Genomic DNA, 72089 nt, shown 5'->3' with positions numbered 1-72089 from the left:
TCTTGAGACATACTTAGTCTCATGAGTTCTGCGAATTGCTCTGCAGACAGGATTACGGGTTGGTTTGTGATTGAGAGGGTTTTGGGTTCGGATTCTGACATCCTACTTGTTGGTTTCTTTTGCAGGTTCTAAAGGTCGGGAAAGTTATACGAGACTATGATGATATTTTTCTGAGTCTCTCTTCCAAATCGACCTGCTCTGATACCATCTTAACGATGGTAATCGAGAGAGGCGATGGTCATGGTAGGCGAAAGAGAGGTAGCAGACGTTTTAGGGAGTAGAAGATTAGTGTATTTCTTGATGATTGAATGTATTACAGCCCCTTTCAATATATAGGGTAGAGTCATCCCTATCTATATAAATGCTATTAATGTAATTGATCTATTCTAGGACTTTATACAATTGTATCAATCTAGCCAATCAATTAATTATTCTTCAATCACCTAATTATTCTCCATAATCTTCTCTCTTGGTGGGAATATCCTCTTTGATATGTTTTGACAGGAAGCAGCTGCTTTTGCAGCGATGAAGATTGCTTGATCTTGATTGTAATTAGAAAACCACAAATTGAGGTTTTTGTATGGCTAATTGCTGCAGTTGGAGCTGGAGCTGGAGCTGCTGATGCTTCCCCGCCGCTGAAGAATTGAATGCGTTGAGGACGGGGAGCATTAAATCGGCACACACAAATGAGAAAATTACCTGACACAGAAGAAGTGAAAATCACGAGAAGGGGATCAGGGAATGTATTGAGGGATTGGAAAAGGGCGAAATTCTCAAACTTTAAGCTGAAGAAATGTGGAATGAATATCGAAGAGGCAATTAATTGAATTGGACAAACGTAGATCAAACTATAGCAAGCGGGGAAATACTGGGTCAATATGAAATCATCAAATACACCCTAGAGATTTCAGATGGGTAGTGAACATTTAATTGAACTCAAAGAATATGAATTTTTCAGTTGAGAGTCTATGGAACAAGAGAAATATAGAGTACTCGTTTCATTTTGAAAGATGCACTGTCATATATAATAATTAGTTATAACTATCTCTTCTATTTAAAATAATGAAGAAATTTAATTCTAAATAGATAATTACGGAGTATATAATAATTGATCCATTCAAATTAAAATAATCACATAACTCATATCTAGATTGATAAACATATGATAATAGTCATGACAACCGAACGGTATCTTAGGTCCTTTCGATTTGAAATATTATATATCACGATTGAATATATATTACTATTATGTTTGGTTCATTATGTTTGATCTCTAAGATTGAATCTCAGAACTTAATTTAGATAGATAATTATATAATAATGAGTTATAGTTACTTGCTTCCAACAAACAGATATATGATAATGTGTCATAGCAACCGAACGATACCTTTAACTATTGTTATATACTCTATTTTACATATAAGATACAACTGACTTTTGGATTTTTATCGAGAATCATTTAAGTGGAGGAGTATTATTGGACACAAAATTTTATTTTTTCTCCAAAATACTCGTAAAATCAGCATGTGAACACATTATCAATATCATACATATATGGGTTGATCGATTTGCAACATTATCTCATAGGGATGAATTAGTCATAGGGATCGAACAAAACTATATTAGTCAAGTCTAACGTGTCTAAATAATTTCAATAATACATAGTAGTAGATTAATACAAACTTTTCCGTTCGATTAATTAGTGTGTTGCTAGTCTAAATCTATGGTATTACACTTTACGAAAGTTTGAATTTGTATTGATTTAGGTTCGTTCTTTAGCACATAAACTGAACAAAAGTAGTGTATAAATATGAGTACTGAACTAAAAAATGGTTTCAATTGATTGTTGGCCAAAAAAAAATAAATTCTAATGTACTGTACTACTTATATATGTATAATAATATTGATTTTACTTAAATAAAATTAATGAGTACTATAGTATATTATATCTGGTGGAAAATTAGGCTATTGAGAATGGCACAGTAACTAAAAACCATGTACTATTCAACTAAAGAATCTCTTTTTGTAAAAGGGACATGCAAGGATCGCGACCAAAAAAAAAACAAGAATATTCGGTATACTTTTCGAAGGTATTCTCATATTGCACAATAAGCCATATTTACACAATTTTTTCGAATCCATTAGTCACAATTGTCCGTTCGGTATATGGATAATTATAATTTAATTTTTAAATTTTTTGTTTGATAAAATCATATACCCCCTCCCTCCATTTCATGTTAATAGGATCATATCTTTTCAGTACGAAGATTAAGAAATAGATACTTGATCTGTCCAACAAGAATATGTACTATTTCTTTTTTAGTCTGTTCCACAAGAATATGCATTTTTTAAATTTAGAAATTCTTTTCTCTGTAATGAGGTGGGACCCATTTTCCACGAACATTACTCTGATTACTTTTCTTTCTACTTCTATCTTACTTTACCAATTGTGCATTAAAACACATGTCCAACCAAAAGTGCATATTCTTGTGGGACGGCTGGAGTATTTAATATATGAAGTTGGGTGAATAAAGTACGAGAGATGAAAAGAGAATAAAGTAAGAAAGATGAAAAAGTATGAAAGAGAGTGTGTATTAGAAATGACTCTAATATGTCGGAATATCCAAAAAAATGAATACAACTCTATTAGCATGGAGCGGAGGGAGATATGGAGTTGAATTTGTGTGTGTGTGCGCGCAGTGTAAGTGTATGTGTGTTTGTGTAAAGGTACCCTAAGTAACTACTATTTGGAATTCAATTATCTACCTTTAATATGAAATTCAAACTATGGAATTAAAACGAATTGAAATTGTAATACAATTTCAAATCCAAATATTTTGCGCTATCAAATATTAGATTCAAAATTGAAGGCTTCAATTCTATATGCTCAATTATTTGATACCGAACAGAGCCTCATAATCCATATACAAATTAATTTTAATCCGTTCGGTAAATATTAGTGAAATACATTTACATCAAACTACTCCATTTAACGGGTCAATATTCAATATTAGTCGATATTTGTATATGATCCTAAAAGTCCGTCCGATTCAAAAAATATATAACAGTGAAATATTGCATCAAGATATTTTTAATAGATATTTGGGTGATAAAGATTAATTATTAAACTGATGGCTTTGTATCTCGTCAAAAAAAAAATTGATGGATTTATACAAGAAGTTTTTAAATACTCCCTTCGTCCTCTAATATGTCTCACTTTGATCCAATATGAGTTTTAAGAAATATAAAGGAAAGTGAGTTGAAAAAGTTAATGGTGTGTGAATCCTACTTTATATACGGAGTATTAGATTTATAATATAATGTGAGTGAAAATTAGTTAGTGGAATATGAGATACGTTACGAAAATAATAAGTGAAGAGGGATAATTAACAATTAACAATGGATAGACCAAAATGAAATCTGGGACACAGTGGGGACGGAGGCAGTACCTTATTGCTTTAATTATTTTTGAATTAAATAGTCTTAGGAATCTCGCTCACTAGAGTTGGTGTTCAAATGCAAGAGTATTATGTGAGATAGTTATAGGTAGGAATTGTGATATTATATGCATATCAAAATACCTAATTTGAAATTGACTCTACACACTATATAAAAACTTTATCAAAAATTCTACCATATAAATAATGAAACATTATACATATACCCTACAAGTCATGAAAGCATTCAAGAACATGGCTTATATATACACTACCAAAAAAAAACGCTTGATTGCAAGCACAAAATATCAAGCACATGTTGCGCTTGCAAAATCTGGAAGAATTGCGAGCACAAATGCAAGCAAAATGCAAATTAGGTGGTTGAAAATAATTTTGTGAGAACTACTCGAGCAAGTTAATTATGCTTGCTAATTTGCGAGCACGCGGTGCTAACAAAAGTATGTTTGGTCGCAATCAGCGACATGTTGCGAGTAAACTAATTGTGCTTGCTTATTTAGTCGATTTTTTGCTAGCAACAATAAAGTGTGCTCTTAAATTTGCTAGCACAATTTATGATGCTCGCAAATATTAGATCTAATCCAAATCGTACCTGCTGCATCTCTCATTCTTTCCCATCCTCATTTCTTCTTTCTTCTCTTTTCTTCCTTCTTACTAGCAATTTTTTCGATTTGAACGTGTTTCTTTTGCTCGTGGTTGGGTAAGCTTGCCATTTTCCTATTATTACAAGGTACAATTTTTATTTTTTATTTGCTCTTCTAATTTTATGGTTTAAATAATTTATTATTTTTGTTCATGGTGAGAAATGCTAAAAATTTAAAAAAAATATTGGAATAATTGAATTAATACTCCATCATTAGCTATTGTAGAAGTTGGAATTTTGAAGTAGAACAATTAACAGAAATTAGGCCCATATGGTGATAACCTAATATCGGGCTCAACATTTAGTGCTAACATTTTATAATAGTAACTAGCAAGCTTCATCTACTTAGCCATTTTCTTCCAAATAAAAATATTGCTTCCAAATAAAAATGCTGATAAAATGTGTAATTAATTACTTGCAAAAGTCTTGAACTCTCTGTATTATATATTTATACAGATAAATGAGATTAAATAATTTGTGAGTTAAATAATTTGAAATGTTATTTGATTTGATTTATTTTATTTTTGTAGGGTAGGATAGTAAAAATGAATATTATTTCGGGAAGAGAGTGGATGTCTAAGAGAAAATTTCCCACTAGAGAATTCAATAAGGATTTTATTGATGGATTAGACGAGTCTATAAATTTTGCTATTCAATACCCTTCTAGAATGGATGGTTCGAAAATTAGATGTCCATGTACACGTTGTGATAATATCGAATATCTTCATACGGACACGGTGAAGGAGCATCTTGTGAAGAAGGGTTTACTCGGAATTATTATGGTTGGAGATTTCATTACGAAGTCGGAGCATCATCCAACTCAAGATAGACATAATCCATGGATTTTGATCCATACCAGCGTATGGTGCACAATGCGTGGGGACAATCAAGTGCTCACGAGCCTTGGCAATATGTTCTGCCTACGTACATGTCAAAGCCCCCCATTAATGAGTCGCAACAATTCTATAATATGTTAGAAGCGTCTAAGTCTGATTTGTGGGCGGGGTGTGAATATTCTAAGTTGTCAACAAATGCTCGACTAATGACTATGAAGTCTGAACATCGATTGTCTCAGCGAGCTGTTGACGAGTTGTGTCAGTTTATGGAAGAGCATTTGTCGAAACCAAATCGTATGCCTAACGGTTTTTATAAGTGCAAGAAACAAATGCAGGCTTTAGATATGTCTGTTCTCAAGATACATTGTTGCACGAAAGGGTGCATGATCTATTGGAAAGAAGACGAAAATAGGACCGAATGCAAAGTTTGTGGTCATGCTAGATTTAAGGGTAATGGCAGTAGTCCATTCAAGAAGATGTACTATTTTCCTCTGGGCCCAAGATTAAGACGTTTGTATGCATCTGAAGTTATAGCTCAATCAATGCGATGGCACGCAGAGCACGCCCAGACTTCAGGGGAGATGCGTCATCCGGCGGATTCTGCAACCTGGAAAACATTCGATAAGACACATCCCCTATTTGCTTCTGAATCAAGAAATGTTAGGTTGGCACTTAGCACAGATGGATTTCAGCCATTTGGTCAATCTGGTTCACAGTACTCAGTATGGCAGTGATTTTAACTCCATACAATTTGCCTCCGTGGATGTGCATGAAAAATCCATACATGTTTGTCACCGTGATTGTGCCTGGTCTGAAGAATCCAAAACAGAAAATTGATGTATTTCTACAACCCTTGATTGCATAGCTCAAAGATTTATGGACTGAAGGAATTCCAACATATGATATATCAAGAAAACAGAACTTTCAATTGCACGCAACATTGATGTGGACTATAAGTGACTTCCCTGCATATTCAATGTTATCCGGATGGAGCACATCTGGGCACCGTGCATGTCTATATTGTATGGAGGACTCACAAGTTTTCTCCCTGAAGCATGGATGAAAAACCACTTGGTTTGATTGTCATAGGAGGTTTCTCAATAGAAATCACCGATTCCGCAGAGACAAAAAGAACTTTATGAATATCAGAATTGAACATTCTGGCCCTCCTCCGTTCTTAAAAGGAGAAGAGATACTTGATAACTTGGAACAATTTGAATTCCATAGAGTGTTTGATGAAGGTGCAGAAACAACAAACTCCGAGTTGAGTAAGATTTTTGGATGGAATAAACGAAGCATATTTTGGGATCTTCCGTATTGGAAGACTAATGCGATTCGTCACAACCTAGATGTCATGCACATAGAGAAAAATATTTTCGACAATATCTTCAATACCATCATGAATGTAGAAGGCAAGACGAAGGACAATGCTAATGCAAGAAGAGATTTGTAAGAGCTTGGTATACGACCTGAACTTTGGCCTTATGGCGGGAAATATCATAAGGCTAAATTCACTCTTGACAAAGAAAGTATGAATTTATTGCTCAAGTGGCTCAAAATTTTGAAATTTTCGGATGGTTATGTTTCTAACTTATCAAGATGAATTGATATGAAGAAACAAAAGTTATATGGTATGAAAGCCACGACTATCACGTGTTTATGCAACGATTGCTACCGATTGGACTTTGTGAGTTACTCCTACACACCATATGGGAACCTTTGACAGAGTTGAGCAATTTCTTCAAAGATACGAGAGGTTGATATGACAAAATACAGTAAGTCGATTGTAGTTACCTTGTGCAAGCTTGAGATGATATTCCCCCGTCTTTCTTTGACTCAATGGAGCATCTTTCAGTCTACTTAGCATATGAGGCATTGATCGCTGGACCAGTGCATTTTCGATGGATGTAAAGTTAAATGTAAAGAACAAGGCTGCTGTAGAAGCATCAATATGTAATGCATATTCGACCGAGGAAGCATCTCATTTTTGCACACATTACTTCGAGTCACATGTTCGTTGCCGAGGTAGAGATGTCCCTCGTAATGACGATGGGGGAGGATCTACTCACCCCAAAGATATGCTTCAGATTTTCAATATGATACGAGATGTGTTGGGAAGGGACGGACACGATTCTTGTTAGAAGTAGAGTACAAAGCGGTGCATACTTACATATTGCTTAATACTCAAGAAGCGAAGGAATTTGAGCAGTAAGTTTGATTTCATTGATAATCGATTATTGAACTAAATATATGTTACTTAGTTATTGATTTTTTTAATAATGCAGTATGTTCATCGAGCAATTGCGCGAGCTGTATCCGGGAATAACTTTGCCGCAGATAGAGCAAGAATTAGAAAATCACTATGCTTATGGTTCAATGAATATGTAAGTTTTCTATAATATTTTGTTTTGTATGTTTTTAATTGTAAAAAAATGTACTTTATTCACCATGTTTGGTATACAGGGCCAAAACAACTTGCCTCGCGATAGTCATTTGTACTATCCGTCACAAGGACCGTTGACCGAGGTCACAAGTTATAATGTTTGTATTGTCAATGGATATAAATTCCACATAGACTCTTATGGGAAGAGTAAATCCACCGTCAATAGTGGGGTATGCATCAAAGGGTCGAATTACAATTATGACGAGGATGATTTCTTTGGAAATTTGAAAGAAGTTGTGGAGGTGGAATATAACGCAAGACCGATAAAAGAAAGTTGTTTTGTTCAACTGTATTTGGTTTGATCCGACTCAGCATCCATGCGGTGGTACAATTGTTCATCCGAAGTACAAAATTGTAGAAGTGAATATACTGAAGGAGTACCCGAAATATGATCCATTTGTCTTAGCCCAACAAGCATCTCAAGTTTGCTTTGTACCTTTTCCGAGCAAGGAAAAAGATAAGGCAATTGGCGAGCAGTGTTCAAAGTTCGAGCAAAGAAATTTGATTCCAGTTACACCACTATGAAAGAAGCAGAAGAAGATATAGTTTTCCAAGAAGATGAAGTGGAAGTTCATGAAATTTCTGATGATGTGCGATTCATAGACCCTCCACGTTGTGATTCTGGTGCCACAATGATTCCAATTTTAAGAGTAGAAGAAGAAGAAGAAGAAGAAGAAGAAGAAGAAGAAGAAGAAGAAGAAGAAGAAGAAGAAGAAGAAGAAGAAGAAGAAGAAGAAGAAGAAGAAAGACGACGACGACGGTGATGAATAAAATTTTCCATCCAGGTTGGCCTCATTTTAGTCATTTTCTTTATTAATTTCATTGACTTTAATAATATTAATTGACACAAAATAATTCCGTTGAAAGCATCAGTTACAGTTAAGAGTTGATTTTGGGAGTACTACTTTTATACATATTCTTGTTTACAATTTATTTATGTGGTAGACGATGAGATTGAAAATAGAACTTTTGAACTATTGATTTGGTGATGGAGTAGATTAGTAATAAAACATCAATAAAATAATAATTCACACTAATTAATTTGAAACACAACAAAATACTAATAATTAATACTCCTAATTAGAAACCCAACAAAATACCACCAAAACTCGTCCAAAGTCTTACAAATTAAATAGAAGTCTTACAAATTAACTAGATTAGTCATAATCCATAAACAAATTCGAAATCCTAAGCTGTTATTTGAGCTGAAGATGTGATCAGATCATGAGCTGGAAAAAGAGTTTTGAAGAGAAGAGGCTGAATATCTCATTCATCACTAATAGTGTACAACAGCCGTTAGATCTCATTTAATATTGAGATTGAGTCTTAGCCGTAGGATTTACGGATGTTGACTAAGATAGGCTATTTTGTTTGATTTTAGTTAGCTGGGATATTTTCATCTCCCTCACTTGTATATTTCCTTCCAAGAAGATTCATTCACTTCCCACAATATTCTCTCTCAATTCTCACACACGGATCACACACTGCCATTAACAATTGGCGCCGTCTGTGGGAAGTCACCGACGAAAAGTTAATCGAGTTCGAATTGCGCAATCGGATCCACGATTAAAGATGGCTTCTCGTTTCGAAGCTGAGAAATTCACGGGCAAGAACGACTTTGGCCTTTGGAGGATGAAGATGCAGGCTATGTTGATTCAACAAGGGCTTTCATCAGCGTTGGCATCCGAGAGCGATGAAGCGAAGGAGAAGGAGGTTCTTGACGAGAAAAGTCGACAAAAGAAGGATGAAATTGAGGCAAAAGCTCACAGTGTTGTGGTGCTGTGCCTAGGAGATAAAGTGCTGAGAGAAGTGTCGAAAGAAAAAAGTGCGGCTAGCATCTTGAAGAAATTGGAGGAGCTATATATGACGAAATCGCTTGCAAATCAGTTGTTCATGAAGCAGTACCTATATTCCTACAAATTCTCGGAGGAGAAAGGGATATTGGAGCAGATGGAGGATTTCAACAAGGCGATCGATGACCTTGAAAACATCGACGTCTCGTTGGAAGATGAGGACAAGGCGATTCTTCTGTTGAATGCGCTCCCAAAGTCTTATGATCAGATGTGTGATGCGATTCTATATGGTCGTGACAAATCGATCACTCTTCTTGAAGTTCAGTCAGCTATGAGGGCCAAGGAATTGCAGAAAGAAGGGATGAATGCGAGGGATTCCATGGATGAGAGCTTGAGTGTAAAGAAGTTCAAGAAGAAATTTGGGAAGAAGGATCAGGAGAATTTCACGGCTCAGCAAGTGACAAGAAAGAAACACGGTTGTGTCACTGGTGCAAGAAGCCGGGGCACTTGAAGAAAGATTGCTTTGCGTGGAAACGAAAGCAAGCTAGTGAAGGAGGTAAGACTGTTAATTCGGTTGAATGCATAGAGGATAATGAAATCCCTGAGGCCTTGAATGTATTGAAATAAGATGACGTTGGTGTGGTATAGCACTGAATGGATCTAACAGCAAGACGAGTCTTTATGCAATCTACTGAAAGACGAGGTCTTGAAAATTAATTTCTTAATCAATGTACGTTAGCATTGAGCATACGATATTGAGGATCCACTACTTTGACTTACCAAAGGTGTGGGTTTTTCGTAACCCAACGATCCAGGTATATTGGGTAGTGGTGATCATTATCTAGAGGTGCTAGGATTGCTATTATGTTGAAACGTGCGCGAGAAGAGTCTCGTTTCATAACATCCACAAGAGGAGCTCGAAACGAGGTTTTATTATTCGGAACCTAGCTAGTTGGAGTTTGATTACTCTATGAATAATAAATAAGAGTTTCTTGTTAAGTCCACTCTTGGAATTCGAAATATGTTAATTAATTAAGTCTATAGCAGACATTAATTGATTAATGGATTTTTTCATCTTAAGCGCGGGAAATGAATCAAATGCAATTAAAGGAAACCCGGAATACTTGTAATTTCGGATTTGGAAGGCAGTGCAATATTACTTCTGTAGTGGCTGCTCGTAATATTCCAATATAAGCTTATATTAAATTGTGGTTTCAATTTAATTAGTAAAAAGCTAATTGGGTGAGGCCTGTTTCAAATTCTTCCTTAGATCCCTGACTGGGCACAATATGTGACTTATATAAATAGGAGAATAAAGGAGACAGAAAACAAAACAATTTATTATCAAAATTTTCGTCCCCCTCTAAAGAGAGAGCTCGAAATTTGTGCCTCCACCGTGAGCTGAGTTCTGTCTTCCATTATTCGAGTCCTAGTACGTTGGTGAGATTTGCCCACACAAATATCAGCGTATAGTCCGAGACACCAGTCAGAAGATCCGAGGTCCTGTATTGAAGATCTTCACGTGGAGACGGAGCAAGCCATCATCGATTCTTGATTGAATCAACAAGGTAAATTGGCTAATTCCGTAGTAAGCATGTTTTAGGGATTTTATGTGCTAAAGCATGTTTTAATTCAAGTTATGAGCATGCTACATGTGATAATTACGCGAATAGATTTTGTCTAAATAATCTGCTAAATAGATCAAATTCATGTGATCCGTTTTGAACGCACGCTTCCGCTGCCAGCCCCTTCAGTTGGTATCAGAGCCAGGCTTTGGCTCTGATTATTTGGATTTAAATTTCGCGAAATTCATGTATGCATGTGTTATTTGATTGTGAAGCATGTTCTTGGTGTTTTTGTTTAATTTTATGCATGATGAACTCAAGAACTATCGAATCAAAGAACTTGAATTGCTCGAACGCACTACGTGCGATCGAGGTAGGGATGTCGAGACAATGGGAGCCGGGAGCCGTGATCACGGGGCGACGCGCAGACGAGTAGGGCTCGTGCGCGCCGCCGGCCGTGACCACACGCACCAGACGGAACCCGGGTCGAGGTCGACGCGGCTGATGGAGTGGCACGACAGTTCAACCGAGAACGTGCCGAGGTGCAGAGACGCCAGGCAGAACCCTAGGCGGAAGGTTGGAGCTGGCCGAGAGCGGGCGCGCCACCGTGCGAGCCGCTGGCCGAGAGCTCGCGCCACCCGACGGCTCGGATGTCCGAGACGGGCGCCGAGACGCTGGCCGAGAGGCGCACGCCGCCGTGTGCGCGCCTGGCCGAGAAGCGTCGGCACCCGACGAGCCGAGACGCCGTGACGGGTGCTCGCCGCTGGCCGAGAGGAGCCGCGCCTCCGCGCACGCTCCTGGCCGAGACACTGGCGACACCCGACGAACAGCTGGCCGAGACGCTGGCGCGCCATCTGCTCGCTGGTGGTCGAGACGCTTCGTGCGTCGTGGTCCGACGAAGAACTCGTCGGATTTTCGTCGTTCATCGTTCGTGCGAACCTTGTACGATGAGATAACGATGAAAGATTATTTTAATGATTATTTAATTATTTTATTAAAAGATATCATTAAAATATTATTATTTAATGGAAATAAAATCTTTTTGGAAGATTTACCTAGATTTTAGGAGTATTTTTATTATTATCTATATCTATGGAAATAAATAATATTATTTTATTCCTAGATGATATAGATGAGAATAATTTAATAGTTTCCTAATATTTATCTAGATTTAAGGAATATTTTTATTATTTTCTATATCTATGGAAATAAATAATAATATTTTGATTCCTAGATGATATGGATAAGAATAATGTAATAGTTTCCTAATATTTATATATCTAAGATCCTAAAAAGGATAGATATGTATGAATACATTAAATAATGAAATATCTCTTCCTAATCTTGAACATGGAATTAATTTGAATTTAATTTTTCATGTCTTATTAAGAATTAAATAATTCATTTATTTTAGTCAAATCTTATAGTAGACATGAATAAGAATTATATTCTAGAATAATTATTCCCTAAAGGAAGATACCAATTAATAAAAGATTTAATTATCCAGTAGATCAAATACCAACAGAATTTAAACAAGTCTTTCTCTGCCCTCAGACTAAGGATAATTAAAGAAAAACCATAACCGAAATATCTAAGCTATAATTACGAACTCAACGTTTGTATATGGTCTCCATCAATTGGTCTGCAATTTATGAAGCCTTTTTTCTAATTTATGAAGCCTTTTTCTAATATTATCGCCTCTGTGAGCTGAGTTCTGTCTTCCATTATTCGAGTCCTAGTACGTTGGTGAGATTTGCCCACACAAATATCAGCGTATAGTCCGGGACACCAGTCAGAAGATCCGAGGTCTTGTATTGAAGATCTTCACGTGGAGACGGAGCAAGCCATCATCGATTCTTGATTGAATCAACAAGGTAAATTGGCTAATTCCGTAGTAAGAATGTTTTAGGGATTTTATGTGCTAAAGCATGTTTTAATTCAAGTTATGAGCATGATACATGTGATAATTACACGAATAGATTTTGTCTAAATAATCTGCTAAATAGATCAAATTCATGTGATCCGTTTTGAACGCAAGCTTCCGCTGCCAGCCCCTTCAGATGATTTCTCTAGGAAAATTTGGTTATACATTTTGAAAGATAAATTACAGGCCTTCAGTAAATTCAAGGAGTGGTGTTCTGAGGTTGAAATGGAAAATGGGTGTGTGCTTGGGTGTTTAAGGACTGATAATGGACTTGAGTTCCTGTCCAAAGAGTTTGATGAGTTTTGCAAATCTAAAGAGATTAAAAGGCATCGAACTGTCCCATTGAATCCTCACAAAATGGGGGTGGCTGAAAGGGCCAATAGGATCATCATGGAGAGAGTGAGGTGTATGCTCTTGGCTTCTGGAATGGAGAAAAGGTTTTGGGCAGAGGCAGCAGCTACTGCAGCAAGGCTAATAAATAAGTGTCCATCTTCCAGTGTTGATGGAAATACACCAGATTTCTTGTGGTATGGGAATCATGTTGATTATTCCAGATTGAGAACTTTTGGTTGCAAGACCTTTGCACATGTCAAACAGGGAAAATTGGAGGCCAGGGCTTTGAGGTGTGTGATGTTGGGCTATCAATCTGGTGTCAAGAGGTATAGTTTATGGTGCATTGAACCTGGAAATGAGAAGGTGTTGATAAACAGAGATGTGATTTTCTGGGAGAAAGATCTGCCTTTTAAGTCAACAAATAATGTTCCTACCAGAGAGAGCAATGCCTCTGAAATTGAGGCGGAGGTTCAAGAATCTGAAAAGGAGCATCGGGATACAGTAGTTGATAAACCAAGTAGCTCACCTAGCCATCAACCTGATGTATCAGAGGATCTCAGTGATTACATGTTGGCCAGAGATAGAGTCAGAAGAGTCTCCAAACCACCAGCTAAGTTTTCAGATTGTGAGATGCTCTATTTTGCTCTATTTGTGGCTGAAGAAGTGAATTTTGCAGAGCCCTCATCATACAAAGAGGTTATGCTATCTAAAGAGAAAGACAAATGGATGAAGGCTATGATAGAGGAAATAGAATCCCTGCTAAAAAATGGTACTTGGGTTCTAGTTGAAAGAGCACCAGGCAGAAGGGTAGTGAGTTGTAAATGGATATTCAAAAAGAAAATAGAAGGCCAGAATGCTGAGAATGTCAGATTTAAGGCAAGGCTTGTTGCCCGAGGCTTCACTCAGGAGCAAGGTGTGGATTTTAATGAGGTCTTTTCACCGTTGTAAAGCATTCGTCAATCAGAATCTTGCTAGCAATTGTCGCCAACAGAGATTGGGAATTAGAGCAGTTAGATGTTAAAACTGCATTTTTGCATGGTGACCTAGAGGAGACCATCTATATGGCTCAGCCTGAGGGCATGAAAATAAAGTATGCTTATTGAAAAGAAGCATATGTGGGCTCAAGCAGGCAAGTAGGCAGTGGCATAGAAAGTTTAATATGCACATGATTGATAGTGGTTTTTTCAGATCAAAATTTGATGAGTGTGTGTATGTTAAAAAGGAAGGTGGAGCTGTTGTGGCATACCTTTTGCTTTATGTAGACGATATGTTGGTGGCTGGGGTATCAAAGGGGGCAGTACAGAAAGTAAAAGATGATCCGAGTGCAGCTTTTGATATGAAAGACCTTGGGCCAGCAAGGAGAATTCTGGGGATGACAATAATCAGAGACAGAGAAAGGGGAGATATATGGCTTACTCAATCTGATTATGTGTCTAGAATACTCTCAAAGTTCAAAATGAGTGACATAAAGGAAGTTGGAATGCCTATGGGGCAGCATTACAAATTGTCAGTTGAACAATGCCCAAAGAATGCAGCTGAGGAACAGGAGATGCAGATAATTCCTTATGCAAATATTATTGGCAGTGTGATGTATGCTATGATGAGCACACAGCCAGATATTGCTCAAGCAGTGTCAGTGACTAGCAGATTTATGTCAAACTATGGAAGGGAGCATTGGTCTGCCTTGAAGTGGTTGTTGAGATACCTAAAAGGAGCTGCAGATGTTGGGATTGTGTTTAAGGGTAAGCAAGAATATGAAGGTGATGCATTGAGAGGTTTTTCTGGCTCAGATTTTGCTAGTAACATAGATAACCGCAGATCTCAGTCAGGATATGTGTTCACTCTTTATGGATCAGTCATTAGTTGGAAGTCAAGTCTTCAGAGTGTGGTTGCATTGTCCACGACTGAGGCTGAGTTTATGTCTCTCACAACAGCAGTGAAAGAAAGTGCTTGGTTGAAGGGCATTTTGAATGATTTTGGTGTGCAGCAGGAGGCCATAGCTATTGGGTGTGACAACAACAACGCTATATGTTTGGCTAAACACCAGGTTTATCACGAGAGGAGTAAGCACATTGATGTGCGGATGCATTTTATCAGGTTGAAGATAGAAGAAGGGGAGGTTAAAGTGTTCAAGGTCCACACCTCAGAAAATCCGGCATATATGCTAACTAAGCCGATGCAAAAGGGAAAGCTTGAAACTTGCATGAAATTGATTAACTTTTGCAAGCTGGATTCTGACAGCAAATGATCGATCAAGGTGGAGAATTGTTATTTGAGCTGAAGATGTGATCAGATCATGAGCTGGAAAAAGAGTTTTGAAGAGAAGAGGCTGAATATCTCATTCATCTTTAATAGTGTACAACAGCCGTTAGATCTCATTTAATATTGAGATTGAGTCTTAGCAGTAGGATTTACGGATGTTGACTAAGATAGACTGTTCTGTTTGATTTTAGTTACCTGGGATATTTTCATCTCCCTCACTTGTATATTTCCTTCCAAGAAGATTGAATAAGACGATTCATTCACTTCCCACAATACTCTCTCTCAATTCTCACACACAAATCACACACTGCCATTAACATAAACATACCCAAAATACACAGAAGAATGCCTACATCATGTCAGAAGAGGGGACCAGCGTGAGCGGCTTCATCCGCGGAGTCAGAGGGACCGGAGCACCTACACCATTTCATCTCTGGTAGGGGGATCGGCTCCGGCAACAGAGTGAGTGGAGGAACTGGCTTCATCGGAATCGGACAGACTTGATGGCTAGGTGAGCTACTTGGTTTATCAACTACTGTATCCCGATGCTCCTTTTCAGATTCTTGAACCTCCGCCTCAATTTCAGAGGCATTGCTCTCTCTGGTAGGAACATTATTTGTTGACTTAAAAGGCAGATCTTTCTCCCAGAAAATCACATCTCTGTTTATCAACACCTTCTCATTTCCAGGTTCAATGCACCATAAACTATACCCCTTGACACCAGATTGATAGCCCAACATCACACACCTCAAAGCCCTGGCCTCCAATTTTCCCTGTTTGACATGTGCAAAGGCCTTGCAACCAAAAGTTCTCAATCTGGAATAATCAACATGATTCCCATACCATAAGAAATCTGGTGTATTTCCATCAACACTGGAAGATAGACACTTATTTATTAGCCTTGCTGCAGTAGCTGCTGCCTCTGCCCAAAACCTTTTCTCCATTCCAGAAGCCAAGAGCATACACCTCACTCTCTCCATGATGATCCTATTGGCCCTTTCAGCCACCCCCATTTTGTGGGGATTCAATGGGACAGTTCGATGCCCAAAATACACAGAAGAATGCCTACATCATGTCAGAAGAGGGGACCAGCGTGAGCGGCTTTAGCCGCGGAGTCGGAGGGACCGGAGCACCTACACCATTTCATCTCTGGTAGGGGGATCGGCTCCGGCAACAGAGTGAGTGGAGGAACTGGCTTCATCGGAATCGGACATACTTGATAGCTAGGTGAGCTACTTGGTTTATCAACTACTGTATCCCGATGCTCCTTTTCAGATTCTTGAACCTCCGCCTCAATTTCAGAGGCATTGCTCTCTCTGGTAGGAACATTATTTGTTGACTTAAAAGGCAGATCTTTCTCCCAGAAAATCACATCTCTGTTTATCAACACCTTCTCATTTCCAGGTTCAATGCACCATAAACTATACCCCTTGACACCAGATTGATAGCCCAACATCACACACCTCAAAGCCCTGACCTCCAATTTTCCCTGTTTGACATGTGCAAAGGCCTTGCAACCAAAAGTTCTCAATCTGGAATAATCAACATGATTCCCATATCTGGTGTATTTCCATCAACACTGGAAGATGGACACTTATTTATTAGCCTTGCTGCAGTAGCTGCTGCCTCTGCCCAAAACCTTTTCTCCATTCCAGAAGCCAAGAGCATACACCTCACTCTCTCCATGATGATCCTATTGGCCCTTTCAGCCACCCCCATTTTGTGGGGATTCAATGGGACAGTTCGATGCCTTTTAATCCCTTTAGATTTGCAAAACTCATCAAACTCTTTGGACAGGAACTCAAGTCCATTATCAGTCCTTAAACACCCAAGCACACACCCCTTTTCCCTTTCAACCTCAGAACACCACTCCTTGAATTTACTGAAGGCCTGTGATTTATCTTTCAAAATGTATAACCAAATTTTCCTAGAGAAATCATCAATAACAGTCATGTAGTATCTTTCTCCCCCTACTGATTTCTCTTGAGCCGGCCCCCATAAATCACTATGTGCATAATCTAGAGGTTTTGTATATGTGTGTTTACCTGTTGGGTAGTGCAATTTCTTGGATTTTCCCAAGACATATTCTTCACAAGGAGGCTGATCTTTAGTCTCAACTTCCTTGATCACTCACATTTTCTCCAGTTCCTTGATGTTGCCAGCAGCTGGGTGACCAAGTCTTGTGTGCCATAATCTGAAATCATCCTCAGTCATCGAATGTAGTTCATTTTGGCCCTTTACAACAGAAGCCTTCATGTAAAAGAGACTGCCCTTTCTTTCTACCTGCAGTAGTGTTTTCCCTCCTCTGCTAACAACCATTTTGCCCTCAACAGTGACAATCATGCACCCTTTCTTCTCAAGCACACCCAATGAAATCAGATTTCTTTTAACATCTGGGATATACCTTCATTTAGTAATTTTACACTTTCATATTCCAACTTCATCCTCACGGTGCCTACCCCTTTCACACAGCAAACTTGGTTGTTACCTAGGATCACAGAACCAACAGACTCATAGATCTCCTCAAACCAGCCCAATGTCGAAGTCATGTGAAAACTAGCTCCTGAATCCATGATCCAGTGACCCCGATCACCACTTCCATTACATTCAAGGCCTCAAGGATTTCATTATCCTCTATGCATACAACCGAATTAAGAGTCTTACCTCCTTCACTAGCTTGCTTTCGTTTCCACGCAAAGCAATCTTTCTTCAAGTGCCCCGGCTTCTTGCACCAGTGACACAACCGTGTTTCTTTCTTGTCACTTGCTGAGCCGTGAAATTCTCCTAATCCTTCTTCCCAAATTTCTTCTTGAACTTCTTTACACTCAAGCTCTCATCCATGGAATCCCTCGCATTCATCCCTTCTTTCTGCAATTCCTTGGCCCTCATAGCTGACTGAACTTCAAGAAGAGTGATCGATTTGTCACGACCATATAGAATCGCATCACACATCTGATCATAAGACTTTGGGAGCGCATTCAACAGAAGAATCGCCTTGTCCTCATCTTCCAACGAGACGTTGATGTTTTCAAGGTCATCGATCGCCTTGTTGAAATCCTCCATCTGCTCCAATATCCCTTTCTCCTCCGAGAATTTGTAGGAATATAGGTACTGCTTCATGAACAACTGATTTGCAAGCGATTTCGTCATATATAGCTCCTCCAATTTCTTCAAGATGCTAGCCGCACTTTTTTCTTTCGACACTTCTCTCAGCACTTTATCTCCTAGGCACAGCACCACAACACTGTGAGCTTTTGCCTCAATTTCATCCTTCTTTTGTCGACTTTTCTCGTCAAGAACCTCCTTCTCCTTCGCTTCATCGCTCTCGGATGCCAACGCTGATGAAAGCCCTTGTTGAATCAACATAGCCTGCATCTTCATCCTCCAAAGGCCAAAGTCGTTCTTGCCCGTGAATTTCTCAGCTTCGAAACGAGAAGCCATCTTTAATCGTGGATCCGATTGCGCAATTCGAACTCGATTAACTTTTCGTCGGTGACTTCCCACAGACGGCGCCAATTGTTAATGGCAGTGTGTGATCCGTGTGTGAGAATTGAGAGAGAATATTGTGGGAAGTGAATGAATCTTCTTGGAAGGAAATATACAAGTGAGGGAGATGAAAATATCCCAGCTAACTAAAATCAAACAAAATAGCCTATCTTAGTCAACATCCGTAAATCCTACAGCTAAGACTCAATCTCAATATTAAATGAGATCTAACGGCTGTTGTACACTATTAGTGATGAATGAGATATTCAGCCTCTTCTCTTCAAAACTCTTTTTCCAGCTCATGATCTGATCACATCTTCAGCTCAAATAACAGCTTAGGATTTCGAATTTGTTTATGGATTATGACTAATCTAGTTAATTTGTAAGACTTCTATTTAATTTGTAAGACTTTGGACGAGTTTTGGTGGTATTTTGTTGGGTTTCTAATTAGGAGTATTAATTATTAGTATTTTGTTGTGTTTCAAATTAATTAGTGTTAATTATTATTTTATTGATGTTTTATTACTAATCTACTCCATCACCAAATCAATAGTTCAAAAGTTCTATTTTCAATCTCATCGTCTACCACATAAATAAATTGTAAACAAGAATATGTATAAAAGTAGTCCTCCCAAAATCAACTCTTAACTGTAACTGATGCTTTCAACGGAATTATTTTGTGTCAATTAATATTATTAAAGTCAATGAAATTAATAAAGAAAATGACTAAAATGAGGCCAACCTGGATGGAAAATTTTATTCATCACCGTCGTCGTCGTCTTTCTTCTTCTTCTTCTTCTACTCTTAAAATTGGAATCATTGTGGCACTAGAATCACAACGTGGAGGGTCTATGAATCGCACATCATCAGAAATTTCATGAACTTCCACTTCATCTTCTTGGAAAACTATATCTTCTTCTGCTTCTTTCATAGTGGTGTAACTGGAATCAAATTTCTTTGCTCGAACTTTGAACACTGCTCGTCAATTGCCTTATCTTTTTTCTTGCTCGGAAAAGGTACAAAGCAAACTTGAGATGCTTGTTGGGCTAAGACAAATGGATCATATTTCGGGTACTCCTTCAGTATATTCACTTCTACAATTTTGTACTTCGGATGAACAATTGTACCACCGCATGTAGGGCTGGGAATTCGGTCATCGGTTAGTCGGTTAACTGATAACCGAACCGAAAATATCGGTTCTCGGTTAACCGATAACCGAAAAAATCGGTTATTGGTTCGGTGTCGGTTCCCGTGTGAAAGTCACGATCGGTTCTCGGTTATAACCGAGAACCGATCGGTTATAACCGTAAAGAACCGATTGGGCTTAGCTGATTTAATTTAATTATTTAAAAATGGCCCAAAGACTCATTTTAATTTTGAGCCCAAGTTACATGAGCCCAAACTTGATAAAACAAATACAAACCCTTTCTCCCACTCCCAGCGTCTGAACCACAGTCACACGACTCACTCCGCCCCTCCCAAATTTTGAGATGCTTGTTGGGCTAAGACAAATGGATCATATTTCGGGTACTCCTTCAGTATATTCACTTCTACAATTTTGTACTTCGGATGAACAATTGTACCACCGCATGTAGGGCTGGGAATTCGGTCATCGGTTAGTCGGTTAACTGATAACCGAACCGAAAATATCGGTTCTCGGTTAACCGATAACCGAAAAAATCGGTTATTGGTTCGGTGTCGGTTCCCGTGTGAAGGTCACGATCGGTTCTCGGTTATAACCGAGAACCGATCGGTTATAACCGTAAAGAACCGATTGGGCTTAGCTGATTTAATTTAATTATTTAAAAATGGCCCAAAGACTCATTTTAATTTTGAGCCCAAGTTACATGAGCCCAAACTTGATAAAACAAATACAAACCCTTTCTCCCACTCCCAGCGTCTGAACCACAGTCACACGACTCACTCCGCCCCTCCCAAATTTTGAGATGCTTGTTGGGCTAAGACAAATGGATCATATTTCGGGTACTCCTTCAGTATATTCACTTCTACAATTTTGTATTTCGGATGAACAATTGTACCACCGCATGGATGCTGAGTCGGATCAAACCAAACACAGTTGAACAAAACAACTTTCTTTATCGGTCTTGCGTTATATTCCACCTCCACAACTTCTTTCAAATTTCCAAAGAAATCATCCTCGTCATAATTGTAATTCGACCCTTTGATGCATACCCCACTATTGACGGTGGATTTACTCTTCCCATAAGAGTCTGTGTGGAATTTATATCCATTGACAATACAAACATTATAACTTGTGACCTCGGTCAACGGTCCTTGTGACGGATAGTACAAATGACTATCGCTAGGCAAGTTGTTTTGGCCCTGTATACCAAACATGGTGAATAAAGTACATTTTTTTACAATTAAAAACATACAAAACAAAATATTATAGAAAACTTACATATTCATTGAACCATAAGCATAGTGATTTTCTAATTCTTGCTCTATCTGCGGCAAAGTTATTCCCGGATACAGCTCGCGCAATTGCTCGATGAACATATTGCATTATTAAAAAAATCAATAACTAAGTAACATATATTTAGTTCAATAATCGATTATCAATGAAATCAAACTTACTGCTCAAATTCCTTCGCTTCTTGAGTATTAAGCAATATGCAAGTATGCACCGCTTTGTACTCAGCTTCTAACAAGAATCGTGTCCGTCCCTTCCCAACACATCTCGTATCATATTGAAAATCTGAAGCATATCTTTGGGGTGAGTAGATCCTCCCCCATCGTCATTACGAGGGACATCTCTACCTCGGCAACGAACATGTGACTCGAAGTAATGTGTGCAAAAATGAGATGCTTCCTCAGTCAAAAATGCATTAATTGAGGTGTAACTTCAGATGCATACAAACGTAATAATCTTGGGCTCAGAGGAAAATAGTACATCTTCTTGAATGGACGACTCCCATTACCAAATCTAGCATGACCACAAACTTTGCATTCGGTCCTATTTTCATCTTTTTTCCAATAGATCATGCACCCTGTATCTTGAGAACAGACATATCTAAAGCGGAGTAACTAATGTGGCTGCACAAAGCTTCTGCTCCAGGCATCCGTTTGTAACTCCAGTCAGTTTCCTTTCCCCTATCTCTCTCTCAGTTTTGAGTTTTAATTTGTTTTTGATCGATGAATTTAGGGCTCTATTTGATATTCTACCGATTTTAATTGATGTTTATGTGTCTCGCATTCAGTTGAGTCTCCATTTGAAGCTGATTGTTGAATTTTTCATGTTGAAAGGTTTAATTCTGGTGAAAAATATGTGCGACTTTTTATAGGGTGAACTGTAGTTTCCATCGTTTTATGGTTAAACCTAAACGTAACTGATCTTTGTAGAGCATTGTGTTTTTAAGTCAGCTTAATTGAACTCACTTTGATGCTATGGCCATAACTATCTGGCAATATAGAGTGGTTGCAAAATCCAGATCTGCAGTTTTCATCTTCTTTCCCTTGAAATCGGCTTTTGCAGCTTTCTTTCAGCAGTTTGGTGCGGTTAAGAGACTTCGGATTGCTAGGAATAGAAAGGTTAGTTTCTTGTGCTATGTAAGTAACATGTTCGTGCAACCGTCTTGGCTCTCTATTTTGGAAGTTTGTGTGCTTTGCTTACCATTGGTGGTGTAAATTACACATGCCTTATTTTCTCTGTATTGTCGTTTTAATAATTAACTGTAGTAACAAGTGAAGAATAATAGGGTTATTGTTGAGGTAAACTAAGAGGTTATGAGTTCTGATACATTTACTGCCTCCATAATTTAGGGCTTTATACACAATGAAGCACTTTATTTCTCAACTTTGGTTACTCCTGCTTGCTTTAAGTAGATGTGGGTGTAGACAGTCTACTGATTTTGCTGCATTGTTGCTTTAGGCAATTGTAGGTTGAGTATTATGGCTGCAAATCCAGTTGTTTATCTTAGTAACATGTAGCACGTTAGACCAGTGATCAACTTCTTTTAACAATTTAACCACCCATGTCTTGACACTTTTAACAATTTAACAATTTTTATCAATATATATATATATATATATATTTTTTTTTTTTCATTTTCCTCATTTTACTTACAAAAATGGAAGGTGTATGAAATAACTGGAAGTGATTTCTAAATCAAACCTATTATACAAGAACTACAGTTGGTTTCTGAGGACAAAGTTTCTGAAGCCTTTGTCTGTGCTTCTCATGTCTTCTGTTCAAAACATGGAAATTTATGGTTAATTTCAGAACACAGATTAAAGCATAGTTGTAAGCTTGCTACATTTGCTATACACCAATCAGTAATATTCTTTTAGTTGGAAAATATTACTGCCAGTTAATATCTATCAAGTCATGTAATTAAGAACTCCTGGATACTTGTAGGTTTCCTTGAAAAGTTCCAGATTGTGTGATTTATGCTTCGCAACTGACTTGCTATGTGTACCCACAAACTTGATCCACTGTGGCTGAGAAGTTGGTTTTTTTGTTGATATCATGTGGCATGTGCACTTCTGCAATCTGCACGATTATCGATCAGTAACCTCTGCACTTCACTATAGGCTATAGCTGCACTTTTATCATTTTTGGGAGGATAGAGCACTGTTTGATGCAAATTGCAATGGCGATGAAAATTTTGATTCAAGGAATTTAGGTTTTTAAAAAAGGGGAACATTGCAGGTACTTTGATTTCTCTCTGAGAATGCTGAAGCCCCATTGTGGAAGGGTAGTTTGATGTTTCCCTATGGGAAATTGTTATAGTATATTCAAAGCTCTTCTATTAAGTATAGATTCATCAAATAAAACTTTGTTATAGTATATGGGAAATAAAACTTTTGTTTTACTGTATATATTGTGTGGCAGTAATAGTTTCACAACCTTTGTTTTACTATATTGTGGCAGTAATAGCAGTATAATTAAAAAGAGAAAAAAATACTTTATCAAGTTGTTTTCATTATATACCTTGCATTGTAGTCCTAACACCTCTTTATATAATCTGATAGTTTATTTAGACTTTTATTTTATAATTTGTGCAAGTATCTGATAGTTTATCAGGTTGTGTTCTGTATCAAGTTGTTTTGTTTTGTTACATTTAGTGATGTATGTAAAGCCATTGCACCTAATATTGATGTTGTATGCATGTACAAGTGAAAGCAGAGTTATGAAGATTGTTGCAAATATGGTAGAATTGTCATTATAAGACAAAATATGATCTGTCTAACTTATACAGGGATGGAAGTATGACTATTGATTTATTGATACTTCGAAGCTTAGGCTACTTATTACATATGCATACCAACTGGCATTTGACAGCTTGATAGTTAGGATATCTTTTAATTAGAACCTCTGTAGATGCTTATTTTAATAAGTGTTAGGATTCTAGAATTGGAACATTTAGGTGACTTTCTATCTTTAGTGGCTGAGAACAAGACAAACACATAAGTTCTGGTTGTATAATATCCTAGTCGTTATGCTAACAGGAAGATGGTGGAGTTGTTTGGGGGTTATTGATTTAGTGATTTTCATATGTATGTGTTTTCTCTTTCTTGATATTGTCTCTTGAATAGTGTTGGTTATCGATTGTGCAATAAATGTTGTCTGCTTATATACATGCTAAATGGATTATGTTTGAACTTATAGTTGAAATGCCTAGAGGAGGACTTACTGGACGACTTAGAAGAGCCTCATCCCGTGACACTCAGCTTGAGGAACTAGAGGATCTTCCTCCTGAGCTAGAGAATGTCTTGAGACTTTTTGACGTAGAAGAAGGGGAAGAAGAAGGGGACGAAGAAACAGTTGGAGTACATTCACCAATAGCACCTGATCAACCTGATCTCCCCGATCGATACGGAAGAAAAATCATACATTTAAGGGATGGAATGTAAGTGGATGTATTTGTTAACAGAATTTTTATAATTTTTTCAAAGTTACTAACTATACATTGATTGATGTGCAGGCTGATACCTTCCAAAGATGTAGCAAATATCTGTCTTGACGTATTTCATAAGATTGTTCTCCCATACGCCTTCTTTCAAAAAAGTCTTAAGGAGCACCACATTGGAGTTTATTGGCTGGAGATGGTCTTTAGAATTTACCTTGACTGTCATTAGAACACACTTCTTTTCTTTTTTATACTTATTTGATATGTTGTTCTAACACTCCTTTTCTTTTATTATTTGTGCAGAAACATGCTAACGTCGAGAATTATGATCAAAATCTCGCGTTAGTTGCATTTAAAACAAAATGCAAAGTCAGATATGGTGATTATATAAGTAAAATGAGAAAGAAAAACAAGAAGCCAACCTACTTTCCCGAGGCTGTGTGGAATGAATATCGTAAAGCATGGAATACGGCTGATGCTATATGAGCATGGGCTTCAAGCTCATCATTATTATGTTTATGTGGGGCTAAGGGCATGTTTGAGTACGCAAATGGAAATGATGATGGCTCTGTTTCTTGAGAATCAAGCAGCTTCTCCAAGTTGTTCCAAACACTCCTCATCTCATCCTCTGCTTCCTCGAAGCTGTTGTCGTTGGTAGTGAAACTCGTCGAAATCGAGGGGCTGTCGAGCTTCGGAAGTTCGAAGATGTGACTCGAGCCGTCCGATTGAAATAGAAGGTGGTGATCAAGATTCTCTATCATAGGAAATGATGGAGGTGTGGAGGTATGGCTGTGGTTGTTTGATCTTGCACCACAATAGCTATTAATTTCGAAGCCTTATTTCTTGAATGCTCGACAAACCACCCCATCCTTCTTCCTGTTTCATATGAATGGGAACGTATTAAGGTTAATAAGAGTGAATGTGTTGGAATATTAGAAACACAATTATTTGTGTTGGAATTTTTTTTTAAAAAAAATGGCCATATTTTTTATGTGTTTATTGTGAAAGTTGTGGTTAATGATATGTGTACGCAGTGGTGAAAGGAAATTAATATGAAAATGGAATGAAGTGGATATGAATTAGTAATATTAAGAAAATGAACATATATAAAATTTCAAAATGCAAATATATTACTAGTATCAATTAGCATTTTTTTCATCCATAGATAGTGCTTTAGGAAAGAAGTAGTGTCGCCTTCCAAATCATTTCTCAAGACAACAAATGAACATCTATAAATACAGGAGAAAACGAAATTGTGAAACAAGATTAATTATGCAGGTGTGAGGCGTCATACGATGAAGATGAAGATGAAGATGAAGATGAAGATGAAGAAATAAGAATTGCATTAGAAGTTTATCTTCAAGTTGGTTTCTAATTTTGAATTTAATTTCAGTTATTTTATTTAATTCTAATTGGAGGACTGCATATAATTATAATCCCTTAAGGGGTAGAAAGAATTTGACTAAAATAAAAAGATAAACTTTTGTAGGAAAAACATGTAACATGTGGGAAATTAGAAAGGTCTCAAAACCTTTCCTTTCCTAAGTCTTTTGGCTTTTCAACGTCCATGTGTTTATGAGGTGCCTTAAACCCGAGACCTCTCGTGTGGCCACTCCTAGCCTATAAATAGGCTTGTTTTGAGAGATGGAAGACACACAACACAATCTACAATCATTCTCTCTTCTCTCATAGCTCAAGCACTCTAGTTCGCATCTTAGGAGCATTGCATTGCTCGGTTCTCGCCTTCAATTCAAGTTCGCCGGAGCCTACGAGTTTGAGGTGCTTCAACTCGATAGGAGGAAAGTCGTTTCATCTTTGGGGACATTACGCCAATCCGTGAGCACTAGCCGGGGCGTATTTCGTCTTGCGGAGAGAGGGTCACCTCGACTCGACTTGAAGAAGACAATAGTTTGCATCTTGTTCCTTTTATTGTTTCTACTTTGTTTTATTTACCTTCCAGTTTTTTGGTTCTTTTGTAATAGCAAGGGTTACCCGTGTAAAAGGCTGCAATATTTCCAACAACTTTTACTGCATTTTTTCATATTCATCGCATGAGGCCTCACACCTGCATCTCATGAGCATGAGTTATCGTAAAGTAGGTAAAATTATAACCTGTGTAGGAAGATTGTGAAGTCGGTACTCGTGCATGATCCAATCGGTCTTGGCCCCGTTAGGAGCTCTCCCTTTAATTTGTAAAAAATTAATGTCTTCCTCATCCCTATGATTTTATCCTTAGAAAGGACAGCCTTGTCTCTTCCCAGAAACCGGCCACAGTTGCCCTATTCATCTGCGCACTGCTTGGATACTTCCTATCCTTGTGACTAAAGAAATACCACTTATTTTGCTCTTCATACCCCAATTTGTATCTATCTGCTCAAGATAAACCATTTCTATATATTTGATCAAATTCACCTACATACATGATACATCCATCAAAATAATAATGTTATAATGTGCACCTTGAATGTCACATGGCTCCATTCTGTAGAGATCAATGTCTACAATCACATCAGGATCAATCTTGAGATAATATCCAACTAATTCTTCCTCAGTTGGGTGAAATCTGAAGCCTGGAGTGGAGGCACACATGATTCCAGAATATTCTCTATTCTTGATCCAAAAACAAGTGACAAAAATAGTAGTAGTAAGTTTTAGTTGAGGGGAATGTTTTTAATTTGCTTATGTTTTGTTGAGAGATATTTCTCTCTTTCTTGTTTTGGGGTATATATTTGTAGCTCCTTATGAATTAAAGGGCATGACCTCTTTTATCTATTTTTCACTTTTAGGAGAGTAAAATTCACACAACTCTGAACATCTCATCATTCATAATTTCACATCCATTCGTGGGAAAAAATGATAATGGTCCCATTGCATGTGTTCGATTTTATGAGGCGAATTTAGAAATGGCAGACCAAAAGTGGCACCCCACCATCCTCGTATGCTAAAGTGGTGTTCAGTTTGTTAGACAAGATAATAGTGAGATATAATATGAGATAAATCGTAATAGATTTTCCTAGGATTAAATTAGTCATAAAGGTAGATAATAGTGAGATATAATATGAGATAAATAGTAATAGATTTTCCTAGGGTTAAATTAGTCATAAATGTGAAGCTGAGATGGTTAATCATGAGATACAATCAAATTTTGGCATTAGGGAGGCATGCCATGATACAGTGTCATTATTCTCGACTAATTATTGTAATTCATCCGTCCTATAAAAATATGTGCACTTTTCATTTTTATTTGTCACATAAAAATATGGACATTTTCATTTATAGAAAGTTATCCCAATTTATTACCCCTATACATCAAATTATTTACAACTTATACCACCATTAAAACATTAATATAATGAGGGTCCAACTATCCTCTAACATTACATTAACTACCCTTCCTCTCATTTCTCTTATTTTACTAATTTTATCTTAATTTCCATGTCATATCATATGTCCATATTTTTGTGGGACGGAAAGAGTATAGTTTAACTATAAATTAAAACAAATGCCATTATTTGATTAGCCCCTGTGAGTAACTAAGAGATCTCCTATCATTGTGTTTGGATTTTCTAAATTCTTAGCACTAGAGAGACACATAATACTGCACATGATTGAGTTTTGGAGTCGCAATTGTATTGCATTTCATTTTTATAAACACGTGTGTTAATATAACATACATTAACCATAGTCTGCACAAAATGCTAAAGAACATCATGTACATGCGAGGTTCAAATAAAAATATTTTCTGTTGACAAACTAAGAATTATTTTTAATCCCAAATGAGATAGTACTGTTACAAACATACTCCCTTATTATGCTTCTAATAAGAAAAGAAAGTGGATCTGCGGGGGTGGTCATTGGTGGTGGTAATATAGTAAAAATAAAGAGAATATAGTTAAAATGTAAATGGAGAGAGAATATAGTAAAAATGTAATGAAATAAAATAAGAGAGAGTAAAAATGCCGGTATCTGTATTTTTATTCAAAGAAAAACTACTTCTTCGTAGGCTCCTAGCGCGTGAAAGCACCTCAAATTCACTAGGAACCGGCAAACTCGACGGAGTTTCAAGAATGAACGGATTGTGCAATTAACAGACAAGGCTAAGTAGACTAACTTCAAACTGAACAATGTCATAATTCAGTAGTTGAACACCACATTGTGTGTATATTTCTTACTTTTACCAAAACAAAACACATTTTGATCGATTTCGAACCGAATATAAGGATCAAGAAAAGAAACAAGGGGGACCATAACTCTTTGTTATCTCCATGCCTTTCTACATGCATTTTCTTAAAGCTAAGGAATCAACAGCTGTTTCTCACAAACATTCCAAAGACTCCATCTCATTAGTAATATGCATACTCCCAAAACTTAACACAACTTGATTCCTATTAATTTTGCTAAATCTTTTCCTACAAACACTCACTGCCTGTGATTTTCTCACAACCTATCCTTACATGTGACCTAAAAAGGGATAAACATTAAAGCACCTCAATCTCTATATATAGGGTCGCTAGCTAGTAACCATAATCAAGAAACTCTAAAGATGAAGCTCCTACATTTGTTTCTCATCTTCATTCTCTTCTTTCAGGCAACTCAGGTTTGAACTACTCAAATTATTGAGAGAATATTTCCGCATAATCCACTGGTTTTTTCAACAAATTTCCAATGATCTTCATCTACATTGTGTTGTCTTATCTCTAGGTTTTTTTGGTGGAGGGTCAAGGGGGAAATCTACAAGAGCTTACAAAGAAACATCATCGGCCCCGTGCAATAAGTAACTAAACATCCTATTTTCACATGTAAATGATATGCTAACTTTATGCAGAAACTTGAATGACAGATTGCAACTATGCGTGCGCAAGAAGATGCAGCAAGTCATCAAGAAAGAAAGTGTGCCATCGCGCTTGCAAGAGCTGCTGCACGACATGCCATTGCGTCCCTCCAGGGACGTATGGCAACAAAGCCCTCTGCCCCTGCTATGCCAAGCTTAAAACACATGGAAATAAGCCCAAGTGTCCTTGAATGTTTGTCATGGAAATGAATATGCATGATACGTGTGATAAGGATTTCTTTCTCTGAAGTATTCGTGTTTCAGATCTCATTTTTTATTAAGGCTGTCACTCTGATGATTAATTTGGTAATAAATTAGTTTTCAACATTCTTGATTTCAAATTTCAAGTACAAGAACCACAGAATAGAATACAATGCTGCGAAAATATACGAGGATCAAGGGAAATTTTGATGTATTAATACTGGTAGAATGGAATGTATAAGATGTCACAAAATCAAGGATGCCTATACAAAATGAACATAATGGCAGTTAAAATCGAGCCCAGCAACGTGTGCATTGTGCCACACAATCACCCTTGCAATCAATATTATAACCTAGAGCTTTCGGATTACGAAGGAGGAGGTTTCTCAATGTCTTACTTTTGATGCCCCATTGATTATCGAGAATCTGCACGTTTTCTTTGAGTTCGTTTTCCAGGTTGCATCCAAGCACCTCTGGAAATTTCTTGAGAACTTTTCCAAGATCGTCATCAGTGAGGCCTAAATCCTTTAGGTAACTTAGTATCTCATTAACAACCTCGAACTTGGGAACTTCCTTCTTTCGCTCTTCACCCCAATAAGGAGAATGAATATGACCAAATGCCTTGCCAAGAATCTTGTCTTCCTCCTCCGTGCCAAAACCATATGCAGATAGCGCTTGCCTGCAAGATTCCCATGTTTTCTTGTCTTCTTCACTGAGAATCACATCTTCAGTTTGAGCAGTAGAATGCAACTCCCAGTTCTTAGATATGGAAGAGATTGCATGACGTCCCCCTCGGAGGGCGTTCCATGGGGTGTAAGTGGTAAGGTTTATATTTGCAAAAGGTTTGCTAGTTGCCAATGCAGCGGCATCAGGCTGCGCAGCAGAAACAATGAAATGCTCCGGTCAGAAAATGGCAGAAGATATTATCGAGTCATTCAAGCAACATTGAGATATACAATTATACATTATACATATATTTGATAAAATATGGAACTTTCCCAACAGAATGGTTAGACTGCCAAACAGGAGCTCTAGTGATAGTGGTCAAATTAGCACAAGCAAGTGAAAATTTCCGTTGACACCATACCCTTGCAATAAAAAGAGACCGAATCCTATAGCCATTCTTGGATCTGATTTCATGCCCAAATACATAAATTACGTAGTTTTACTCGCAATTTATACGAATGTGGTACTGCCCCAGGAAGTACTATGTGCATACCCATCGATAGTGTGTACCAAAGGATACGCGGCCATTTCTAAAATCACAGATGAATCTAGTATTACCCAAAATGCAATTCCTTTTCCAATTGGAACACGAAGTGGGACATGATAAGTAGACTAGATAATTGCATATGGATGAATCTTTCTTGGATTCCATTTCAGTTGTAACATAATGTTCATGGTATCAGACTGTCAACACAAATCATTTCTCAAGAAATGCAGAACTCCACCGCATTCTTGTCTCTAGATTTCAGTGCACTTAAACTGCAGATTTTTAAACATTTCTTAGCTACGCACTGCTAAAACTCATAGCTACTCTAATACAAGATCTCCTATTGAGGAAAGCACAGGTATTCAATCAGGAAACATCATGGGGAACAAGACCGGTGATGTCATATCGAAGAAAGTACCCGGTAACAACGTGCCCCTAGCTACACCCATTGACGAACTTAAGCCGAATTCACACGATATAAACAGAACAAACAACAGCTTAAATTCTGATTGTAGGTATTAATTTCGATAGTTCAACTTTTCCAATCAAGAAGCTAACACTATCACTATTCTCATCTCAAAACTGTGAGCAATTCGGAAAAACTGAAAAATTAAATGAAGAGCTTACGTAATTACAAAACTGCCCAGTTAAATCAAATGTCAGCAGAGGAGAAGCCACGGATTTTCCCAGCATCCCTGATCTGTAAACAATGATTCAGAAAAACAAAAACGATGTCAATTTCCTAATCCTAACATTAATCCCATAAGCAAAAATTTCACAAATCACCCAACTAAATTAGCCCCAAATGACTCATACTTACAAGAGTCAAAAGTAACACACAAGAAAAAAAAAATCGAAAAAACTTCCACGAAACCGCCCGCGAAGAAGGAAATTAAAGAATTAGTACCGTGGTTGGGGAGCTGGATTGAAACGGCGTGTTTGTGTTGTGAGAATATGCATGAAGAGAGATGTTCTTGTTGCAGTAGATTGCACCAATTGAGGTGTCTTCCTCTGTTCCACTAAACCCAAAAGCCAAAATAATCTTATTAGTACACTTTTTTTCTTCAGATATTTATATTCTTTACTTAAACTATATGATTAATAACATTATAAAACCAATTTGTTTTTTTAATGATTTTAAAAATCATGGTTTAATAAATATGATCTTTAACTTTACCAAAAAAAAATAATCATTATGAACGGATGTGGGCCCAGACCCACCTTTATTCATTTTTAATTCTCAGCTCTTCCGCAAGAGCATGCTCTAGGGTCCCACCATTTTATTATTCAATTTAAATACTTCAATTACTAAAAACATTTCCACAATATTAAAATGCATTAAAAATATCCGAAATACTATTACAAATTACTAAAAAATTAAAAATTACATAATTAAAATCCTAAAAATTAAAAGTTACATAATTAAATTCATAATAAAAAAAAATTGAAGTATGAATGAGAGATAATTTGATGCAAAAGTTACGTGATGAATGTGGGTATTTATAGATGATTTTGAGAATTTTTTTTAAAAAACTTAAAAAATTTGAAAAAAATGATTAAAAAAACGGCTATGTTTTTTGGGACTCCGAAAATATTTTTTTCTTTATTCCGGACTATTTTTGATTTTTTATGAATTAAAAAAAATTAACATAATAAAAACGAGCTCAATCAAGAGGCGCCACATAGGCGTGCTCTTGCTATCGAGCACGGCCGTGCCGTCGGCAAGAGCACAGCGATGAGCATGGTACTCGCCGCGCCGACGGCATGATGGCTGCTCTTCCCTAAGAGCACCAACGTGGATGCTGGTATCGATCGAAATTAGGTGTAATTAAAGTTGACATGACTAAAAAACACGCGTATTGCCTAATGATGTACTTGCAATTTTTCACATATATGTGTAATTTTTAAACAATTACTTTTAAGGTTACTTTGATTGAAAATATAATAGTATACGTCCTATTTTTTATGTCAATATTTTAAAGTCATGGGCTAAAACACAAAATGACAAAATTAATTAAGAGATTGAATGGGAAAGTGCAAGATTAAAAAAATATTGCTTATTCTTCAGCCATCTATAATTTGTGATGTATAATTTCATGGTATGAGAAAATTCAGTCTTTTGAAAATGGGATCGGATTATCGTCACCTTCGATTTGGTTGAGTGTTGTCTGGTCTGATCCAAGTTCAGAAATCGCTGCACATGTTCCGATTGCAGACAATAGCTTGTTGGTTGGCAGATTGGGTCAATTGAAGGAAATATTGTGAAGTAAAAGAGTATAAAATGGTGATATTTGTGACATCAATTACTTTTGTAGAAAAATTTATGTGAAAAATATATTTGCATTGGAAGAGCATAAACAAATGATGCTTATGCTCAAATTTTTTTTTTCAGGAAAATGGATATGACACCAAATATTTTAGTATGTAAATGCATGTGATAAACATATGGGAAAATTGTCATTTCTAAATCATACTTCCTCTATCCCATTACAAGTGAGACGTTTATTTTTTTCCGTTGTTTTGCGAAGATGATGATAAATAGTTAAAGTAAATCCATATAGTATAAAAGTAATAGATCACAACTTTTGTACATTTCTCAATGTCCCATACAATTAAGATTTTGATGAAATTTGTTGCTGACTTTTGTACTTTTTGCTATTATATCTCTACCAATTAGGATAATCATCTAAATCAACCATCATGATATAGAACTATGCTAAATTTATCTACAAGTTAACTAAAAGTTATCATTTAAATGACAAATTTTAATAAAATTTTGTTTGTATGGGATAATTGAGAAATGTGCAAAAATTATGATTAAATGAGCTACTTTTATAAGCTATGGATAAACCGAAGTCAACTAAATATTGTGATTTACATGGCAGTTTTCCTAAACATACTTGCAGTAGAGTGATAAAGAAGTTATGCATGTGACATTTCAATTACTTTTGCAGAATAATACATATGACACCAAATACTATCTGTAAATGTATGTGATAGTCATACTTATCATAAAGAGTGATGAAGAAGTGATGCATGTGAAATCTCAATTACTTTTACAAGAAAATGCATATGACATCAAATAATATATGCAAATTCATCTAATAGTCATACAAATATACTCCATCTGTCACATTGAACATTTGGAAATCGGTACATAATTTTATGTAGTGTTGTTTTATCAGTTAATGAAAGAAGGGTAAAGTAAGATCAATAAAAAAATAGACATAGAATAGTTTCCATTTAAAAATACGTTTTATTTTTAATGAAATAATCTAAAAAGAAAAATATTACTACATATTTAATTGGACAAAAGTAGTAGTACACTAGCAAACAAATAAAGAATGCGTTAATTGACCCTCACTTTTGCTAGGGAGACTACCAACACCTCAAGATTGGGTTCACACAATTTTTCTATTTTACAATTAATTTTATAACATATATATATAAATATATATATATATATATATATAATATATATATATGTGTGTGTGTGTGTGTTTTTTTTGTCTTTAGCGTTTGACTCTCTCATTGGGGTTGGGTTACCGATGGGCATGGTTTTAATATGCTTTTGTCTACGTTCTTATAAATTGGTTGTTTAATCATTTCGTTGTATTTTCATGGTAAAAATGACTTAGAAGAGCTCAAGTATGCAATGTGCACACATTGGTGTCGTAATCACGAACACAAACATGCTAGCGGTCTGAGTCATTGATAAGGCTCGTTTCATGCATTTGTTCTGGAATAAAATTATGTGTTTTTCGGGAAACTAACGTGTAATTTTGAGCCAAGTGTGTAAAGAATCTGCCAGGATCAGAAGGTTGCATGGAGCGACCGGGCAGATGACGTATCAAGGAGAAGTGGAGCAATTCACAGCGTGCTGCCAGTTGATCAAGAAGAATTATGATGAAAAGCAGCAAGAGCACCAAAGGAGACGGAGCATATTCCAAAGATGCTTTTACAAATGGCACAACCGACATTTCAAAGGGAGATTGCCCTAGGGATCAGAGCCTCAAGCCTCTATATATAAAGGGAGAAGAATGAAGAATGAGGCATCTCTCCTGAGCTCAGTCTCGGAGCTGACATTACTCTCCTTAGATTCACCTCTACACACTTGGGAAATGGGTTAATGTTCTGGCTATGGTGGTGGTTTGATTTCGTTTTAAGTTGTGTAACATCATCCTACGCGGGCGAAGAAACAATTTCTTTAATTTCTGTTTGATACACTCCCGTTTTGAAGTATTTTTCTAGTTCTTAAACTTCGTGTTTGCGAAGCTGACATTGAATCAGTTGTTGAACTCGTGCCTGAGATTATGAAGTTTTCCGCTGTTTTGTTTTCATTTATTTGTCTTGCTGTTTATGTTTGAGCTGAATCTGTTGGAAGCGTTTGTGTTTGAGCTAGATTACTGAATTTTGCTTTCATCTATGTTGGAATTATTCTCGATCAACTTCTGTGGAAGTTTGGTTTACAGATGTAGGATTTCAGCTTGTGAATGATTTTTTATATTTGGTCATTGTAGGATGTTTAGATCTAGTTTATTGATGTCTGATGTTGTCGATCTGAGTTTGTTTATACTTGATGATGGTAGATTTGTGTTGGACTTGAGTTCGATTTCGTAGATCTGAATAGCTCTGTTTTTGTTCTGCATGATTATGGCTTGATTCTACTTCTTACGTGATTCCAGTTGATCCGTTAGATTAGATCCACAATTTTAAGCTTATTCTTCGTGTTTATGTGTTTGTGAATTGGTGCTCTATTCTAATGGTGTCTGAAATCCTGTTTGTGCTTTATTTCTCGTCGATAACGTGAAGAAGATGAAGTAGTTATCAAACTTTTACTTTATGGTGTGCTTTTGCAGGGATTGTCAGTTGAGGGGATTGGTCCCCACTTTACCTTTATCTCTTATTTGGCTATTTCAGGAAAGTTTTAGCATGAGTCTCTCAGTTTAATCCAGTTGATCAGTCAGGTACCGCAAGTGGTCGACTAGTCTTAGTATAATTAGCTTAATGGATCAACTTAGTTTAGTCTCCTTAGTCCGCTCAGTCAAGTAGGATAAAAACTTAACCCACTCATATGCGTGGCAGCAACCATTCCCAAATGTCAACAACAAATATTAAAACACTTCATCCCTGTGGGATTCGATCTTTACTTCTCTTTACTAATTAATAGTATCGTGGGTTAAGGCTTTGAAGGTTCCTCATTCTAGGATTGCACACCCGATAGCATGTGGATAGATCTTTAGGAGTCGAACTTGATCAGTTAAACCTTCGCCGCTTGATCCGTCTGTGAGAAATTGCAGGTCAGGTTGAGGCGTACCTTCTGGATCAATCAATTGGCATCCTCTTGACCAGTCTGCATTAATTTCTCTCAATTCAATCGTGTGCAATTCGAGAAACGAAAACAGAGCAGCTTTCAAATGGCGCTGTTGCCAGGGATGATGGCATTTTTGCATACATTTGTTGGCTGATATTTTGGTGTATATATTGTTCATAGTTTCCTTTTCTTCTTTGTTTTTCCACAGTTTACGAGAAGAAGCTCGACTTCGAGCATTGGAGACCAAGAATATTTCCACGATGAGAAATGCCGAAATGGTCAAGGAGAGAAGTGATAAAACACGCCACCACTCATTCCGAGCTGAAATTTTGCTCGCCTGTTGGTCTAGGGCCGAACAACGATGAAGATAGGAGCGCAGCAAGGATGGATGGCGTATCGCGTGTTATTGTTAAGAGTTTAAGTGTAAATATTGTAGCTAAACTTTTCTTTATTTTCTGTGTTCCACAGTTGAAAAGTGTCGAATCTGACTGGCCAGAGGAAGGAGGGGCAAATCCAGTCACCACTCATGCTAAATCAGCCCCTGCTTTGCCTGTTGTTTTGAATGCGAGCAGTGAGGAAGATCTGGGAACAACCATCAAGGGCTAGTTGAGATCGATATCCTCATTTGAGGGATAGCAAACCAACAAGGTTGATGAACAGAAAGGTGATCCCGAGTTATACTCACTGTATACTCACCTGGAGGGAGATCCGCTGCAAGCTATAATCACAACCTGTCTACGTGAAGCCCTACCTGCTAGCCGTTTTGCCTGAATTATGGGGAAGGAGTTATAACAACCCATATGAATTTTTGCATGAATTTTGCAAAATCTGATAGAGTCAGAAAAGACCTACTGGATCAAGTGAGGACGACTATAGGCGAAAGGCCATCCCTTTCTCTCTTAAGGGGGAAGTAAACACTTGGTTCATGACACTATCGCCGAATTCTATCAAAATGTAGTCTGACTTTAGGAGGATGTTTTTGGAACAATTCTTTCCAGTGGCTAAGACAAGAGCACTCAGGAAGGAAATCCAGGGAGTTACGCAAGGGTATGATGAGACCCTAATTCAATACTAGTCCAGATACATGGGTCTGTTGGACCTCGTGCCCACACCACCATTTGTTAGAAGCAGAGATTTACTCAACTTTCTATGAGGGGATGACTAAAGAGAGCAAGGACTTGGTGAACTCATCAAGTGGAAGAAGTTTCTTTAAACTACGACTTAGTGAAGCCAAGAGATTGATGGAAAGACTTCTCCATGCGAAGAGGGCATATGACGATCCACAAATTCTCCCACCCAAGAAAGGTATGGCGAATTATGCAATAATGAGAAATGATGATCGATGGGATAGTCGGCTTAACAAGCTCGAGAAGGCAGTTTTGTCGGCGATTGAAGAGAGTAAACCGCAAGGTTCCCTAGTCGAGGCCAGTACAACAACTGATCAAGCAGATCATCATCTGAATACGACTGGGCTGTGGAATTCAAACAGGAGCTGGAATCCCGGAAGTCAAGGGGATGCACATTGGGAAAAACACCCAGAGTATCAGCATGCACTGGATATGCAGACTGCTTGGCCAAATAGGAATCCGAACAGGTGGAATAACTGGGGCGATAGGAACCAGGAGAATCAGCCCAGTTGGTCAAGCAACCAGTCACAACTAAACTGGTCAACAAGAAACCGTCATGACCCACACCCACCGGATCCATATCCAAATGCCGCCCATATACCACCATATTCGAGGGGTCACCAGAACTACCAATACCATTTACCCCAACGTTTCCAAAATTACCCAAGCCTTGGCCATACTCAGCATAACCACCCCAATCAGGTCAATAATTATTGTCCTTCATATCAACTTCAGTCTAACTGCACCTACCCCACATACCCTGATCATCACTACAACCTTCACCATCTACAAAATCCCAACCGATTCCAGAGTCCTAACCAACAAGGACGATCTACGGAGGAGAAGATTGGAGAATTGATTGCTTCACATCAAAACATAAGGAGTTGCCTGCAGCCAAACAATGAAGTGGCACGGATGTGCAGGATGCCCATAAAGAGCATAAGGCGAATATGGACGAAATGATCAAGCATGTACCCCATCTAGTTGACTCCATAAATGAGATGAAAGGGAATTTAGGAAAACACCAACTGGCGGAGCGCGTGCCTGACAAGGTGGATGTGAGTAACATTACCTAGGGGTCAGAAGCCTCAGTCTGTGTTGGAAATATTACCAGAAGGGTCTAGTGAGGTGAAGGATGCAAATGATGTACTGGTTAAGGGGAATTGTTCTGATGGAACTAAACTGGTTGCAGAACTTCAAAATCACAAGACCCCAAAGGAAAATTCAAGGGAGCCGACCGAAGAACTTGGTGAAGGATCGAAGAGAGAGGAGCCATCCGATCACTATTCTGTAAAAAAGAGGAAGAAAGAAGAATCAATAGCCTGCATTCCATCCTTGGGAAACTAAAAGCGACCATACCTTGCCTCCAAGCCGCAACGCTATCTCCAATCAGTAAAAGTGTGAAGGGGAACACAATTGGAAGGGAAGAGGAGAAAGAAAAGATTGTGATGAAGGGTAACACAGAAACCAAAGTCCAGGAAAGACCGCCATACAAGAGAAGCGAACCAGGATGGTGTGATTTGATGAGTAGCATGACGCTTACTAGCCATGAGGTCGAAGAGGCTATCGAGGAAGTCCTATCGGCAATTACCATCAAGAAGTTGAATCGATGGCCCAAATTGATCCATAAACATATTTAACTTATATGGGGATGTCACACTGCACATAAGAGCAGCTTTCATTCGATAGCATGTGCATAGATTTGATCTTTAGGAGTCGAACTTTAGGAGTCGAACTTGATCAGTTACACCTTCACCGCTTGATCTGTCTGTGATAAATTGCAGGTCAGGTTGAGGCGTACCTTTTAGATCAGTCGATTGACATCCTCTTGATCAGTCTGCGTTAATTTCGCTCAATTCAATCGTGTGCAATTCGAGAGATGACAAAAGAGCAGCTTTCAGTCGCACAACGCTAATTCAGTGATCTGTCCAGAGCATTTGTCTTAGCGGCAAAGAGCTTAGACATTATTGTATGAGGTGTCGAGTTCGAGCCTTCTTGACATCAGTTGTTATTTCCTCCTTTCTATAAGAGTTTATTTGTAATTTCCTCATTCATATAGGAATTTATTTAAAATAAAAAAATGCTAATTCAGTGATTGCTAGAATCATCCTGAGGAACTGAAGCATGTCACATTGTTTAAACCTTATTTTCTTATATGGAAGAAATCTTTTTATTGCATTGTGTTTTATTTATTCAAATATGTAATGTTATACACGAATTTATGTAACACCCAATATAATTAAATTTAAGATTTCACAATTCTGATACGATAAAGAAATATATTAATCAAGGCCTTTAAAAATATTTAATATTAATAATTCGATCCATAAACATATTTAACTTATATGGGGATGTCACACTGCACATAACCTTAATTACTTTGATCTAATATTGACAAATATTCTTAGCAACATTAATAGTAGTTTCTAACATCAATAATCTTCAATAGCATCATATTTAACATCAATAATTTTATTATCATCAACAACACCATGTATCACATTAGCATTAAAAGCCATATTGCTTGATCTCAATCATAATTATATGGACAACCTAACAACGATAATACATATAAGGGTGTTAATAATCCACATAGGGGTGTCGATAACCCATATAGGATGCCGATAACCCACATAGGCAGGGACGGAACCAGGCATGGGCCAAGTCGCCGCTTCAGCGGGGGCTTAACCTGTGCCGGTTCCAGTAATCCTATCATGGCTGCCTGTGTCTCCATTTATTTTACTGAAAGAACGAAAGGGGAAGGTGAAGGAGAGAGGGAGAAGGAGACGAGTGAAAAAATAGGGTAGATTTAGAAAGTAATTGTGACAAATTAATTTATAGATATATTGGTCCTAACTCCTAACTGATTTATGTTTAACCTCTATTGTTTATTTTGGGAATACATACTAGTGCTATTAATTCTTAATTTCTTGTGTGTTTCGAGAGATTCAGGAATATACTCAAATTTGTATTCTTTTTATTTTTGGAATAATACTATATGCTAATTTTCTTCTATTTATAGTTCAATATTTAATTTATAAAATATTAGTAGTTATTTAAACAATTAAAATTTGGAAATCTCGTTAATTTATTTCAAAATAGAATATAAAATCACAAGGTTTTAATTTTTATTAGACACAATTTTTATCTTTTATTATTCTTACCTTCTTTATTTATTTTAAAATTTTATAAAATGATGAAAACACAATTACAAATTGAATTTCAAATATAGAATTTCATATATTTTTATATGGGATAATATTCATTCAACTTAAAAAACTTAGCAAAATTTTGATCAGTTTCATAATGTTTGAAATCAAAATATTAAATTGTAAACTTTTAAATTTTCATAATCATCACTTTTGATTACAAAATATCGTTATTTTATAATTTTAGCACGGGCTTATTCAAATTTCTGGTTCCATCTCTGCACATAGGGGTGACGATAACCCACACAGGTAGGGATGTCAATCGGGCCGGCCCACCGGGTTTCGGGCCAACCCTACTCGGGCTGCGGGCCAATCGGGTGCGGGCTAATCGGGTTGAGATTTTTTCGGGTTATAAAAGTTCAACCCTAACCCTAAACGCTCGGGTTTCGGGCTGGCCCAGCGGGTTAATCGGGTTGCTACCGATAAAATTAACATGCGATTAATCCAATAAATAATGACGAAAATTAGTTATATTTATAAAATATAAATATTTAGTTATGATAAATTTGAGATTTATACTTAAACTCAAACACAAACATGATCAAATACTAATATTTGAGATTTGTGTAAAATAAAACATAAATTTAAATATTTTAAAGCATGTTCTAAAACATGTTTATAAATTTAAATATTTATTAATGAATAAGAAGTTTCTAATTTATTTATTTATTATTATATTAATAAAAATTTAATATATAATTTATATGTTTAATATAAAATTGAATGTTATTTTTTTAGTTATCTATATTATAAAAATAATCAATGAAATTTTCCAATTCGGAGTCAAACAAATAGAACAATAGAAATTTTATCGGGTTTTCGGGCCAGCCCATCGGGTTTTCGGGTCTGACCCTAACGGGTTACGGGTTAATCGGGTGCGGGCTAATCGGGTTGTAATTTTATCGGGCTAGAAATTTTCAACCCTAACCCTATAAATTTGGCGGGTTATTCGGGTCGCCCACGGGTTGCGGGCTGCATTGACATCCCTACACACAAGAGTGACGATAACCCATATAGGGTGCCAATGACTCACACAGGGGTGACAATAGCCCATATAGGGTGCCGATAACCCACATTGGGTGATGATAACCCATATAGGGCGCCGATAACCCACATTCGGGGTGACGATAACCTATATAGGATGTCAATATCAATAACCCACATAGGGGTGCTTAATCATCACATACTATCGCTTATACCAAACAATACTACAATCATTTAGTAAGCCAAATATATTCAAATAAAGTCAATCAATTACAGACACAATTAAGCTCATATTGTATTAGTATTATCATTCCACAATTACAATATGCATTTTATCATTTCACGACTACGTATATGTATTCCGATCAATCAATTAAAAATTCATATCATCAAACTCCCACACAAATATATTTTTGGATCACCATAACCTTCAACATATATTTCAATCTCCAAACAATTATCATGAAAATCATATTAATCCATCTCACAAACCCCATTTCTAGAACCCTTTTACCTATAAACATCAAGTTCATAAGATTCAATTATCAATATGTTCGATCATTTCTTTATCATACAACTATCATTTCTTATTACCTAATAGCTATTATAGCACCAAAAAGCTATTGCGTGATATGGGATTACCCGTTGAAAAGATTGATTGTTGTCCAAATAATTTTATGATCTTTTGGCGGAATGATAGTGAATTACATGTAGATATTGTGGTACTTCATGTTGAGATTATGACTGGAATTACAAGAGATAGACAAAAATCGGGCGTAATACAACCCAAGAAGGAAGAACAGAAACTGAAAAATACAACGAAACTGTAAAATGGAAATTAAACTAAGCCGAGTCGAGGCAAGTCCTCTTTCCGCAAGACGAGATACGCCCCGATAGTGCTCTCGGTTTGGCGGGTCGTCCCCAAAGATAAAACGACAACGTCTCTGGTGAAGTAGCACCACTATCAGCAGAGCTCCGGCGAACTGGAAGAGGAAAGGGCAGAGCTTCGGGAAAAAAAGACTGTGTAGAGCGAGTATGATGCTTTGTGTGTAAGTTATGTATTGATGCAAGAAATGACTAGCCTATTTATAGTCCTAGTCCACTGCAGGGGTCAACTCAGCCTTGATGGCTATCATCATGGCTCATCATGGCGTGGCTGTAACGGCCAGCCGTTACGAGTTTGAAAGCTGGAGTGGTCGACGTCGAATCTAGACGCTATGCATGCCTAGTGCATCCGTCACATGTGGACTTCGTTACGTGGCAGCCTCGTAGACTTTGACTGCGTCATAGTTGACGATGTGTCATGCCACTGGTCTCACTGACTAAGCGTTGGCCCAAAACATTAAGTTTGGGTCCAGGGACAAGCCCAAGCACCAAGCCCAAAGACCAATTGCCAAGATCCAAGAACAAGAACAAGGGCACGGGTGCGGGCGCGGGCACGGCTTGGCTCGGCGCGCGTGTCGGCTTCTTCAACCCATCTTAGTCCACTATAATTATTAAGTGTAGTAAAGTCACTTAATAAATACACATTAAAAGATATGTCTCATCTCCTATGTGAGATAATTAACACTAGTTAATTACTCCCTAAGCTTTAATCTCATAGCTTTATTAAAAGCTACAATGTGACCAACTTTATTCCACTTTTTCTCACTCACAGGGAATCGGATTTGAGAAAGTGAATATACTACGGTCATCTACGCGGAACGTAGATCGACGCTATATCATTTAATTTCCAAGAATTAAATGTCTCGTCACATTTATTATTAGTCAAATTTCGTTGACCGGGCATCTTAAATTCAATTTTCCAATACTTCACGCTTTAAGGAACAATCTGAATCCCACAAGAACAGACAAATGGCAGTGTCAAAGATGTATTACTTTCCTCTGACCCCTCGATTGCAAAGATTGTATGCATCTAAAACCACAACAGCAGAGATGCGTTGGCATGCTACATCAATAGATGATGAGGTGATGTGACATCCTGCAGACTCTCTAGCGTGGAAGCATGTAAACAATATTTTTCCGGATTTTGCATCAGAAAGTCGTAACGTGCGACTTGTTCTTTCAACAGATGGTTTTCAGCCGTTCGGACAATTAGGACAACAATACTCCTCATGTCCGGTTATTCTAACGCCCTACAATCTCCCTCCTTGGTTGTGTATGAAGGAGTAGTTCATGTTTCTCACAGTTTTAATTCCTAGTCCTCGTAATCCTAAAGAGAAGTTGGATGTCTTCTTTCAACCATTGGTAGATGAATTGAATCAATTGTGGGAAGTGGGTGTGTCTACCTATGACATTTCATTGAAGCAAAATTTTCAAATGCGAGCAATGTTGATGTGGACCATAAGTGATTTTCCAGCATATTCTATGTTGTCTGGATGGAGTATTGCTGGAAGATTGGCTTGTCCTCACTGCATGGAGAACACTGATGCATTTACATTGGAGAAAAGTGGCAAACAATCATGGTTTGACAACCATCGAAAATTCTTACCTCAGAACCATCCATATCGAAAGAACAAAAGGGCGTTTTGAAAGAATAAGATGATTTTAGTCGAACCACCAGAATCAAACTGGAGAAGAACTCTTGAATGAGATAGAAAGATTGGGTCTAGTTAGAGTGATGGAGGACTCCAATGGGATGAATAGAATTTTGTCTAATCGTGCTTGTTCAGGTTGGAAGAAAAGAAGCATATTTTGGGATCTCCCCTACTGGAAAGACTTGTTGATTCGACATAGTTTGGATGTAATGCATGTTGAAAAGAATGTTTGATAATACCTTCAACACAGTGCTTAATGTCTTAGGTAAGACTAAAGATACAACTAAGTCGAAAGAAGAATTGAATCAATATTGTGCAAGACCTGAATTTAAGCGCAATGAGACAACAAGAATGTTTCCAAAAGCTTCATACACTCTTGACAATCGTGAGAAGAAAGTCTTATGTGAATGGGTGAAAAGTCTTAAGTTTCCAGACAGGTATGTATCTAATTTGGGTAGATGTGTGGACTCGAGTAAACTCAAGCTGTATGGAATGAAAAGTCACGATTGCCATATATTCATGCAACGCATACCACCTGTTGCATTTCGTGAGCTTCTTCCACAAAATGTTTAAAAGCGATTACAGATTTGAGTATGTTTTTCAAGAACTTGACATCTCGAGCAGTTAGAAGGGATGATATGTGCAGGTTTAGTGATCATATTCTAATAATCTTATGCAATCTTGAGCGTATCTTTCCACCTAGTTTTTTTGACTCAATGGAACATCTGACAGTTCACTTAGCCGATGAAGCTAGTCTTGCTGGTCCTGTTCAATATCGATGGGTGTATCCATTCGAGAGGTATCATAGGAGGTTGAAAAACAATGTAAAAAATAAAGTTCGAATTGAAGGATCCATAAGCAATGCTTATTTGCGGGAAGAAGTGTCTACATTTGGTTCATACTATTTTGAGGATCATGTGAGTGCCCAGATAAGGAACGAGCCTCGTAATTGTGGTGGAGAAAGTTGTAGTGGCACTAACGAGGATCCAAATGATCTTTCAATTTTCAAAGAAACAGGACGTCCACTTGGAAAAATGTCAGTAAGATATTTGGACAGTTCATAATACAATGTTGCACATACATATGTTCTACTCAACCATTTATCTGAAGTAAGTAGTAAAATACTGAAAATGTTTTCCTTTCAATCCATATTTGTATACATATGCTTTATATCTTTTCTTTTTGAAAGGTTGTTTGAAGATGAAATGCTATCAGCAAATCCAAGACTATCAGATTCTGATCTAGGAGACATGGTTGACACACAATTTGTTGAATGGTTCAGAAGATTTGTAGGGAATCAGGGCCCCTCTGACATGAACAAATATATCCGAGATGTAGCAAAAGGGCCTTTAGTAAAGGTCAAAACATATCATGGGTATGTTGTTAATGGATATAGGTTTCACACCATAAATGAATAGTGCATTGTGCATTAAAGGCGAGATATATGGCACTGAAGAGATGAACTTTTATGGACGATTATTAGAGGTTTGGGTATTAGAGTATCCTGGTTTCCAGTTAAGAGCATCACATTATTTAAATGTGAATGGTTTGATCCATAACCTTCTGGGACATTAATTCATAAGGACTTTGGATTGGTTTCTATAAACCACACTCGCAGGTTATCCAAGTTTGAACCATTTGTTGTAGCGAATCAAGCAAATCAAGTGTATTATTGTTCCTATCCTAGCATGAACCAATCAAGAAAGGATTGGAGGGAAGTATGCAAGGTCAAAGCAAGATCTAGAGTTGAAGTTCCAAATCCGGCAACATCTTCAACAGTGATTGAACAACCACCGATGAATTGCATATGACATTGTTGGATTGTGACCCAACAATAGGCGATAACATTCCAGTACTTCATCCAAATGGTGGAATGGTTGAACATCGATGATTATGATGGATACCCTTGAGATGATAATATAATAATTTTTGATGATGACAGTATGGTAAATGATGATGATGATATATGATAAGATTAATTTTTTATATGTTTATTAATTTATTTTGATGATGGCAGATATTGTTAAAAATGATTTTTGCCATGTTCTGCACTAACACTCAATTACTTATTTTAGATGCTCAAACGCAGTCAACACGAACTTGTGGTGACAAGGAAGAGGAGACCGTTGAAGCAACTTCTACTAAGCTTGATAGTAGGATTCCACTTCAGAAGAATCCCTATACTGGGTTTGTTAATTATTACTTTCACATTATTTATCAATAATATTTGGGTGTTATGGGAAAATAGCCGCTCACAAGGGTGATTACATCTTGATTTCATCAGATTTAAAACATGAGGAAGTCAAGGAGCTGTATTATGGAGAATTTCGAGTAAGCATTATTTTTGTTACATAGAAAACTATATTGATTTGCAATAACATTCTAGTATTTCATTTTTTCTACAGAAATATTTTTCTTGGCCTCCCGAATGATGTGAAGAAAGAATGGAGACGGTAGAAGATACTCAGATTATATTAGTGAAGTGATGGGGAGCGGTAGACTACAGGTCGACCTAGGCCAATTTAAGAGATGTGGGCAGGATTGATACTCTACTGGCAACATCCTGATAATGTCAAAAAGTCATTCATTGCAAGTAAGGCCGGACGCTCTGAACCAGATGGACTTGGTAAGGACGCATTTAGGAGGGTCAACGTCCGTCACACACAAATCTCTACGAATGACAAGTGTTTTTCTGTATGATATATATATATAGAGTAGTGATCAATGCATAACTAATCTTAAGTGTATAACTAGAGAACAAATCTCAGCCACACATCTTAATGGAACAAATATTATTTATTTTAATTATAGAAAATATGCTGAGGGTAATTTTGGAAATTGCTTTCTTAATTTAAATCGGCGATCAAAACATGCAAATCTGCGATCAAATTACTCCATAATCTGTGATCTTTTCTTTCCTTCCAAACTTGCGATCCGATTTTTTTCCAAATTTCGTTCCAAATCTTATTACTTCATTCAAATCGCGATTGAATTCAATTCGACGCGATTCAATTCGTTATTCAATCCGTTCATCGCGATTCAAATCAATCATCGTGATTCAAATCAATGGATTCAATTATGAGGTCGGACGAAGATTATTTCGATTCCGATTCATCATCTTCGGGCGAGGAAGCTGAGACTTCTAAAGGTAATCATTATTCGTTCAATTCTATAACAATTACTTCACTCTTGTTCAATTCTATAACAATTCCTACTATTTATTAATATACAATATTTTCGTGTATTGTGATTATGAAAACCGTAGTTTTTGTGATTAGATTTATAGTTGTTTCACTGATGTTAAGTGATTATGAAAATCGTATGGTCTTTGTATTATGTTTACATGGTTAGATTTACAGTTGTTTTGCAAATAAGAGTGAAGTGAAATCAGAATAAGAGTGATGTGTTTTGTGAACAAGAGTGATGTGTTTTGTGAACAAGAGTGATGTATTTTGTTAACATGAGTGATGTGTTTTGTGAACAAGAGTGATGCCCTCAGAATAAGAGTGATGTGTTTTGTAAACAAGAGTGAAGTAAAATCAGAATAAGAGTAATGTGTATTGTGAACAAGAGTGAAGTCTTTTTCTGAACAAGAGTGCAGTAATCTCATTATTAGAGTGCTGTGTTTTTTATAGTGGTTTGCGTACCAAAATGCCCAGATGAATTGAAACCAAAAATTGGACAAAGTTTCATGACCCTTGATCGTGCATTGGACTTCTACAATAATTATGCTCGATATGTTGGATTTGACACCCGTAAAAAGGGATCGAAAAAAGAAAAAGATGTCACTACTTGGATTTACGTGGTGTGTAGCCGAGAAGGTACAAAGCAAAGAAACAGTAAACAATCTGAGGTGAAACAAAAGCGTTCTTCTATTAAGTGCTATTGTAATGCTAAAGTGTCTTGGAAGTATATTATGGGTGTTAGTTATGTTATACAAAGTTTCGTTGAAGACCATAATCACGAGATGGTTGAGGAACGCCATAAGCGTTTTATGAATTTGAACCGTAATTTGGATTTAGTCCATCAGAAATTCATCCTCGATTGTGCTAATGCAAATATTGGTCCAACTTTAAGTTTTAGCTTACTTAAAGAAGTGCTTGGTGGATTAGATTATGTAGGGTGTACTGTTTTAGAAGTGCGCAACTATAGACGTGACCTTAGAGCTTATGTAGAAGGAGCTGATGCACAAATGTTATTGAATGAGTTGCGAAGGAAGAAGGAGTTGTGTAGTGCATTTACATATGAGTGTGAGGTCAACTCAAAGGATAGGATGACACGATTGTTTTAGTGTGATCCTACTGCCAGAAGAAACTACCATTTGTATGGAGATATTGTTTCGTTTGATACGACATACTCCACAAACAGGTATGTGCACACTAATTACTCTTTTGTTAAATTGTTTTCTGAAATCATAACATGAGTGATGTGTTTCTGAAAAAGAGTGAAGTGTTTTGTGAACAAGAGTGAAGTGTTTTCTTAACAAGAGTAATGTGTTTTGTGAAAAAGAGTGATGTATTTTTCTGCATGCTTATATTGATGTGTTTTCTGAAATCATAACAAGAGTGAAGTGTTTTGTGAAAAAGAGTGAAGTATTGTCTGAACAAGAGTGACGTGTTTTGTGAAAAAGAGTGATGTATTTTTCTGCATGCTTATATTGATGTGTTTTCTGAAATCATAACAAGAGTGAAGTGTTTTGTGAAAAAGAGTGAAGTATTGTCTGAACAAGAGTGACGTATTTTGTGAAAAAGAGTGATGTGTTTTCTGCATGCTTATAGTGAATTGTTTTTCATTTCAGATACTGTATGATATTTGCTCCTTTTACGGGCAAGGATAATCATGGTCGCCATGTGACATTTGCTGCTGGCCTTTTGTCCAAGGAAAATGCCAACTCCTTTTCATGGTTATTTAACCAATTTGTAAAGTGTATGGGTGTGGCTCCCAAACTCATTGTAACCGACCAAGACTTAGGAATGAAAGTTGCTGTTGAGGAGGTCCTTGTCAATACAAGACACCGGTGGTGTATGTGGCACGTTATGAATAAAGTTGCTGACAAATTGCCAAAGAACATGCTTGGTAGTGAACAATTAAAGAAGGAACTGAATGCATGTGTATGGTCAGAGTTGATAGAACCTGATGCATTTGAGGAAACTTGGCATGCTATAATGGAAAGATATGGGCTGACCAATAATGTCTGGTTTTCATCAATGTTTGCATCTAGAAAATTTTGGGTTCCAGCCTTTTTCCGTGATTTTCCGATAAGTTCGTTGATAAAGACAACTTCTATATCTGAATCACAGAATAACTTCTTCAAAAGGTACTCAAAGTCTCGGGCTAACCTTATGCAATTTTATATGAACTATAATCATGCTCTGGAGACTCAAAGAAGTAATAGTGCAAAGCTTGAATACTATGATTCAACAAAAGTACCTATTTTGCGAACAGGATTGGAAATCGAGAAACATGCATCGACGATATATAGTGGTAGTGCTTATACTGAAATTCAAGAAGAGATAGTATATGCATGTTTCTCTTTGTCTTGTGCAACTCTAGGAGTGTCTACCAATACAGATATTGAAGTATATGACATAAAGGACAAGGATTCAAACTCATGGACAGTGACTTACTCCATTGGTGATGACACCTATTTGTGTGGATGCAAAAAATTTGAAAGACTTGGTCTATTGTGCAGCCATATATTTTGTGTGTTGAAACATAATTTTGTTAAGTTGATACCCGAGAAGTTGCATGGAGGAAGATGGTTGAAGTCACAGTTTGTGAAGCCAATACATGGAGGTTTTTGTGATGATCAAGAAATACACCTTGCTGTGGACAAGAAGAAGATTGCATTTAAAAACTTGTATGGATTATTCATTGAAACAGCACAAAGCATTGAAGGGAACATTGATCAAATCAATGCATTCGCTGCAATTATTGAAGAAGGTAGGAAGCAGTTTCTTGGCGAAGATGTTGTTCTGTCTTCCACACAGAAGAGAGCAATGATTGAGAACTTCTATGGCTCACATGTCCCGAACAATATTGAAGTTCATCCTCCTGAGGTTGTTAGTACAAAGGGAAGTGGAAGTAGGAAGAAATCGAAGAGGGAGTCAGCAATAAAGTTAGCAATGAAACCAGGCCGAAAGTGTGGAAACTGTCATGAGATTGGACACCATGATTCTAGGAACTGCAAAAAGGTTAATGAGAAGTCAAATCAGAGGCAATGAGGATTTGTATAGAAATAGTTCACATTGTAGTATTTTTAGAGTACTAATGATTCATTTTATTACACTTTTGAGTGAATTTTATCTCAATGCGAATTTTTAGAGTACTAATGCTCAAGTGCCAGTAAGTTCATCACTCTTGTTCACAGAACGCATCACTCTTATTCTATTTTACTTCACTCTTGTTCACAAAACACATCACTCTTACTTTGATTTTACTTCACTCTTTTTCACAAAACACATCACTCTTACTCTGAATTTACTTCACTCTTGTTCACAAAACACATCACTCTTACTTTGATTTTACTTCACTCTTGTTCATTGAACACCTCACTCTTACTCTGATTTTACTTCACTCTTGTTCACAAACGCATCACTCTTACTGTCATTTTACTTTAGTCTTGTTCACAAACGCATCACTCTTACTGTCATTTTACTTCACTCTTGTTCACAAAACACATCACTCTTACTTTGATTTTACTTCACTCTTGTTCACAAAACACATCACTTTTACTCTGATTTTACTTCACTCTTGTTCACAAAACACATCACTCTTACTTTGATTTTACTTCACTCTTGTTCATTGAACACCTCACTCTTACTCTGATTTTACTTCACTCTTGTTCACAAACGCATCACTCTTACTGTCATTTTACTTTAGTCTTGTTCACAAACGCATCACTCTTACTGTCATTTTACTTCACTCTAGTTCACAAAACACATCACTCTTACTCTGATTTTACTTCACTCGTGTTCACAAAACACATCACTCTTATTCTGATTTTGTTACACTCTTGTTCACAAAACACATCACTCTTATTCTGATTTTACTTCACTCTTCTTCACGAAAGACTTCACTCTTATTCTGATTTTACTTCACTCTTCTTCACGAAACACATCATTTAGTGGTTTACAAAACACAACAGTGAATTAAATAGTAAACAAGATATTAATGTAAAATAAGTACTTGTTAATTCACTGATCAAGTTTTCTACAATAGTTCATGAACGCTTGAAGTTTACAATCATTTTTTCCACATCTATGTTATTGGTTTTCCCATATTCTTCATAATGCTTTGATGTTACTGACAACATATTCAGTGACTGATGGTTTTTTTCCGACAATAATAATGCGCTGCAATACTTTGCTCTCAGTCTTTGGAGTATTCCTTTGCTTCTTGTAGTTAATCCACACTTCCAATCTTGTTCGCGCTCACCATGATAACATTCCAAATGTCGCATCAAAAAAACTCCGCAATCTTCTACATTTGATGTTGTTCTCCAAGGCATTTTGAGCCTTATTATACTCACATCCTTTATTGATTTGGTTTGGTTGTGATGCCCCATTTTTGTCAAATAATGACAAAAATATAATTTCTGCAATATATCATCATGAATATCAGATGTAGTTCACTATAAAGAGAACTATAATTCATTGTAATCACAAAAATACTGCACTGTATATCGTGTATACTTACCACATTTTCAGGTATGCCACCATATTTGACTGTTATGTCCACATCGTCAGCATTCTTTGAATTGTCAATCAGCACTATACTGTTAGTACTAAATCTGAAGCATATGGTATAGTAATGTTCCGCAGCACAAATTGGAAAGAACACCTACATAGATAATAATAATAATTTCAGAATAAAAACAACTAGAGAATATAATAAAGAATCAATTGTGTTCAGTATTTACCAAATCTACGTCGGCCCATTTGAAATACGGAATTTGTTCAACCTCAGTTTGTAAATTGTCACAGAATCTATCAATTATGGTCATGAGGTCGACCCCATCAGGCCGGTGAACAACTGTATACAGCTGAAAAATGAGACAAGTTAAATCTGGATTGAAATAATTCACTTTGTTTTACTTCACCCTTGTTCACAAAACACATCACTCTTACTCTGAATTTACTTCACTCTTGTTCACAAAACACATCACTCTTACTTTGATTTTACTTCACTCTTGTTCACAAAACACATCACTCTTACTCTGGATTTACTTCACTCTTGTTCACAAAACACATCACTCTTACTTTGATTTTACTTCACTCTTGTTCACAAAACACTTCACTCGTAAATCTAACCATGTAAACATAATACAAAGGCCATACGGTTTTCATAATCACTTAAAATCAGTGAAACGGCTATAAATCTTACCACAGAAACTGCGGTTTTCATAATCACAATACTGTTCAAAATTTATTCTATTCTTACCGTTGGGTATGTTGTGAAAAAGAGGCGCCTCGATGAAGATAGGGACCTGTATTCTTCCATGTTATTTAAATAAGAAGCCCATGCACTTATCACACCCACTTCTATTAGCGTATGTGGCAACAGTGAACAGAATTCTCTTTTTGTTACCATTATGACATCATCATCATACACTATGGTGTCCCTGTTCAAACATGTGTGTGTGTTAGCACATCTTTTGTATGTTTTTTTTCTAAATCAGAACTATAATATAAATCTTACTCATTTAATTCATTTGTTGTCATAATCCACAAAAATACTTGTGACTCTTTCAAGGTAAACTTGGTTTTAGCCTTAACCACTCTTTCATGGAATGGAGATTTCAATGCAGCTGATATTTTCTTCTCAGCTTTTGAACGTATCTCCATTTGTTCAATCCTAGCAGTTTCCTGTCAGGGCAAAAATGATATGAAAACATCACTATATAAGACATATCGTTCACTTGATGTTTGTTAAAAGTGTTGGTGAATGGATGAGATATATCATTGTTTAACACTTACAATGTCTGGATTGTAAACTACTATTTCGGTTGAAGGATTTTTGCCAGATACATTTAACTCTGATTGAACACAATCATCATCAGCATATATCTCCATGCATGCTTCTATTGCAGATGCAATTTGGGCATCCACAATGTCGTCCTATTTTCATAATAAGAAATGAAAACACATCACTATCAACACGATTTTTACTTCACACTTGTTTACAAAACACATCACTCTTATTGAGATTTCACTTCACTCTTGTTCACAAAACACTTCACTCTTGTTCACAAAACACATCACTCTTGTTCAGAAATCACTTCACTCTTGTTCATAACACACATCATTCTTACTTCGATTTTACTTCACTCTTGTTCACAAAACAAATCAATATTATTCTTATTTCACTTCACTCTTGTTAACAAATCACATCACTCTTATTCAGAAAACACTTCACTCTTGTTCACAAAACACATCACTCTTTTCAGAAAACACTTCACTCTTGTTCACAAAACACATCACTCTTATTCTGAATTCACTTCACTCTTGTTAACAAACACATCACTATACACATGCAACACAGAAACCTCACTTAACAATGGAACACATCACTCGAAGCACTTTTTTATACCTTCATCTGTGTGTTTTGTGATGTTGCTTTAGCTACATCTTCATAAAATTCATCTGTCTCCTGCAAATAGTGAAATGCGATATAACATAAGAATAAAAAGTCAAAAAAGTAAATAAATATTATGCATTAGTACAGAACATAATACAAATTGTTTTTAGTTCACTCTGAATCAAATGTCAAGTGTTAAAGTACAACAGACCACAATCAAATTGTTTAAAATATCCATGGTTTCTGTTCCAAATCTTGAACTTACTGGTTTCTTTCCCAAGTTAATATCAGGGAAAATTGTTGTGCCTTCATTCACTAATTTGCATTTTTCATCATGGATTTCCATCAGTTTTTCCACAAGCTGAATCCATTCTGGATCATCTTCTTGATCCTCTTCCATAGCTTGTGTCATGTTTTCAATTGGCTTAGACACAGCTTGGTCCCCTTGATCAACCTCCACACCAACCATCTTTAGTGCATTTATAGCTGCAACTTTGAAGCAATTGATGTCATTGGTATTTGCTGGAGCAACCTTTATATACCTCATCATTTTACTAATTGCATCTACAGCCTCCCTAATTGAACTTTTAATTTCATCAGACGAAGGAACTTGATCAGTTGAAGGGGGGCATCATCAGTTGAAGGGGGGACTTCAACACGTAAAGTTGTTTCATCAGTTGAAGGGACAGAGGTAGTGACAGTTATTGAATCCTTGTTGGCATATAAAGATTCAATGGAGACAGGATCAATGATACTTTCTATGCTTCCTCTTCCAATGGTGCCTCCATTATCAAATTCCATCTGTCCTATCTCCTTAAGAATGAATTCTGTCCAGTTACGGACAGTTGGGAATCTTCTAACCACCAGTCTTGTTCTGTAGACAGCCCTATCTACATAGCATGCCTGCAAAAACAGATCAATAATAAAATGCATTACAAGGACTTCACTCTTATTCTGATTTTACTTCACTCTTGTTTACAAAACACTTCACTCTTATTCTCATTTTACTTCACTCTTGTTCACAAAACACTTCACTCTTATTCTCATTTTACTTCACTCTTGTTCACAAAACACTTCACTCTTGTTCACAAAACACTTCACTCTTGTTCTGATTTTACTTCACTCTTGTTCACAAAACACTTCACTCTTATTCACATTTTACTTCACTCGCAAAACACATCACTCTTATTCTGATTTTACTTCACTCTTGTTTACAAAACACTTCACTCTTATTCTCATTTTACTTCACTCTTGTTCACAAAACACTTCACTCTTATTCTCATTTTACTTCACTCTTGTTCACAAAACACATCACTCTTGTTCACAAAACACTTCACTCTTGTTCTGATTTTACTTCACTCTTGTTCACAAAACACTTCACTCTTATTCACATTTTACTTCACTCTTGTTTACAAAACACATCACTCTTATTCTGATTTTACTTCACTCTTGTTTACAAACCACTTCACTCTTATTCTCATTTTACTTCACTCTTGTTCACAAAACACTTCACTCTTATTCTCATTTTACTTTACTCTTGTTCACAAAACACATCACTCTTGTTCACAAAACACTTCACTCTTGTTCTGATTTTACTTCACTCTTGTTCACAAAACACTTCACTCTTATTCACATTTTACTTCACTCGCAAAACACATCACTCTTATTCTGATTTCACTCATGTATAAAAAACACATCACTCTAACCATGCATTTACTACTTAACCGTGAAAAACATCACTCTAAATATGATTTTACTTCACTCTAAGCATGTTTTTACTTCACTATAAAGGAGTGGTTAAAATAGAAAACTCACCAAGAGAAAAGTGATTGGTCCAGTGAATGGGGTGGATTTGTTCTTGAGTTTCCAGCTATCATGTGCTGTGATTAGCGTATCCAACACGTAGCTGCACCAATTGTACTACCTCACATTTGAAATGTTGCCAATATCGTCCAAGATACGGCCAAGACATTTTCCGTTGGCAGTTGGTGAGATCAGAACATTGTCCAACAGAATAAGAAATATTTTCTTAAACCACTCACCACCTTCTAGATCACTATCAAGCTGCTCTTGCAAATCAGCTGGGGTTATTGCTTTGTTCTTCTTAGCATTGACAATGGTCTTCATCACATCATTCATTTCATGCTTCTTTTCTCTTTTAATCATCAACTCTCCTCTTGGCAGTCCCAACGTAGCATACACATCCTCCTCAGTGATGTGTAATGGTTGATCATCAACAAGTTTTATTCTGGAGCAGTTGTCATGATTAAAATTTTCAAGTAGTGAAAATGCCATGTCAGCAGGAATACATCGTATCTTCAAATGCACAAGCTGTCCGAAACCCATCTCTTCCAGAGCAGCTTTTTGTTTGGAGTTCATTTTCTCAATGGCATCAACCAAAACTTTCACCCCTATCTTAATGACCAATTTAGGTCTTCTGATTTTACAAGTAATAGCTTTGTCACTCTTTGCTTTAGCCTGTTTCTTTCTGGCAGGCATTTCTGGTTTGTCGATGCATTGTGACCTCCCACGCTTTGAGGCTAAATACATACAAGATTTTTGATCAAATTCGTGAATACACACTTAATATAGCTCAAAATTATACATTAATAACTATGCCCAATACATAAATAATTACATAACTCACTCTCTAGTTTCTGCATATCATTTTTCTTTTTTGACCTTATTTCGGCAGAAGTTGTTGTTCGAAGAACATCTTGTTGATTTATTGTGCTTATTTCAGTTGTACGTGCAGCACTTTGTTGCAGTCTATCTTCACGCATCTTAGACCTTTTTTCGGCTGCAGCAACTTCATGGATATGAGGAAAAAAATCAATATAGCAAAAAATCAGACACATCACACTTGTTCACAAAACACATCACTCTTATTCTGATTTCACTTCACTTTTGTTCATAAAACACTTCATTCTTGTTCACAAAACACTTCACTCTTGTTCAGAAAACGCATCATTCTTGTTTACAAAAGGCATCACTCTTGTTCAGAAAAGACTACACTCTTGTTCAGGAAAAACTTCACTATTGTTCAGAAAACACATCACTCTTGTTACAAAAACACTTCATTCTTGTTCACAAAAACACTTCACTCTTGTTCAGAAAACACTTCACTCTTGTTCACAAAAACACTTCACTCTTATTCTGATTTCAGTTCACTCTTGTTCACAAAACACTTCATTCTTGTTCAGAAAACACTTCACTCTTGTTCACAAAAACACATCACTATTATTCTGATTTCAGTTCACTCTTGTTCACAAAACACATCACTCTTTTTTGCAGAACAACTATAAATCTAACCATGTAAACGTAATACAAAGGCCATATGGTTTTCATAATCACTAAACATCAGTGAAACAACTATAAATCTTACTACAGAAACTACGGTTTTCATAATCACTTAACATCAGTGAAGCAACTATAAATCTAAACACAGAAACTACGGTTTTCATATTCACATCAAACGAAGATATTGTATATTAAAATTAATAAATAGTAGGAATGACTCACGGTTCGAGCCTGAGTAGGAATGACTCACGGTTCGAAAGCTACAAAGAATACAAATCTAAATCAGATCTAAAATAAAACCTAGAAATGATTGTTAATCAGTAGGAAACTTACTTTTCGAAAAATCCTTTTGATTTGTATCCATTTGTTTGACAAAGTAGATGATGCTGACGAGTTGAATTCGGTTTAATCGGCGACGGCGACGGCGACGGCTTGAATGCGGTTGAGTCGGCGATTCAGATTGAACAGAGGAGAACGAGAGAGACGAACTGAATCGGTGCGAATTTCTGAATGACTAACACAATTTTGGATTTAATTCGATGGTGTAATGACAATAATACCCCTGACTTGTTATTATGGAGTAAATTTGTGATTGAGGGAGCTAATATATCATCAAATTCGAAAATTACTATTAGCCATTGATTTTTTTGATCTTGTGGCTATTATTTGTTCTCTAGTTATTTGGTTAAGGGGTGTTTGCCATACATCATGACTCTATATATATATATATATATATAGGGGAGTGATCAAAGTATAACTAATTTTAAGTGTATAACTAGAGAACAAATCTCAGCCACTGATACGGACCCCATTCAGGATCAACCGGACGTTCACGAACAACCGCCACCGCAGCCAGTGGAGGAGCTGGGCCGTGGGGAAGTGGAGGCGGCAGAGACAACGGCGGGCCCGGGAGCGGAGAAGCAGCCATCGATCGCGACGACAAGGCCAAAGCGAACCCGTCGCCCACCAGACTTGTTGGGCGACTACGTCTCCAAATGATGTTAGGAATAGTCTTTTTATTTTTGGTTATTTATTTATTATTTTTGGATATTATCTATTTTTGATTATTTAATTTCCGTAAAAGAGTCGAGCGTAATTATGAGCTCCGTTTCGGGTTTTCTTTGTTGGTTCTTTCCCGAGATGAACTAGGATAGGAGTCGAACCAACCCTAGGGTCCTTAGTCTATAAATAGGGCCATGTTCATACGTGAGATTTATGAATAAACATATTAATCTTTTGCCCAAACAACGTATTAAGAATTCTCTTTTAAAGATCTCGCGCTGCCCGACGGAGAGGAATTCCCGAGCACAGCCGGTTCTTTGCTACCGCCGATCCTTCGTTAGGACGCCGGTGAAACAGGATACGACGTAGGGTCGTATCATCTGGTGCTTTCATCCAGTACTCATGAAGCGATACAACAATAACGGCAAGGCCGTGTGGGGCTCAAGCCGTCAGGAATCTTACCCACTGAACAGATTCGGTGGACGTGTTCAGCAGCCGGGTGCCGGTCGCAACGCCACCGTGTACCCGCGACCGCAGTTTGAAGATAATGAATTCGAGAGTCGGTTCGGGAACGACTCACGCCCGGAGGATGCGATAGGTCAAAAACTAGACCGAATGATGGAGAAGATCGATAATTTGGAAGCATGGAGAAGCGAGACCGATCGCCGCCGCGATCAACACGATCCTGCGAACGGCCGCGATCCGGACCCACCATTAGGGTTCGACGATGGTGATGATTGGGGCGATGAGGGGTTTTCGCCGTCGTACTCCGGGGGAGCGCGATTATAACCCGCGGAACCCTACCCGTTTTTCGCGCGAGGGCCCATGGGTAGAGCATGGTCGTCGGGAAGACCGAGGGCGCGCGGGGGGCTGGAATCCGCCAGCTGGCCTAAACCACCGTGGCAGGGGAGGCGGGCTGGACCAACAATTTGAGAGACCAACCTCGTGTTGGGATCCCCCCAACGATTCCAATCAGCCACGACGGGGTTCGACAAACCGGACCGTGTGAAGATGCAGGCACCCCGTTTCGATGGTTCAGATGCAACGAATTGGGTGTCCAGGGTTCACTATTACTTTGACCACCTGATGTTGCCGGAGGCACAGCGTCTACATTATGCAGTGATGTTGTTTGACCCCCCAGCTTCAGAGTGGGTGTTTAATTATTGTGCGAATACCAACTTCGTAACATGGCAGGATTTTTTGGAGGATATACGACACCGGTTTGATAGGCAGAGTTTTAAAAATTATTACGGCCTGATCGCCAAGCTAACTCAAACGGGTACGGTGGAGGAGTACCATGACACCTTCGAGAAGTATCTAAACAGGGTTAGGGGAGTATCTGAGTCGGACCTCTTTACCTTATTTGTGGCTGGTCTTAAGCCGGAATTTCAGGAGCGGCTGAGACTCCATCGGCCGCCCTCCCTAGCCGCGGCAATGGCCCTCACGTTGGAGTTCGCGGACTCCCAGGCGGACAGGCCGCCGCGTCGGCCTTGGCAAAACCGCGACAACCGCACCGCACCGGCGTTCCCCGGTACCCATCCGCCACCACGAGCAGCGACGGGTACGGGGCCATCGCATGGGAGTTCGGGTAGAGCGCCAGAGCAGCAGCGCCCGGGGGTGATTCGGGTGTCTCAGGCGGAAAAAGCGGAGCGCTCCCGCCTGGGCTTGTGTTGGCATTGCCCCGACAAATGGGTCATAGGGCACGTGTGCAAACAGCGTCTCCTATGTTATGCGGACGAGGACGATGTGGGGGACGAGGGTGGTCCCGGGACTGATATTGGGGATGACTCGGAACCAAAGGAGGTCGCTTATGTGAACGCCCTGCATGGAGGTCGGCGATCTCGGCCGTTGCGTGTCGAGGGAACGATTCAGGGATGCGATGTGAGTGTGCTGATCGATACGGGGAGTGATCGATACTTCCTACACCCCGAGATAGCAAAATCATTGCATCTGCCCCTATCCCCGATTCGACCTTTTCGGGTAATTGTGGGGAATGGCGAGGCTCTTTTATGCTCCCATGTGTCGCGCCAGACGAAGTTGGAAATGCAGGGAACGACGTTTTTGGTGGATCTACACATTCTTCCTGTACACGGACCGGACGTGATTCTCGGAATGGATTGGCTGGAATCCCTGGGAAAGGTGGCTGCAGATTTCGCAGGCAAGACCCTGGAGTTCCAACAGGGGGACGAGACGGTAGTCCTGAAGGGAATCGTGACGCCTCCCCGTCGCATCGATCGACAATTTGTATCCATGCTGTCATCCTCAGGTGACGACGTGGACTTATTCGAAGTAGTGTTGCTCCGCCTCGACGAGGAGGACACGGAACCGGCACGTCAGGAGGAGTTTCCCGCGGACCTGCCGCCGGCTGTCTTGGCAGTTTTGGAGAAATTCAAAGGGGTCTTCGGCACGCCAGTAGGGATGCCGCCGATTCGACCCTTTGACCATCGCGTGCACCTTTTGCCGGGGACCCAACCGGTGAACGTGCGTCCGTACAGATACCCTTACTTCCAGAAAAACGAGATCGAGCGACAGGTCAAGGACATGCTTGATCAAGGGATTATTCAGCGAAGCAACAGCCCGTTTTCGTCACCAGTGCTCCTTATCCGCAAGAAAGACGGCACCTTCCGTTTCTGCATAGACTATCGTGCACTGAATACCGTCACGGTCCCGGACCATTTCCCTATACCCACGGCGGACGAGCTTTTTGATGAATTGGGCAAGGCGCGTGTGTTCACTAAGCTCGACTTGCGCTCGGGTTATCACCAGATCAAGATGCACGATGGGGACGTCTTTAAGACTGTTTTTCGAACCCTTGACGGTCACTTCGAATTTCTAGTGATGCCGTTTGGGTTAACAAATGCACCTTCCACCTTTCAAGCAGCAATGAACTCTATTTTTCAGCCCATGTTGCGAAAGTTTGTAATAGTGTTTTTTGACGACGTCTTGGTGTATAGCCCATCGTTGGAGACTCATGGTGATCACTTGTCGGCCGTCCTCAACATTTTACAGGAGCACAGCTTCTACGTTAAATTATCCAAATGCTCTTTCTGCAGCCACTCCGTCGAGTATTTGGGCCACTTAATCGGCGACAGAACCCTGAAGGCCTACCCCAACAAAATTAGTGCTATGACAGCCTGGCCTAAACCAAAGAATGTGAAGCAACTACGTGGATTTCTGGGCCTCACCGGGTACTACCGTCGTTTCATCGCCGGGCACGCCATGATTGCGGCACCTTTGACGGAGTTATTAAAAAAAGAGGCTTTTGCATGGACCCCGACAGCAGATTCCAGTTTCTTAGATTTGAAAGGCGCCATGACTACAACGCCTGTTCTTCGGCTACCGGACTTCGAGCAGCCTTTTTGCATAGAGACGGACGCCTCGGATACAAGGGTGGGCGCGGTTTTGCTACAAGATGAGCACCCAATCGCGTTTTTCAGTAAGAAACTTGGCCCTCGATGCCGCGTCGCGTCTACATATCACAAGGAGTTGTACGCTGTAGTAGAGGCAGTGCAGAAATGGCGTCAATACCTTCTAGGGAGGGAGTTCATTATTCGAAGCGACCAAAAGAGTTTGAAGGAATTGCTCCAACAGGTTGTGCAAACCCCGGACCAACAACTTTATGTGCGCAAACTCATGGGGTATAAGTTCGCTATTGAATACAAGAAAGGAAGTGCAAATCGAGTAGCTGATGCACTGTCAAGACGCGAGGCCGCCGACCAGTCCAACCCACGGGAGGACACGGCAACGGAGGGGGGTGTCGGCTTCGGTCCCGCCCAGGATAGCGCGCTTCTGGCAGCCGCGGCGCACCCCATTCCCCATTTATTAGATGTGCTTCGTCAGGAGACAGCGTCGTCCCCAGAGATGCGAGAAATCACGGCCGAGATCAGAAAGGGACAGGCACCGCCGCATTTATCTTGGGTGGACGGTTTGGTATACTACAACCGACGCATATTTGTGAGCTCTCGTTCCTCAACCCGGATTTCGATTCTGACCGAATATCATAGTTCGCAATCGGTGGGACACCCGGGAGTTGAGCGCACGCTGCGCCGCGTAGCGGCGGGCTTTTACTGGCCCAACATGAAGAAAGAGGTGAAGAAGTTCGTGGAGGCCTGTTTCGTGTGTCAGACGACAAAATACTCAACTCAGAAGCCGGCTGGGTTGCTGCAACCACTACCAATTCCGTCCCAGGTTTGGGAGGACGTCTCTATGGATTTTATTACAGGCTTGCCGCAATCTCGGGGCTACACGGTAGTCATGGTAGTCGTAGATCGTTTGTCTAAATATGCGCATTTCGCGCCATTGCCAACGAGATTCGATGCTTTGAGGGTGGCGCATCTGTTTATCAACACAGTCGTCCGTCATCACGGTTTTCCAAAAACGTTGGTCTCCGACAGGGACTCGGTGTTCTTGAACAAATGTTGGGAGGAGTTGATGCGCCTTAGTGGCACATAATTGAATTTCTCGACCGCCTACCATCCGCAGTCAGACGGTCAGACGGAGGTACGGAACAGGGGGCTAGAGCAATATTTACGCGCCTATACTGCCGATCAGCCAGCCAAATGGGCGAACTTTCTCCCGTGGGCTGAACTCGCATGGAATTGTTTCCATCACGAGGGGTTGGGCATGTCTCCTTATAAAGCCCTTTATGGTCGAGAACCGCCCAGTTTGATCTTTGCACCACCCTCGGCGGCAACACCACCCTCGGCGGCGGAAATCATTCGTCAACGGGGGGAGCTTTTGGTGGAGTTACGCAGGACTTTGGAACGCGCCCAACATCGTATGCGCGACACAGCCAACAGGCACCGCCGGCACTTGGAATTTGAGGCAGGGGACTTGGTTCTTTTGAAGCTCCAGCCATATAGGCAGCATTCGGTGGCTCGCCCCCAATCGGCTAAGCTGGCAAGATGTTACTATGGCCCGTTCGAAGTATTGGAACATATTGGGCAGGTCGCGTATCGATTGCGGTTGCCGGAGGGGAGTCGAATTCACAATGTGTTCCATGTTGGCCTCCTCCGGAAGTTTGTGGCTGGGAATGACGGCGAGGTAGCCATGGATCTGCCGTCGGAGTTCTTCGGGGACAGACCGGTTGTATATCCGGTACGGGTGTTGGACAGGAGAATGTTATGGCACGACGGGAAGTCCATGGAGCACGTCTTGGTGCGTTGGTCGGATGGTACGGATTTGCCGACTTGGGAACCACTAGAACTGGTGCAGCGTCGGTTTCCCAATGTGCTCCTTGAGGACAAGGAGGTCGTTATGGAGGGGGGGTTGATACGAACCCCGTTCAGGAGCAACCGGACGTTCACGAACAACCGCCACCGCAGCCAGTGGAGGAGTTGGGCCGTGGGAAAGTGGAGGCGGCAGAGACGACGGCGGGCCCGGGAGCGGAGAAGCAGCCATCGATCGCGACGACAAGGCCAAAGCGAACCCGTCGCCCACCAGACTTGTTGGGCGACTACGTCTCCAAATGATGTTAGGAATAGTCTTTTTATTTTTGGTTATTTATTTATTATTTTTGGATATTATCTATTTTTGATTATTTAATTTCCGTAAAAGAGTCGAGCGTAATTATGAGCTCCGTTTCGGGTTTTCTTTGTTGGTTCTTTCCCGAGATGAACTAGGATAGGAGTCGAACCAACCCTAGGGTCCTTAGTCTATAAATAGGGCCATGTTCATACGTGAGATTTATGAATAAACATATTAATCTTTTGCCCAAACAACGTATTGAGAATTATCTTTAAAAGATCTCGCGCTGCCCGACGGAGAGGAATTCCCGCGCACAGCCGGTTCTTTGCTACCGCCGATCCTTCGTTAGGACGCCGGTGAAACAGGATACGACGTAGGGTCGTATCAGCCACACATCTTAATACTCCAAATTAATACTATGGCTTAAACAAACTTTCAGATTTTTATAAAAAAAAACTTGTCCAAGGGCATTTGGGGAATTCAATACATCAATGTGAATTCATGAATAACATATAATCATCGTGAATCCATGTGCCGCGCTAGCTGTCTCTGTAGCGGAGCTGCCGCAGGCTCCGCCCACTCCGACGCCTTCTCAGACGGGTTCGGTGGCTGCACCGCCGTCGTCGTTGGTGATCTCGTCGACTTCTTCGGCTCCGGAGCTGTATGCATCGTCCGTCCGTCGGTGGCTGTACCTCTACGTCGGACTCACCGGGATCAGCGCCGGCGGGAAATCTCCGAGGATCCGTCTTCTTGCGACAAGACGATGATCAAAGCTGTGTTGAATCATCTCACCAAAATGGAAAGTGAGAGCGATGATCAGATGAGCTTTGTTGGTGGCATGAAATCGGTCAAATACAGGTAGCACCAACTAAGTTTTGAATTTTAACATTTTTTCGTTTTTCTTCTAATTTTAACTATTTTTCTGATTAAGATTTACTAAAATCTAATTTGAAAAACTCCACTTAAATTCCAATTTTTGAAAGTCATGAAATAGATCCACTCATTTGAGAAGAAGATAATGATGATATAATTTAGAATAATAGTTGGGTTTTTTCTCGATTACTAGCTAATTTACAAACATTATATTGATGAAGTGTAAAAATGTAAATCAATGAATCTCGTTCGAATCGAATGAATAATATATATAGGAAAAATATTGGATACACTCGGAATCATAAATCAATCAACCCAATGATTTAACAACCCTGTCTATTATTAATTGTGACAGTCAATTTTAAACGTTTTTATAAGTATTTTAATTTACAATAAATTATGTGTTGCATGTACTAACTCTTAGCATAATTTTACTTAACTATTGTTTTCAAAACACATCACTCTTAGCATGATTTTACTTCATTCTTGTTTACAAATTACATCACTCTTAGCATAATTTTACGTCACTATTATTTTCAAAACACATCACTCTTAGCATGATTTTACTTCACTATTGTTTTCAAAACACATCACTCTTAGTATGATTTTACTTCACTCTTGTTTACAAAACACATCACTCTTAGCATGATTTTACTACACTCTTGTTTACGAAACACATCACTCTTAGCATGATTTTACTTCACTCTTGTTTACGAAACACATCACTCTTAGCATGATTTTACTTCACACTTGTTTACGAAACACATCACTCTTAACATGATTTTACTTCACTCTTGTTTACGAAACACATCACTCTTAGCATGATTTTACTTCACTCTTGTTTACGAAACACATCACTCTTAGCATGATTTTACTTCACTCTTGTGTACAAAACACATCACTCTTAGCATGATTTTACTTCACTCTTTGTTACGAAACACATCACTCTTAGCATGATTTTACTTCACTCTTGTTTACGAAACACATCACTCTTAGCATTTTACTTCACTCTTACTTCACTCTTACTTCACTCTTGTTTACGAAACACATTACTCTTAGCATGATTTTACTTCACTCTTGTTTACGAAACACATCACTCTTAGCATGATTTTACTTCACTCTTGTTTACAAAACACATCACTCTTAGCATGATTTTATTTCACTCTTGTTTACGAAACACATCACTCTTAGCATGATTGTACTTCACTCTTGTTTACAAAACATATCACTCTTAGTATGATTTTATTTGAAGTTGCTCAAATTAATAGTCCACGATTTTTTTTGGAAAGCCTCCGCATATACAGTACTCCTATCATTCTAACTGGTATTAATAAATATGAAAATTGAATGGATTATCTATAGTTGTACGTACACTCACATGTCATGTGATAAAAACTAATTGTTCATGAATGAGTGATATTTAATGTTGAATCTACCTGGCTCAGAAAATCATATTGAGTGAGAAAAATTTGATCACCAGCAATTGCTGCGTACCGTAGCATATTTGGTGGGGTACATGCAATTTTAGGCTCAGTTTTTGTCGTTGATGTTATTAATATCCAATTATCAAAGCTCGTTTGTTAAGAGTTAAGACCGTGTTTGAGCTAATTAAATCATTCTCCTAATCTCAGGGTCATGTCATTCGTCGCCACCATGCACACCGCGTCGCCGCCGTCTTCATTCTACGCATTCACGCAGTGCAGCTGATTAAACCCCGCCGCCTCAATCCACACGCTCTCTGCCTCATCCTCCGCATACTTCGGAATAACCCCAAATCTCGCCACCTTCTCCCGATCCACCCCCACCGGCGACCTCCCCCTCACAATCAGCCACGGATCCAACACGATCTGCATATCCGGTATCACGGCGTACTTCTCCGTCACCGCGAAGTCGTGAATCGACATCGGCCTCTCTATTGAGTTTATAGCCACGTATCTATACTTTTGACCATAATACCCATGCATTTTTATTATGGAGTAAATTTATGATTAATGGAACTAATATCTCCTTAAATTCAAAATTTAATATTAGCCCTTGATTTTTTTGATCTTGTGGCTATGATTTGTTCTCTAGTTATTTGGTTAAGGGGTGTTTGCCATAGATCACTACTATATATATATATATATATATATATATATATATATATATATATATATATATATATATATATATGTTAGTGATCAAGATATAACTAATATTAAATGTATAACTAGAGAACAAATCTCATCCACACATCATGGCTTAGCTATTTTTACATGTTTTAAATAAAAAAGTAATTAAAAAGGGCATTTTTGGAAACCATATTCAACTCCAACCTTCCAACCATCTCCTTTCCTTTTGAACCTTTGATTTCAGAAAATCCATCTCGTCTATCACTTTCTGCAGATTCAGTGGCGAATTCGAACTGATTTGGTCGAATCTGGCGTGAATCTGATTTCCTATAAATAAGAAGATATCGTGCGTGATGCGAGGGATCGGCGCCGCCGCCGCTGTGTACCCGAAGATCGGGCGGTAGTCGGGGCCATTTATGCCTTGTTGTTTGAAGTGTTTCTGGATTCGCAGGGGGCTCCCGTACAAATTTATGTAGATGATGATAGCAACACACGAGAATGATGAACAGAAACAGAGAGAGAAGCCGCACACGATAATTTTATTTTGATTTCAGTTTTTGTTTGAAAAATAGTACTATTGATTAATTTAATGAATAAATTTAACTACTTGCTTCGGCTTGAGGATTTGTTTGTCAAAAAAATAATTCTGCTGAATCTATCAATTCTTACACTATGTTAATTTTAAAACACATTAGTAAAAACATGGTTATAGTGAGGTATTTTGTTAACATCAATGAAGTAAAAACATGATTTTACTTCACTCTTATTAACAAAACACATCACTATTAGCATGATTTTACTTCACTCTTGTTAACAAAACGCATCACTATTACCATGATTAACGCATCACTATTAGCATAATTTTACTGCACTCTTGTTAACAAAACGCATCACTATTAGCATGATTTTACTTCACTCTTGTTAACAAAATGCATCACTACTAGCTTGATTTTACTTCACTCTTGTGAACAAAACGCATCACTATTAGCATGATTTTACTTCACTCTAGTTTACAAAACACATCTCTCTTAGTATGATTTTACTTCACTCTTGTTTACAAAACACATCACTCTTATTATGATTTTACTTCACTCTTGTTTACAAAACACATCACTCTTAGAATGATTTTACTTCACTCTTGTTTACAAAACACATCACTCTTATTATGATTTTACTTCACTCTTGTTTACAAAACACATCACTCTTAGCATGATTTTACTTCACTCTTGTTTACAAAACACATCACTCTTAGCATGATTTTACTTCACTCTTGTTTACAAAACACATCACTCTTATTATGATTTTACTTCACTCTTGTTTACAAAACACATCACTCTTAGAATGATTTTACTTCACTCTTGTTTACAAAACACATCACTCTTATTATGATTTTACTTCACTGTTGTTTACGAAACACATCACTCTTAGCATGATTTTACTTCACTCTTGTTTACGAAACACATCACTCTTAGCATGATTTTACTTCACTCTTGTTTACAAAACACATCACTCTTATTATGATTTTACTTCACTCTTGTTCACAAAACACATCACTCTTAGTATGATTTTACTTCACTCTTGTTTACAAAACACATCACTCTTATTCTGATTTTACTTCACTCTTGTTTACAAAACACATCACTCTTATTTTCATTTTACTTCACTCTTGTTTACAAAACGCATCACTCTTATTCTCATTTTACTTCACTCTTGTTTACAAAACGCATCACTCTTATTCTCATTTTACTTCACTCTTGTTTACAAAACACATCACTATTAGCATGATTTTACTCCACTCTTGTTTACAAAACACATCACTCTTATTATGATTTACTTCACTCTTGTACACAAAACACATCACTCTTAGTATGATTTTACTTCACTCTTGTTTACAAAACACATCACTCTTATTCTGATTTTACTTCACTCTTATTCTCATTTTACTTCACTCTTGTTTACAAAACACATCACTCTTAGCATGATTTTACTTCACTCTTGTTTACAAAGCACATCACTCTTAGCATGATTTTACTTCAATGTTGTTTACAAAACACATCACTCTTAGCATGATTTTACTTCACTCTTGTTTACAAAACACATCACTCTTAGTATGATTTAACTTCACTATTATTTAAAAAAACATCACTATTAGAATGATTCAGTTTTTTAAGTAATACTAAATGCTCAAGCTAAAAAATTAGTATAAATGCAGTTTATAGTATAAACAACAACAACAAAATAAGTAATGAAATCAATATAATAATAACATCAAAATTGGTAAGAACTTACGGGCAATATGATTTGGAGAAAATGGCAATTTTATACTACTTATCCTAATTAACGTCAAATGCACAGTATGAATATCTAATAGTGTGATACACACTGTTAGAAGTCACACATAAAAATGTCGAATGAATATTACAAACCGAAAAAGAATTTCAAAAACCCCAAACACATCAATTCAACTGATCCAAATCCCCAAACACCGCAAATCAATATATATTACATACACACTCCGCCATAGCCTAGAAAGGAAAATAAAAACTCAGGTCCTGAGCGCCGCGCCGACGACGAACGAAGCTACGGCGACGGCGACGGCGAGCGACGGAAGCCAGCGCCGGTGCAAGACCTTCCTGCGCGGCTGAGCTACCGATGAGAGCGAAGACGGTTTCGGCAACCGCCATTGTCGCAACCAAAACTCTCTTCTGCGACACCGCCAACTGCGAGGAGAAGATGAGAAGAGAGAAGAAGACGCAACGCGGTTTGAATTCAATTTTTGAAATTGGATTTAATTCGCTGTGAAATGACCAAAATACCCCTGACTTGTTATTATGGAGTAAATTTGTGATTGAGGGAGCTAATATCTCATTAAATTCAAAAATTAATATTAGCCCTTGATTTTTTTGATCTTGTGGCTATGATTTGTTCTCTAGTTATTTGCTTAAGGAGTATTTGCCATAGATCACTACCCTTATATATATATATATATATATATATATATATATATATATATATATATATATATATATATATATATATATATATATATATATATAAAAGGAGAAAGTATAACTAATATTAAGTGTATAGCTAGAGAGCAAATCTCAGCCACACATCTTAATACTCCAAATTTATTCTATGACTTAGCTATTTTTACATGTTTTAAATAAAAAGTAATTAACAAGGGCATTTTTGGAAACTAAATTCAACTCCAACCGTCTCCTTCAAATTTCCAACTCCAATTTCAGAAAAAATGGGGCTTCTATTCACACTCCTTTTCCTCTCCCCTCTCTTCCACGGATTGGAATCGGAGGAGGGGATGACGATCGGAGCAGTCTCCGTGCACGAAGCTGAGCTACAATCGTTTGATTTTTTGCGAATTCCGTGATGCCTGAGCAGCGTGAACCCTAATACGAGTCCGGTGACGGCGAGAATCGCGATGATGAAGACGAAGATCTTTGTGGCTTTGCCGACGAAGCACATTTTAATCGAATTTTCGGTTGGAGTTTCAATTGGTGAATTGAATTTTTGCTGAAATTATGCAGTTAAGGAAAGGCAATTGAGAATTTGTGGGGGCAATGATGAGTTGGTGTGTGAGTGTGCTTTTTGTATTTATGCGAAGAAGAAAGAAATGGTGGTTTTGCAATTGTATGTATGTATTATTTTCTTTTCTTCTTCTTGGATTTGGGCATTGGTGGAGTGAAGGAGACGATTGAGGAAGCTATCACGTGAAGGCCATTGAAGGAGAATACGCTTGATTTTTGGATGTTTCTAACCGTGGAACAATCACTATAACCATGTTTTTACTTCACTGATGTTAACAAAATACATCACTATAACAAAAAATCAAAGAAACATCACTTAACCCTGGAACACATCACTATAACTATATTTACTTCACTGATGTTAACAAAATACATCAATATAGCAAAAAATCAAAGAAACATCACTCTAACCCTGGAACACATCACTATAACCATGTTTTTACTTCACTGATGTTAACAAAATACATCACTATAACCATGTTTTTACTTTACTAATGTTAACAAAATACACCACTATAGCAAAAAATCAAAGAAACATCACTCTACCCTTGGAACACATCACTATAACCATGTTTTTACTTCACTGACGTAACAAAATACATCACTATAACCATGTTTTTTACTTCACTGATGTTAACAAAATACATCACTATAGCAAAAAATCAAAGACACATCACTGTAACCATGTTTTTACTTCACTGATGTTAACAAAATACATCATTATAACCGTGTTTTTACTTCACTGATATTAACAAAATACATCACTATTGTAAAAAATCAAAGAAACATCACTCTAACCCCGGAACACATCACTATAACCATGTTTTTACTTCATTTATGTTAACAAAATACATCACTATAACCATGTTTTTACTTCACTGATATTAACAAAATGCATCACTATAGCAAAAAATCAAAGAAACATCACTCTAACCCTGGAACACATCACTATAACCATGTTTTTACTTCACTGATGTTAACAAAATACATCACTATAACCATGTTTTTACTTCATTGATGTTAACAAAATACATCACTATAGCAAAAAATCAAAGACACATCACTATAACCATGTTTTTACTTCACTGATGTTAACAAAATACATCATTATAATCGTGTTTTTACTTCACTGTTGTTAATAAAATACATCACTATAGTAAAAAATCAAAGAAACATCACTCTAACCCCGGAACACATCACTATAACCATGTTTTTACTTCACTGATGTTAACAAAACACATCACTATAACCATGTTTTTACTTCACTGATATTAACAAAATGCATCACTATAGCATAAAATCAAAGAAACATCACTCTAACCCTGGAACACATCACTATAACCATGTTTTTACTTCAATGATGTTAACAAAATACATCACTATAGCAAAAAATACTTCGTAGACTGATCACTCCTCTTCAAATTCAATGATGGAGAGGTGATTTCGCCATCACTGCTCCTTCCCGACCTCGATCGCCATGGAATAGGGGATCGGAGCACCTCCTTCTCGTCCTCCGCCTCTCCAGCTCTGGAATTAGGGTTGGGAAGGGGATGGTTCAAGCTTCTAACGGGAAGAAGGAGAGGCTTCTTGCTGCTCTGTGAAACGGCACCGTTTTGCTCCTCAACTACAACTACCGCCTCGCCTCTATGATACTGAGAGTTCAATGCTTCAAACTTGTTCTCCTCGATCACGGATTCGGATTCGGATTCGGATTCATCATCGAAAACAGATGAAACCTGCAGTAGCTTGGACAAATATAGTTGTGCATTATCAATCTTGTAGTTGTCTTTGTGATGCTCAATATCGTTTTTCTTGCTGAACAATCCGTACGAAACGGCGATGCCCACAAAAATGAGCTGCAGAAGCTCCTAGCTTGTTGAGTGGAAGGTTTGGTTGAAGAAATCAGGAGTCGTTTGAGCTAATATTGTTCGACGAAGGACTAGATGTTGACGACTGGATAGCGACGGCTACGGAGATGGCAACGGCTACAGCGACGGCTACGGCGAAGGCGACACGAGGTTGAATCGCGGTTTAATTTTGCAGAAGAAAGAAGAGGAGAAGAACGAGGTTTCTTTTTCAAATGAATTGAATTTGCCAATGACGTAACCTAATTTTGGATGTGCAATGACCATTATACCCCCGCTTTGTTATTGTGAAGTAAATTTGTGATAGAGGAAACTAATT

The 72089-nt window shown here is 38.0% G+C and overlaps 4 protein-coding genes and 1 pseudogene across 6 annotated transcripts; 3 read left to right on the top strand and 2 right to left on the bottom strand.

The window, feature by feature from the left end:
• Positions 1-21364: 21364 nt before the first annotated feature.
• Positions 21365-25620, top strand: LOC121759479. 3 transcript variants are annotated; one of them, XM_042155075.1, is made up of 5 exons: positions 21367-21838; positions 22237-22292; positions 24373-24613; positions 24689-24812; positions 24917-25620. In XM_042155075.1, exons 3-5 carry the CDS (start codon positions 24378-24380, stop codon positions 25097-25099), a joined length of 543 nt encoding a protein of 180 aa, XP_042011009.1. In that variant the 5' UTR covers positions 21367-21838; positions 22237-22292; positions 24373-24377; the 3' UTR covers positions 25100-25620. The 3 variants fall into 3 exon arrangements, with proteins under 3 accessions (XP_042011011.1, XP_042011009.1, XP_042011010.1); XM_042155077.1 differs by lacking the exon at positions 22237-22292 and having other exon boundaries at positions 21365-21838; XM_042155076.1 differs by having other exon boundaries at positions 21367-22292.
• Positions 25450-27202, bottom strand: LOC121759481 (annotated as a pseudogene).
• A 1832-nt stretch (positions 27203-29034) lies between these two features.
• Positions 29035-29771, top strand: LOC121759480 (gibberellin-regulated protein 9-like). The gene is made up of 3 exons (XM_042155078.1): positions 29035-29210; positions 29315-29387; positions 29454-29771. Exons 1-3 carry the CDS (start codon positions 29157-29159, stop codon positions 29633-29635), a joined length of 309 nt encoding a protein of 102 aa, XP_042011012.1. The 5' UTR covers positions 29035-29156; the 3' UTR covers positions 29636-29771.
• Positions 29772-29831: 60 nt separating this feature from the next.
• LOC121759478 lies at positions 29832-31891 on the bottom strand. Its single transcript, XM_042155074.1, has 3 exons — positions 31766-31891; positions 31486-31558; positions 29832-30518 (listed from the first exon to the last, which is right to left on the bottom strand). The coding sequence occupies exons 1-3, from the start codon at positions 31816-31818 to the stop codon at positions 29934-29936; spliced, it is 711 nt and encodes a 236-aa protein (XP_042011008.1). The 5' UTR covers positions 31819-31891; the 3' UTR covers positions 29832-29933.
• A 16105-nt stretch (positions 31892-47996) lies between these two features.
• Positions 47997-50253, top strand: LOC121757737 (protein FAR1-RELATED SEQUENCE 5-like). The gene is made up of 3 exons (XM_042153237.1): positions 47997-48223; positions 48338-48397; positions 48828-50253. The coding sequence occupies exons 1-3, from the start codon at positions 47997-47999 to the stop codon at positions 50251-50253; spliced, it is 1713 nt and encodes a 570-aa protein (XP_042009171.1).
• The last annotated feature ends 21836 nt before the right edge of the window (positions 50254-72089 follow it).

Source organism: Salvia splendens, chromosome 12 (assembly GCF_004379255.2).
Source record: "Salvia splendens isolate huo1 chromosome 12, SspV2, whole genome shotgun sequence".
Taxonomy (NCBI): domain Eukaryota; kingdom Viridiplantae; phylum Streptophyta; class Magnoliopsida; order Lamiales; family Lamiaceae; genus Salvia; species Salvia splendens.
Note: the sequence above shows the minus strand (reverse complement) of the source record. Positions and strands in the feature narration are given on the sequence as shown.

Bases quoted from the DNA above. Each gene is read 5' to 3' on its own strand.
- LOC121759480 (XM_042155078.1), top strand. From the start codon at position 29,157: ATGAAGCTCCTACATTTGTTTCTCATCTTCATTCTCTTCTTTCAGGCA. The intron at 29,211-29,314 runs GTTTGAACTACT...TCTTATCTCTAG, and splicing joins TCTTCTTTCAGGCAACTCAG to GTTTTTTTGGTGGAGGGTCA. The intron at 29,388-29,453 runs GTAACTAAACAT...CTTGAATGACAG, and splicing joins TCATCGGCCCCGTGCAATAA to ATTGCAACTATGCGTGCGCA.
- LOC121759479 (XM_042155077.1), top strand. From the start codon at position 24,378: ATGCCTAGAGGAGGACTTACTGGACGACTTAGAAGAGCCTCATCCCGT. The intron at 24,614-24,688 runs GTAAGTGGATGT...ATTGATGTGCAG, and splicing joins ATACATTTAAGGGATGGAAT to GCTGATACCTTCCAAAGATG. The intron at 24,813-24,916 runs GTCTTTAGAATT...TTATTTGTGCAG, and splicing joins GAGTTTATTGGCTGGAGATG to AAACATGCTAACGTCGAGAA.
- LOC121757737 (XM_042153237.1), top strand. From the start codon at position 47,997: ATGGTTGAGGAACGCCATAAGCGTTTTATGAATTTGAACCGTAATTTG. The intron at 48,224-48,337 runs GTTATTGAATGA...TCCTACTGCCAG, and splicing joins GAAGGAGCTGATGCACAAAT to AAGAAACTACCATTTGTATG. The intron at 48,398-48,827 runs GTATGTGCACAC...TTTTCATTTCAG, and splicing joins ACGACATACTCCACAAACAG to ATACTGTATGATATTTGCTC.
- LOC121759478 (XM_042155074.1), bottom strand. From the start codon at position 31,818: ATGCATATTCTCACAACACAAACACGCCGTTTCAATCCAGCTCCCCAA. The intron at 31,559-31,765 runs GTACTAATTCTT...CATTGTTTACAG, and splicing joins AATCCAGCTCCCCAACCACG to ATCAGGGATGCTGGGAAAAT. The intron at 30,519-31,485 runs GTAAGCTCTTCA...TCTGCTGCGCAG, and splicing joins CTGGGCAGTTTTGTAATTAC to CCTGATGCCGCTGCATTGGC.